Source organism: Strongylocentrotus purpuratus, unplaced genomic scaffold (genome assembly GCF_000002235.5).
Source record: "Strongylocentrotus purpuratus isolate Spur 01 unplaced genomic scaffold, Spur_5.0 spur5_scaffold_11, whole genome shotgun sequence".
Classification (NCBI taxonomy): domain Eukaryota; kingdom Metazoa; phylum Echinodermata; class Echinoidea; order Camarodonta; family Strongylocentrotidae; genus Strongylocentrotus; species Strongylocentrotus purpuratus.
In genome coordinates this window covers 30,896,843-30,968,931 of record NW_022145596.1, presented here as the reverse complement: position 1 = coordinate 30,968,931, position 72,089 = coordinate 30,896,843, and the positions used below count along the sequence as shown (strand labels likewise).

Here is a 72,089-nt window from a genome sequence, read left to right as displayed (position 1 = left end):
GACTCCACTCCATCTCAAAGAGACCGACATCAATGCAAATCAACTTTCTTCTCCACTTCACATACTAGACACAAATCAGAACATGGCATAATTCCATCTCTTCTTTCTACTTTCGATCAAGGATTAACTATGGATTTCTTCTAGATTATATTATTAATTGAGTACTTAATTTGAGGAGTATGTTCTATGATTTTTTTCTTCGTGGTTTTCTAAGGGTGGTATGTTGATCTGCCTTTCAGCGATCACGATTCTATTTCAAAATAAGCGAACCCATGCATAATGATCTTGCCATCTTTTACTTAAATAGTTAGAATGTTATACAGGCAGTTTTGTGTTTATGGTTTTTCATCACCTCGTTTTCCTGCCAGCATTGCTTTTTTGTACTAATGGCAGCAATAATTATTTAAGTTTTAATCCCTTTGCCAGGATGACTAACAGATGTATCGTAAAGTCATTCAAAAGAAGGAAAAAAAGGGAGACAAACAGAAAGAATGAAGCTCTTCGTGCAACATGTCGGAGAAATTCTCAAAAAGTAGATCGGTCTATCTTCTTAATTCACTCTATCAAGTATAAGAATATACGTCATTGCCATTTGCCATTGACGATAACAGTTAGCAGACTAGTCAACACCGTCATGAAAAGAAATTACAAGGTTTCTTATTCCAAAAGTAATCTCCGAAAGGATTTGACTGTTTTAATCACGGTCCATTTTCTAGTCTGCCGGCCTTCTAATATTCTATGAAGTAAATTAGCGATTGATCTGATGTTATTCGAATTCCCCAACCGGGCGATCGATAATAGGATTGATTACCAAGTGGTCTCGACCCGCTTTACGGTCATGCTTGAATGAGTTTCTTCCAAGGTATAATCTCTTTTGTTAAACGGTCTCTTTTCAGATACACTCACCTTAGAGCTTAGTATGTTTACGTGTACATGTTGTAGGGTCTGTATCAACCTTTGATCATAAACGGCAGCATTTTGATGTTGACAAAATTGAAGAGATCTCAGTATGTTTATCATTTTGTTCATAATAATTCGGTCTGTGTTCAGTCTTTACCGTTACCACCAAACTTTAAATCGCCATCACTTTCATTTCCAACTTTCCGAGAAAGTTGACCCATCATCTCATTCTAACCATTCTGGAGGTCAAGTCTTGGGAAATACCTTGAGAAATTCCATGAAAGATGTTTAAAGATAAACTCCAGTACTGGTAAAAAACAACAACACAGAATCAAACGAAACTTACACTGAATGTTCAAGATTACAAATAAATGACATGTGCCAAACAATTTTGGAAGAAAATGTATACTGGCTGAGTAATGAGCATAGAAAGACAAGGAAATCAAGGTAGTACTACTACTAGCCCCGACACCATGTGTGTTGTCCCATAATAGCTTTCTATGTGAGTGCTTGTTACTTTACCAAGACTCGGTCAAATTTATTATGATTTTGATGACTCCAGAACCTTGCAGTGCACACCAATACTTACATGCTACATGATCAACTGTTTCTGATCCTTTCCACACCTTTTCTTTCACAATGCAATCGCATTACCAGTACTAAAGTTTATCTTTAACATTCCAGTCATTCCGATCGTCTATAAATTCATCGATTTTCACGTTTAGAAAAGAAGATGATAGCACATTAGCAGAATGAAGACACTTCTTCCTCGACGAAAGTCACGATTATTGAAGTAGAATGGCATTCGAGTTTTCATATTCAAGGGATCATGTTCATTGTTTATCGCCAATTCTTTTTTTTTTGAAGAGTGGGGGGGGGGGGGGGGGGGCGTCTTAATTTTATCGTAAGGAGTCGGGGTGCCTTCATATATTTGTTCTTCTTCCTTTAAAAAAATGTAAAAACTTATTCTTATTGATTATAACGTATACATAAGGAATTGTATCTAATTTCACATGACAAGAGATAATGAATGTTGAAATTTACCATAGACTTCTCTAGTATTAACCACCATAATTATGTTAAGTATAAAAGACAATCTCATAATTCTTGTGAAAACGTTGTATGGTAGAGGGGGGGGGGGGGTGATTTAAGTCGACATAGAGTGATATCAAGAAATAAGAAGTTCCCTAAACGAATCGTAAAAATCAGTCACAACGCCAGACCGACCCCAAACCTACCGATATTACGTGAATGCACAATTCGGTCTAGTATTATAATGTCGGTCTTGTTAGGCATCTCCAAATTGCTGTCCAATTCCTAATATCTTAATCAAATTCCGAGGTTATAATACCTAGAACCCCGAATTTCTGTATAGAAATGTCATGTCGAAAATATGACATTTCGTGACCATATTTCGTGTCGTAGACATGACAGTTCATGACCTTCATGGCCATGGCTGTAATTTTCCTTTCACAGTTTCACTTGAAGTAATTAGTTCCAATCACTATCTAACAAGGTGATGTCTGTACCAAGAAATACAAAATATTCACAAAGGTTAAATCCATTGCAACGTGTGTGGCTGTAAATCTATAGTAACTTTAAAATACCATGAAATAAGAGAAGAGAAAAACCAATGACAGATGAATACCAAATGCAAATGAAAAAAAAGAAAAATGACAATAGCTCCCCGATGACAATCACAGAGTTAGGATTATATAGGTCACGAATAGTATCGTCTCGCCCTACCCATCTTTATCTTCTTACCCTTCTTTCTTTTTCTCTTCTTTGTACGATTTGCCTTTCTCTCTCTTGCGTTCAAGAGAAAGTTTTCGGCATCAACATAGAATCTTTGATGACGCGATTCTATTGTGTTCGGTGTATCAGGGTTTTAACGTTTATAACGGGAATTGATCTGTGGTCGACCGTAGGATTCTACGATCAATGCTTGCGGATTGCATAATAATATGCAGTGAAACGACGACTGACTTTGATCAAAGTCTGTTTCTCTGTCTCCTGTTTTTCACCTAAGGCGGAATCTACCGTGATTTTCAGAACGTACAGTTATAGGAGCAACAGGTTTTCCCTTCCAATAGCTTGTATGGTATAGAATTCACTTTTTCTTTTTCTCAAATATCAGTTCCTGATTGGCACTAATTTTGGCAAGTAAAGAAGAGCCTCATAATACAGGGGCGTATGCAGAAATCTACGAAAAGAGGGCGAACTGTATCTTATATAGGCAGCTGTCTGGGCGGGGGAGGGGGGGGGGGGGGGGCTTTTATTCCCCTATATTAAAAAAAAGCAGTTTCCTTGCAAATTACGGTACCCAGTGCGACTACGAATAATTATGATCAGCTATTTACAGATCTTATGTGTGTGTCTGCGAATGGGGGGGGGGGGGGGGCGGGGGGGGGGGGATACAGTCTCTGCCCAATGCTGTATACTCCACCATCATTAGACTTTATACCATCGGACCGACCCTTAGTCATTCCAGGCATGTAGTTTTGGCATGGCCATGCTGGACATTAAAAATAAGTTTTATTATCCCATCATGACCATAAGCATCGGGCAGGGATTTTTCAGATCATCTGTAGGTAATCACCAAGTATCTCCTTCTTAACTCGTAGTCGTTACGTATTTTGATGGCGCCTCAGAAGCGCGATGAACGAACGCCCTTCAGAAGCGATGGTCATCATTAAAATCGTTCCCCGGGGAACACCATCTTGAAGACATATCGACTACCAACATGATCAATATCTTGTGAAAAATTCTTTCGCGGCGATAATTAACTTATTGACTCATATATTATGTTCTCCTTCATTGTCATTTTCATCTTTTGAAAAAGAAACAGAGTGAAATGGGGAGGGTATGTCGTGTGTGTAAGAGAGAGAGAGAGAGAGAGAGAGAGAGAGAGAGAGAGAGAGGGGGGGGGGGGGCGGGTCGGAAATCGGAAATCACGCTGCATTTATAAGTTGAATGATATACATGACAATTATACTAATATTGAGTATACTAATCTATTATAGTTAGTAAAGAAAAGTATGAAAATTAGTAACGTAAACGTAATCAAGATGGTTTGGGATATCAGCCTAATCAAGGTGACGGAAAAGGAGAGTGAGTGGTTAGGGATATTACTGGTATTCCTTTTTAATTTTGTTTTTCTTCTTTCAGTTCAGCCCTTCTCAGAATATCAAATTCATTTTCAACAGTATTGATTACTACAACTGAAAGTCACAATGCTCAATCATGCCACTGTGATTAGTCTATTAGGTTAATGTATTAAGATGTTCTTACATGAACCACTGGCCCTTTTCATGCCCGTTAATGAAGTGTTGGTCGATATGGGGGTTTATACGGTATATTTGCAGAGTCGCGTCAGTGGTACCACGAATGTGATCCATGTCTGGGGGATTACTGGAAGCAATCTCTGATTAACATTTGATGGGATTGTTTGTCTACTATCCAATGATCTTGATACCATCACGATATAGTCACGCTTTTGATATGCAAGCGACCTTTGTTATAACACCCACTATCTTTTAAAGATAAAGTTGAGTTCGGGTCGTTGCGATACCATTGCGAACGAAACTGTGTGGAAGCAGTGGGAAAAGGTTGATCGTGTATAGCACGTATTGGTGTTTGATATGAAGTTTTTAATTCATCAAAATGATGAGAAATTTGCACAGTCTTGTTATATAAAAGTAACATGTAACACACACAAAAATGTGTATACGGGACTACACAAACATGTGGTAATCTGGTATGGAGTTGTGGTCCACAACCAGTAGTACATACTTGTCATATTTCGAATATAATAATAATAATAATAATGATAATAATAATGATAATAATGATAATAATAATAATGATTATACTAGTGAGTTCTTGTATAGCGCTCATTTCTGCATAACTTGACACCCTTGCGCTCCACATTGCTATTGTCACCCGGCTACCATTAATGCGCTCTGGCATTTCAATGAATCAATTCCTGCCAGATACCCATTTTACCTCACCTGGGTCGAGTGTGGCAAATATAGATTAACGTCTTGCCAAACGTGGTTAGTGATGTAGCACGGTTCCGAACCCCGTACCTTGCGGTTCGCAGTACGGCGACTTATCCACTAGCTAACATAACAAGAATGAAAAGCTCACCAAATATTTTTTTCAACTTTCCCAGAACTCAACCTTCTCTTTAATCTCGATCAGAAAACGTCTATGTTTGCCGATTATATTACAAACATTGACTTAAGACGCTTTGTGATCTTATGTCTCCGCCTCAATCCGACTTAATTCCTCTAATCGTTCGAAAAATCGTATTGTCTGGAGCAGAATGTGTGTTGGATTACACAGCGAGGCCTGTCGATGGCGTATCCAGTACTAGTGAGTTGAGTCGGGGTACGCCCCCATCCCGTTTAAAGGCCTAGACAAAATCAATATAACTTGCAGTTGGTCCTCAGTACGCGGGACTGCATGTCATCCAGTCACTGCCCCGTTTTCCGGAGAGGATTCCACCCGAAATCAATGGATATACCACTGACTTGTATGTATGATTACATACATCTACATGTATTATGTTACACCGACAGGAACCATAGAGGGGGAGGGGGGGGGGGGGGGGGGGCTCATGAGGCTCGATCATCCATAATTTTCTTAGCACACCGATTTTACCTCATGCTTAGACCCAATTACGTCTCTGAAGCTTTGCTAATTTTCTATAAAAACGTGTAATATTGATGGTAGTACCCCTACCTGAAGAATCATTTCGTGAGATATTTTGTGGTAGTCCTCCTTTCGATTTCAATCGTCTTTTCCCTGCATACTGATTAGAAATAACTACATCTCAATATATTTTGTTAAAAAGTAGAAAAACACATAGAAATCAATAAAATACATGTTTCACATCTAAACTCCACGAAGCAGGGAATCAAGAACTAGATGCAGCAAACTGCAAAATGGCATCAGCTGTAGCCATGGCGGAACATCTACCCGACAAGAAAGTCAGATTTTCCATTGCCCGCATTGGATTGGCTATAGTAAAGAATAATTTTCTGAATGTCTTTAGCACCGCTTTCAGATGAGATCTAAAATTATGTAATACCAGGGTGGCATAAATTAAAAGACGTCCATGTAGCTGCTAAAAATAACGTTGAAAGCTGACATGAGCCATGCTTTGTACAGTAAAGTTTTTCTGTATGAGAATAAGCTGAAATTCGATTCAGTATTTGGCACGGGTGCATGTACCATGCTGCGATGCAAACGATGTATAAATGGATCCTACAGTGATAATTCTGGATCATTCCATTATGCCGTTAAAGATGAAACATGAGCTTATCATTTTCTGATCCAAACAGAAACCTTGTTTTCTCTCCAGCCCAGGCAAGCCATGGTGTATAGCTATATTCTAGATATAGACAAGATAAGTCTGTAAGTGTGGACTTCATCCTTCATTTAACGTTCCTTTCTGTGCTACCTTGAAATTGTATTAAAGGCATTATTAGCTTTTTATTTATTATTATACATGCTTTTCGCGTAACACGCTCACATCAACAGAGTGTAATATCATCTTGGAAATGAAATTATCATCACAGTAGCACTCGTGGGAACCAAAACAATTGGTACCGAATCTGTCTAGGCTCGGCTAGGCTAGTCTACAAGAACACACTGGATGCTACCCTGGAATTATTGTTCAGTAAAATAATTATGTCTACTCAACTAAATCGTTTTAATTGAGCTGATGTAGAGGGCAACAATGATTTCCGAATGATAAACAAGTGCCCCCGTCGCGGATAAGTTACCAATATAGAAAGAAGTGATTGTGGCTGGTTTGATATGAACTTTCGGAAGAAGGACACACACATGTATTTAAAGATGGAGTTTCCAAGAATACCAGTTATTTTTAATCAGTAAACACTTTATAAAATAGACCATATAGGCAGACTGGACCTGTTACCAGAACCTACTCTTAAAAGCAAAACACCTCTCAAAGTATCTTCACATAGATGAACATTGGGGGGGGGGGGGGGGGGGGGAGCCCCCTAAAAATCGGAATTACCAATATTATTTAATTGGAAGCATTGAATTGAATCATTTTCTTGTCGAGCAAAATAGGGGGTGGGGTGGTGGGGCTCGAATTCACCCTGTGTAATGGATACGCCACTATTGTTTCTGAACAGCGAGAGTCTGAGTTTGGAGACTAGATACCACCTGTCGATGGGTGTGCTTACCTGACCCCTCCCCGGGTTGAATGAAGGTGTGATAATCAACTCCACTTACAAAACAGACAAGTTCGGTTCCCCGAAGAGCCATACTCTTATGATATCCAGTCGAGATATAAACTGGAGACAATATGCATTGACCGTGACAGAGTCCAATGAGCCAAACAAAACGTGCTGATTTTTCGACTGCCCCTGTGGTCATAGTGCCGATGGTGGTATATCTTTTTCTTATATAGTTTCAACACTTCGACACTTCTATACCAGGGTGGCAAAAGACATCTTTATCATCCAATCTACCAATAAAACTTCTTCGATATCTCTTTTTTTCCCATAACACTCTGACATGGCATGCGATTGGGAGCTTGTTTTCTGCATTTTGGTTTCATGCAGGGCTGTGAAGTTCCGTTACGACGCTAAAAAAAAAAGGCCAGGTGTTTTTGGACCTATAGGGGTTCGACAGCTATACAGGTTGCTATCCATGTAGTACACCGAGAATGTTCCGATAGTCATATCTCTATCCGATATTTACTAACAACATGTTTAAGTATATCTCACACAATATCCTAAATGAATAATTGTGAACATAATCAAGGGTGTTTATGGGGGGGGGGGGGGGGTGGTGGGGGTCGAGGCGACGAGGAGGAAGGCTTCCCCATTATATGACTACGGTGTGTCCTCATGCACGTCAGCTCCGAGAGATATATTTCCTTTATGTTTTGCCATGTTTTGTGGAAGGATTTTTCTATAAACTTTTTAATCTGATTTGATGCTTTAGAATAATGCTTTGCCGCCACCACTGCCAATGGAGATGGACCCAAGCTCCTGTTTCTATTGCATCGGACGTGAGCAGTATGAGGACGCCGAAAATTATATCACACAAAATAGCTAGGGACTCGTGAGAAAACCACATTCCCATGAACAAAAGAGAGAGAGGAAAAAAAGATATGGAGAAGAAAAAAATCATTAGCAACACAATGGCATTACTGCAGAAGTTTCGTCATAATTATGAGTTTATGACGTTCAACGCTTTAAAAAAAGTGTAACCACATAGGCCTTCATAATACCCAATAACATCAGTGTTCTATACAATAACATGATGATACTGATATCAATTTCTAGATAGAAGGCGCAATAGAAATGCCTATAATCATTATTATTATTACACAGAACTGCAGTTATTATCTTCCCCTATATTATTAATTATGATTGCTATTCAAACGATGTTAACAGACCCTGCCGAACTTGAAGCCAAAAATTGGTTAAGTGGATCTCACAAGTCTAACAAAACATGTTCGATTGGAAATAGATGTATATGAATAGAACCGGTGCCCTGGAGATGAAATACTTGGGTGTCATAAGTAAATATAACGAGGTCTGTGTTGGTACGACCCTCACAGAGACGAAAATCATGACTAATAAAGTCAATATGATTTTGAATGAACATAACTTACATACATGCCGATATTACGTTGTTTTAGCTGACGTGGAGTCTGGGAAACTCTCGGGGGGGGGGGGGGGTGGATCTTAAAAGCTTTGTTTCCGTTTGGTATTAAACATAATTATTATCGTGATGATCTGTCTGTTCCATGCATCGCCTAGTCGACGTCACGCGTGTCTGGGTTATTATAAAGATATAACGAATTAACAGAGACCGTTTTGAATGCCGTGTATAAGTCTATATTCATTCCATGCACGTACTGCATGGAAAACTCGTTAATTATCTTTAGGGTAGAGAAGAAACCGTTAATGAAGTCCACACTGATTTAAGTTGCATATTAAATTGGCAATGATGTGACATATCTTGCGATGTCCCTTCTCAATTGCTCTGTATATAGTAAAACATACGGGAAATTTCCATTTTCCCTCAAGAAAATTTGCAATCTATACATGCATCCTATTATGCTTCATATGAATAAATATATACATTTTATTATTAAAGGTATACTGGCAATTAAACTCTTCATCTCAAGTACCATCTTCTCCTATAGTTTCATCTCTTTAATACGTTTGGTAATTGAAGTTCTTTACTATAGCCACATCGACGTACTATACAGGCATTATCTGGTATCAGACACCAACATTGGCATATAAAAAAAAATGATTATAAACCATCCCCGGACATACCAATGTAAAGTCCAGGAAAAGAATCATCAGCGATAAGTTTTATCAATGAATTGGATAACACCTTTTAATCCAAGTCAAACAGAAATTGATTTATTATAATGGTGAAAGCTTTTGTATTTGTTATCACAAGTTATCATAGGCCTCCTTTATATAACTTCAAAATTAATATTGATTTTGAGATCATGAGATGATGAATTGATTAATTTTCAGCGATGAGAAATATTATTACACTCGATTTACATCTATGATTTTAAGAATTATGAGAAAAAAAAATCGCTAACTCGTATGGACTGAAAAACTTTTGTCTGTTAGTGTCGAATTAATTAATGTTTGATTGTTTGAAGATACATCCACACAAAAAATATGATATCCAAAGACACAAAGTAGCATGGTTGAGATTTCATGGCCCCTTAAATGGATTCAAATAATGTCTGTCAGTAATCAGTTTGTTTAGTGTGTTTGTTTTAGTAAACAGAGAGTTATACTTTGAACTTTTGAACTTGAACTTATTGATCAAGGCGATTATCTCGCAAGCTCATTTTATTATCACGCGTTGAATGGATTTGGGAAGCTGTCTGGTGAGCCAAGCACTGTACACCCAATACACTAATCAAGTTAGCCACATTGAGGTAGAGTCATCTGGTTTGGTTTTATCATTGATTTTGCATTGCCCTTTTCCCTTTGCTTTGCTCCATGAATACATGCTTATTATTTTTAATTCATGGAATATCAGGAAAATCTGTCCATCTTTAGGAATGGGAAGGGATAATTATGATCATGATATACTATAATATAATAAGCCTACGGTTGATTTCAAAGTATTGGGGGGGGGGGGGGGGAGGGGAAACTGCCCTCTGCACCCTATAGTTGAACGCCCCTGTTTGAGGATTGTAGTGTGTTGTTAAATATGATGATAAAAATGATCTTAATAATAAATAACAATAAATAATGATAATAATAATAATGAAACTAATGATTATGATATTAATAACAGTAATAGTAATAATAATAATAAAAAATAAATGAATAAAATAATAATAATTATACTTTAGTGATAATAACAATAATAACGATAGTGATAATAAACATACGGCTGCAAATGATCTTGAAGTTCAGATAAAAGGTATCTATATTTAGACATACGAATATATTTCTTTATATTTTCGTGTTTGAACTTCAGACGCAATTGAGTGACCTAAACTTGGAAGTGCACTGTATATAACCCTGACCTGGGTATGCCAATAGTCCCGCGTGCTTGCATTGTTGTTAAGACACCATGCCCTGGCCTCCATAGGCGTGAAAGGACACAGCCGGTAACTTCTTTGATGCCCAACAAGTTTCTTTCAAGTTTAGTCAGTCACTCGAACTGATATCAACTGCCTGAAACGGAGAAACTATTGTTGCTAGTATGTGGTGCAATTAGGCACCCCGCTCTTCGATAAATAGGGGGAAATTTCCTGTCCTTTAATAGGGCTGAAACAGGCAAATAAGGTAATTAATTGGCCAAACAACTAAGCCGGGACGTTTTTCATTTTTTCATAATATGCCTTTGAATGAAATGATTTGTTCACAGATGGCAAAGGTTATTAATTCAATCTGTACGACTTATTATTTTATCCAATTCCCTTTTTAGCCAAAGAGTGGTGAGAACGGGTCTATATAAAACATAATGAAAAAAAGAGATGCGCTGTTCATATCCCGGAAGCTTTCTATTCTCAAGAAAATTTTACAAGAAGCCGTCAGCCAAGCAGAACATCCTATTCCTACTCTAAATTCTATTCTCCCTTTATTCTACTTCTCTCTTTCTTCCCATTCCTCTACATCTATTATTCACGGCGTGTTTGAGGTACAATGAATGAACAACTGCAAACGAACAGTATTCATCATGAAAAAAAGCGTAACGCAAGAAAAAAAGAGAGAAAAGAATAGAAATGCTCTAGATTTTGTAAAGCGAGCGAACAACACACCTACCGAAATGTCAATCATTCTGTAATCTCATTCGCCCGTGTGCTCTCCGGCAAAATAGAAACCACACCCACCACATCCAACCCGAGGCTCCGATTGGCTAAGATAGCTTTACAGCAACACGAGTCATACACACAACGTTCAATGCATGCATACACCAGGGAGGTGAGCCCTGCATACACCTTGCATGCAGGTTTCATGTATAGGAAATTATGAGCATTGTCATTGCATTGCCGACACACACAGTTACTAGCAGACAACATTTTGTAGCATGCACTTGCTAGAGCCTAACCGTTCCTTCACCGCACATCCAATACAGATTTGAATGGAATTTACAGGATATTTTATACAGGATATCATCAACGCATGTTCCCTGAGTCTTAGATTGGATCTATAATAAAGGAGTACATAGTTTTACTTTCCCATCTGTGTTTGAATTGTAAGTATTATTCCATTTTTGACTGCATTTGAAATATTCCTAACGTTTTGAATATCATTTCATATTTCTACTGATAAGTGATAGAAATGGAGATGCGGGTACATTATTGCAGAAAGTGGTGTGTGTGGGTACGGTATGCTCGCATTGGTAATTCGAATCGCCAGATTACTGGCAGTCAATGCATGGCCTGGCTCGAGAGCTCCCGGCTGAGCTTGGGTGGATGGCCTGGCCAGGAGAAATAAACATTGATTGTTGGTTGGCCTAACTTGTCTTGACATCTTATTCTCTCTCTGTTCTTTTCTCACTCTCTTTACCCCTCGCAATGTCTTCTTTTGTTTTTCCTCTATGTGTTATTTCTCCTCTTTGTGCCCTCTTTCTTATTTTTCACCTTTTCATACATGTAATATCATTCAAAATATTTTCCAATAGATCTAGGGCCTAATTCTACTAGCAAGGAATTATTTCTCTTCATTATCATGATCCTAGATATTGGGCACTCATATCTGCTAACCATTCCTATTTTGGAGGAATGATTCCTAATTTCTGCTTTCAAACTAGTGGTATACATGTACAAAGTAATAAATCCTATTCCCTACATTTTCACATTTTCTGAAAACATATGTTTGAAAGAATGTTAAAAATAGACTTTCAATTTGAAATGTTGGCAGATATGGGCACTTATCATTTTTCATATCACCAACACCATCCAGTAATTTAAAAAATAATTCGTAATCATATTATTGATTTTGCTGTTCAATTTTGTGTTCTGTCTCTTGATTACTGTATGTACATTTTCTACACTTAGTTAGAGGCTAGAGCGTAGAGCTCTAAAAGCAATTAAAAAGCAATTAATCAAGTTAATTGCCTTTTCAACCAATTTTGTGTTTGATATGATGAGAGAGCATTATGAAGGCAGGGGGGGGGGGGGGCTTCAATGGAGGTACGTGTGGGAAAGCTGCATAATAATAATAATACAACAACTACCTTGGCTTGTAATATAGCCAATATATATATATATATATATACATGTAATGTATATATTTTTTTCTTTATTTGGACAAGTCATCGCCCTCCGCCTGCCGGATGGAGGGTTTTTAGGCCGTTTTGTTTTGGTTTTTCACATGGCTTGTTACTTGTAATATAGCGCATTTCATCTTCAGAGAAAAACATCAATGCGCTAATTGTGCTTTAAATTGCACGGGAAGGAGCGTTGGACATACTGTACATGTACATGTAGATTAGATCTTCCACAGCACTGTAGGCCTACCCCAGTACATAAATTATGTATATCTGCACAACTTCATAAGTATGAAGATACACAACAACATGGTGGCATGTACCTCAACAGAAGAAGAAGAGGGAGGGGGCAGGGCAGAGGAGGTGGGAATGAAGGGGCGGGCCGGTAAGGAAGATGTGAATAATACTAATAGGACAGCAGGGGAGAGGAGGGGGGGGGGGGACCAGAGGAGATGGGAAGGGTGGTGGTGAGGTGTGGGGGAGACTGACGTACCTCTAACCATCAAAGGCCTACATAATTGAGATACATGTGGTATTATATAGCTTGCCTGATGGAAATAAATGATTGCATGCTCCCTGTTCAGACTATAGTTCACAATTTGTGTGATATTTTTGCAAGATGTTGCTAACTTGCTATATACAGTATTGCTTGAAGTACTGTAGACACACCTAGTCACACCGAGGTCTATGGAATAACTGAATGTTCTTCCATCAATTGCGTAGGTGTAGTACATGTATGTATGCAGGTCAGAGTGTAAGTGTGTTGCAAGATAACATAATAGGCCTACAGTAGGCTACATGTATGTTCCAATCCTATATATGCTGCAACTATGCAAACACTTGATGCAACATGACTGTCAGTCTGTCACCATTATACTAGGCTTTTACACTTCAAAACTATGATACACATTGAAAGCTGTCAGTCCAAGAATGCTTCGAGTTTAACTTGATGTTCAATTATTCCATCATGGTATATAAGCTTTATGCACATTAATACATGATGCTGCAACATGTCTCTGAAAGTATTGAAATTCTACCTGAGTGAAAATACACAAGTTGATGATGCAAGTGGATGCAGCATGTGCTGCATCATGACTGCAACCTGATAGCATCCTGAAATGATTTATTTTACATTTATTTTACATTAATTTCTACTTCCTACATTGTATCTCATAAAATTCTTCCATTCCATTCCATTCTATACTTCAGTATACGGCAGTAGGATATAATGGTCTTCAATATGATTCTCATACAAGTCATTCAGTCGATGGCCGCTATTCCATTATTCCACCTTGGTTTACCTTACTTGATGCAAGTCGATTCAGAATATGCTGCATCATGACTGCAATCTGTAACCAGACTGAAAGGATTCATTTTACATTAATTTCTACTTTATTTTCTATTTCCTACATTGTATCTCATAAAATCTTTCATTCCATTCTATACTTCACTATACAGAGGTAGGCCTTCAATATGACTCTCATACATGTACAAGTCATTCAGTCGATGGACTGCTATTCCACTATTCCACCTTAGTTTACCTTACTTGATCAATGCAAGTCGATTCAGAATATGCTGCATCATGACTGCAACCTGATAGCATCCTGAAATGATTCATGTAACATTCCTTTCTCCTTTCTATCACATCCCATCTCCCATCCTATCCATCCTTCCTTCAGCGTGGCTGGCTGGGGAGCCTCGCTAGAACTAAGGGCTCTCTCTCTAGTCATTCAACTTAGGACTGCAGCCGTCGTCGGTGTGTTGTCCTCGTTGAATTATTCAGAGCAGGATGCTCTCTTCTTGACGACAGCCGTTACTCATGCCTAGCTCATTATCATCAAGGAATTGGGCATGAGACGTTCGACCACTACTGAGACTGCCTTTTCTTGAAAAAAAAGCAATGCAGATGTTCTCTAGCAGTTATGTAGAGTGTTTTGGCCAGTACAGAGATTGTGCCTTTTTCTTGAAAAAAAAAGCATTGCAGATGTTCTCGAGCAGTATAAATGTAGAGACATTTGGCCACTACTGAGGTGCCTATTTTGGAGACAAAAAGCATTGCAGATGTTTTATAGCAGTAAAGTAGCGTCGTCGTGTGAGTGATTTGGCCACTACTGAGGTGCCCTTTCTTGAAAACACATTGCAGATGTTCTCGAGCAGTAATTTAGAGGTGCACATTGCCGTTATCCATTCTTCTGTATACTTGCACATAACTAGTTGCTCAATATTATTGTTCAAATAAACAAAAAGGTACTTTATGCTACCAAATTTGTGACAGATTGAAAGATAATCTTGATAGTATATAACAAGTTAATGGGGTAGACCTATTCGTCTATGATTTAGAATGAAGGTACATGTATATTGTCTCTAGGCCTACATTTCATTATAATTGTTACAAATATTAATTTATGCATACATCTGTTATTTGAAGAAGGACTAAATTATTAGTGCTGGATGAATATTTGTATCTACTTACTTGAAGACTGAGTGAAAAGTTAAGTTATTTATTACAGACTTTAGAATATTAGAATTCCATTCACAATACTAATTGTCCCATTCCCTGATTTCGACTGGTATTGCACATGTGATCTGTAAATCTTCACCGCCCAAAAACAAGAAAGACAAGTTCTTTGGATAAAGAGTGTTATTGACTCATCCATTAATCTCCCAGAGAAGATTTACCTTTACTTGTACTGGTTGAGTTGATTCCAGGCTGATTGTAAGCCCATTGTAAGCACCTTAAAAGGTTAACAAGCTCAAAACAATAAGGGATGGTTTGGTACATGTAATTTCCATTTTGAGGATAACATAGGCACACTATGAAGTACACAATTCTAAAAAAGAAGTACTGGTACCAAATTCTGCGATCTGTAATGAGACATTTTGGATATCAGCCGTTTCAGCATTGGAAAAAAAATAGATGGGGGCAGAGCGGGTTCTTTAATTTTGCCTCTTAATCTCGTGAGAAACTGTAACTGTATGTAGTGATAAAGAGCTGCTATTGAATAATATGATTTTAGACAGTGAGTGAAATTTCTGTTCAGGACCAAAAGGCAATGTAATGTAGCAATTGCTAATAAAAGTTGAAATTTGTTACCCTCCTGCATGAAAGACCACTTTAACTTCTAAAGTCACACCTCCAGACCAACTCCACATGGACTTCAAAACCAAACGATTTTCAATCAATCGGGTAATACAATTTTAGTTCAGTCTGTTGTTGGTTTGGGACAGTTCAACTGTGGTATATGATATGAATTGATACTTTTTTGATATTTCACCTGAGCCAGTCTAGATCAAATACATGTACACGTACATGTATATGTACATGTAACGTGAGCAGTGGTTTCTTTGCCATGTACATGTATAACCTTTCTGTAATATTCCAGCTCACATGATGCAGCAATAGCAACGACCGCAACAAAGATAAATGTAGGGAGGATCCCGGATGAACATATTTAGTTGTGTGTCAATCAGATTTGTGATTAGGGGAGGAGGGGGCTTACCTTACCTGTTCAATGTACTCCTAAGGTGGTCAAAGAAACCAAACAATAAAAACTTCCTAGGTTTTTAAGGACTCGAGAACAAAGTCTTTCAAGAAGATCAGTGGATAATCCTTCTTATAGGTGAAGATAAAACAAGAGGGAGCAGAGGTTGGGAGGGTGCTGCGTAAGCTTGTGAAGAGGTCTAAGTCTTGAAAGCAAACAACTAGATGCTGCCATAGTGACTCATAGCCTACTCCACCCATGGGTCAGCTGCTCTAGGGGACCTTTCCTTGTTCTATTCTTCATTTTCACAATGATTTTTTAAAGTCTTACGGTCCTGCATTTTTGATGTTACTAGGAGTAGCTGCAAAAAATCTGATTTCTTTTAAATGAGGAAAAAGCCAACCCCTGATTTTAACAACAAAATCAATCTATTTTTCTCTACATGTAGGCCTACTCCTTTTCCAGTTGTGTTTGATACATGAATTTCATAAAATAAGTAAATACCTAACAGTGCCACAGAGAAGATTACCCATGCTTTGACTTTGGAAATGCTCTTTTGTTCAAATCAGAATACAAAAATTACTGAATGCTGCTTCTCGTATAGTGACCCTCTCCAACATACCCAGTCACATCACATTCTACGCCTTAAAAATCTAATATATTTTATTATTACTATTAATGCGCTTGTTAATGAGTTTCAAAAAAATAATATCACCATCTATTTTTCTCTATTTTTTCACTTCCAGGTACCAACTGGTTCCATGAATTCTTAAAGGTGAGATGGATATCTACTGGGATTGGAGCTCAGAGGTACAAACTAGATAAACTGATCAACAGAGAGGATTCTTGTAACTTGGATAATCTCAAAACTTTGGAGCTGACCTTGGATACATGACCACAATGACGTCTTGCATGCTCCAAGGAAAGCGGTTCTACTGCCGAGAGTGGGCCTTCCAGAAGCTTGTTCATGGCCTGGACAACAGGCAAGCTTCAAGAACATGTGGAACACTTATTATGGGAGGGCCAGGCAGTGGAAAGAGTGCCCTCTGCTCCGAGATTGTTTGGCCAAACAGTGCTGGGAAGCAGCGTAGTCTTACAAAGAGGATGCTGGCGTATCATTTCTGTGAGGCTCACAATCGAGAGTCCCTGTCTGTGTCAAAGTTCATTCTGGGCCTGGTTAACATGATCACACGCTCGACTCTCATCCATGGCTATGATGAAAAGCTGAGGGATCCAAGAGTGCAAGCTGTCCTGGAACCTGCTGCGTGTGAACGTAATCCAGATGAGGCATTTAAGAATGGAGTATTGGTGCCTCTTTGTTCTCTAAATCCACCTTCTCGCAACTGCTTCATTCTGGTGGATTCTGTGGATGAGGCTTATCCTGTATTGGAAGGAGACAGTCCTGCAGGAAGCAGAACCATTGCAGAGCTTCTTGCGAATCACCATGAGCTCTTTCCACCTTGGCTTTGTCTCCTATGCAGTGCACGTCGTCAGAGTAAGACTGTTACCCGCATGTTCACAGGTTTCCGCAAGCTCAGCCTGGATGACCTACGCAAGTCTCACGTAGTAAGGGATGTGCAGCAGTACATTCTGAGGAGGCTTGATCATGAGGAGGCAATTCGTACACAGCTGAGTAAGGATACTGCAGAAATGCTGAATCAACTGCATATCAAGAGTAATGGCTGCATCATGTATCTTGAGAAAGTCCTAGATGGAGTGGCAGATGGCTTCATTTCACTTCAAGACATCACTGAAATTCCAGGAACTCTAAATGGACTATACTTATGGCTGTGTCAGCGTCTATTCCAGAAAAAACATTTTACAAAAATAAGGCCAGTTCTTGGTGTGATGCTTGCTGCTCAGTGCCCTCTTACTGAGCTGGAACTGTATGCATGTGCAAAGACTCGCAACTTTGCCCTTACAAGAGAGGAGTTCCAGGACAGGCTAAAGATGATGTGCAAAATCCTGGTGAGAAGCAAGGATAACAGGATTCTTCTCTTTCACCATAGCTTTTCTGAATGGCTCCTAGATGTCAAGTATTGCACACAGAAGTACATGTGCAGTCTCACTGAAGGCCACACCATGCTTGCTCTCAGGTATACCTGTAGTGCACCAGATTTGACTCCTTCGCAGGTGCAGGACTTTGCAAGAAATTTGATCCAAGCAGGGCTTTCTCCACCTCTTGATAGTAGCTCTCTTGCACTGTGGCTTATCTGGGCTGGGACACCACTCTATGATTGCCTAGCCTCTCAGTCACCAAAGGATAAGCAAGTCACACAACTCTTAGTCAGTGCTGGTGCCAGAGTCGTAGATATAGACAGGAATTCTTTGATTCTCCAAGATGCTCTCGATAAGCAGGAATCCCTGCATTCACTCATCAATAGTGGTGCATCCATAAACCAAGTTGATAGTAATGGTCGCTCACTTCTTGCCAATGCTGCTTACAGCGGGAACCTGGAAGTTGTGCAGTCGTTGCTCATCTATGGTGCTGATGTAGGTGTGACTGATAGGACAGGCCAGACAGCACTTGGGTTGGCAGCACGACATGGACATGTGGAAGCTGTTGCTCTGTTGTTGAGCCACGATGCTGAGGTTGATCATGTGGATCATGATGGCTGGACACCTCTGCGCTCTGCAGCCTGGGCTGGTCATACAGATGTTGTTACAACACTTCTCAGCAAGGGTGCAGTAGTGGACTGTAGTGACCACAATGAAAAAAGAACTGCATTGAGAGCAGCTGCGTGGGGTGGTCATGCAGATATTGTGAAAACTCTTATTGATAATGGTGCAAACGTAAATCAAGCTGATCATGAAGGAAGGACTGCACTTATAGCTGCAGCATACATGGGACATAGTGCCATTGCGGAATACCTAGTTAACAATGGAGCAGAAATAAACCATGAAGACTTTGATGGTCGCACTGCATTATCTGTTGCTGCAATGTCCATTGCAGTTAACCAGGGTCACACTGATGTTGTTACGCTTCTCATTGAGAAAGGTGCTGCTGTGGATCATAGGGACCATGAAGGGATGTCTCCACTCCTGGTTGCTGCCTATGAGGGTCACCAAACTGTTGTTGAACTTCTGTTAGAAGGTGGAGCTGACGTTGACCATACTGACAACAATAACAGGACGGCATTGATCGTTGCTGCCTCTATGGGACATCCCTCGATAGTGAGGACACTCTTATATTGGGGTGCTGCTGTAGACACAATTGATGGAGAAGGAAGGACAGTCTTATCAATCGCTGCATCACAAGGTACTTGTGACATTGTTCGCATGCTACTAGAAAGGGGATTAGATGAGATGCACAAAGATAACCATGGCTGGACACCATTGCACATGTGTGCTTATGAGGGTCACCAAGATGTCTGCCTTGCCATTCTTGAGCAAGGGCCTCACGTCACTGTGGACATTGCTGATCGGGATGGCCGTACCCCCCTTGTACTTGCTGCTCAAGAGGGGCATATGGAAGGTGTAAAGGTGTTGCTCCTACATGGTGCCAATGTTTGTCATATCTCTCATGACGGTCGGACAGCTCTTCGTGCTGCTGCATCAGAGGGGCACCAGGATCTTGTGCACTTATTCCTGGAGCATGGTGCTGAAATCAATTACAGAGATGCTGAAGGACGATCAACCATGTACATGCTTGCCTTGGAGAATAAGCTCCCTATGGCTCAGTCCTTTCTGGCAAATGGTGCTGACACAGAGCTTTGTGACACAGAAGGGAGAACTGCTCTACATGTTGCATCATGGCAGGGTCACTCGGAGATGGTCTCTCTCATCCTTCAAAATAATGCAAATCCAAATGCAGTTGATAAGGAACGCAGGTCTGTACTGCAGTCAGCAGCCTGGCAAGGTCACGTCTCAGTGGCAAAGGTATTACTGGAAAGAGGAGCTGACATCAACCACACATGTAATCAAGGAGCCTCTGCACTTTGCATTGCTGCACAAGAGGGCCATGTTGATGTTGTCAAAGCCCTACTCCAGTATGGTGCTAATCCAAATCATGCTGATCAGCATGGGCGTACTCCAATGAAAGTAGCCTTGAAGGGTGGACACGAGGAAGTCAGCAAGTTATTGGAAGATTATGGTGTTCAGAACCCTCTGTCACCTCCTTCAAGCAGAGCATCGTCGAAGAGAAGTGGCAGCTCCTTGTCATCAAGCAACAGTGACAATAAGCCATCAGTGTTAACTAATGGTGCCTTACTCCAAGGTAGTTCTCCTTCCAACTCGCCTGACTCCACTTATGACAAGAGGAAATCTTGCACTTCAAATCCTTCAACAAAGTCATCATCAAATCTTACGAACTCTACCAACAACTCATGCCTACATCTAAGTGGAATGAGAGAAAACAGATCAACAGCAACGTCTTTCACAGAGCAGGTACAACAGCATATGGTATCACACAAGCGAGCACCTTCTCCTCGTACTTGCTCTCCAGACCCTGCCCTGATGAGAAATGGCACACCAACAAAAATTACACCTACAAGCTCTTTTCAGACGATACCTGAAAACATCACTACAGCTCACAGTTCAGAGCAGCTGCAAGGAACTCCAAAGCATGGTAGTAGGAGGCATCCGTCTGGAGCATCCAGTGCCGCTTCCCGTAGAGCACAGTCTCCTGCTCATGCATCCTCTCGCTCATCATCACCATCGATGCATCAACAGAGGGAACAGCTCTCAGCAACTCCTAGTGAGGCATCTTCACAACCATCTCCAAGGCACTCCCCTAGACGCCAGAGCTCCTCAAGTGCTCCAAGCTCCCCAACAAATTCAGATGAGCGGAAGCCACCGCCAACTCCTCAGAGGGTTCGCAAATCTTCAAATCCCCTACCCAATGGATCTTCACAACACATCATGGTACACAACGTCAAGTCTGCTTCACCATCTCCAACGAGACGTGCTGTACCTCGGACGAGCAGTCAGCAGAAGCCTCCCAAGATGGGAAATGGGCATTTTCAGAATCATCAAGATGTCCCATCTCCTTGGCATAAGCAGCAAAGTCACATGCACCTGATCCAACAGCACCAAGAATGTCAGCAATCTCTCTACAGGGCCAGCTCTCTAGGAAGCATCAATAGCCAGGAACTGAACACATCCTTTCAGAACCCTTCCAATGGTTCTCATCCTTACCCCCCTCAGGATTACTCCCCACGCCTATCCCGTAAGCAGATGAATGACAGCAATGGTTCCTGCCATTACTGTGGACAAAACCAACCATCTCCTACACATGGTGCTAAGCACTCATTCCAGCAATCTGTGATCATGCAGCAGAATGAAATGAAGATAACTTCATCCCATCATCGCTCAAACTCTCAACCTGTGAATCTGACACCTGATCAAATGAAGGCCTTTGCTCGCAAGGCCTCGCTACCAAATTCCTTCAATCAGATCAACATCCAGCGCTTGATGGGTGCCCAAAACAACCGTGTTCCAGGATCTCCTGAACCACGTGCCAGACGCAGTGGCATCTGCACTAACCCTAAGTTTCAGCGGAAGGCGAATACTGGTACTGGAATAAGCACTAGTCAAGGAATGCTGAACCAGTCAGGGATTATTACAAATGGAAATGGATTATCACCTCTTGAGATTAAGCAAGCAGCTAAGATTGGTTTTGAAGGGTCTTCCAGGAATGGGTACAAGAAGGAGACACCCCTATAATGGTGAGTCTAAACTTCTTGTTCATTATTTTATGTGGTTGAATTTGTGTAGACTTGCATATATATTGTCTATGTAGTGGAGAGAGTGTAAATTATACCATCTGAAATACACACATAAGATCACCCCCCCCCTTCCTGACCAGCTCCTGTCTACCTAAATCATGTTTCTTGGAGGCTCTTATCTTCTTTTTTTATGGGGGGGGGGGGGGGGGTAAAATTTAACCAAAAAAACTGTGGAAACTTCTAACATTCTATACATAAAGTAGCTGGAAATAATGATTTACATGTAGGTAGGAGAGACCTTTACATGCCTAATAATTATGTGCAAGTCTACAGTATATGCCTACAGTACATGTGTACAGTATGTGCATGTACTGTACATGTACGTTCTGACATTTTTTATCAAAACACCAGAATCTTCCAAAAGCTTTTCAGATGCACTTTGCAAATACACTAAAATTTGGGGTTATTCTAAAACCATACATGTTTATGAACTTATGATATAATTTTATTTTAATGGAGATCCTTGGGTTTCACCTCCATCACAATCACATATCCCTGGTCATATTTGACCTGAACAAGCAACAATCCCATGACCATCTGCATTCTGCAATGTAGTAATAAGAACCTTGGCTCTGTTGTAATCCCTCAAGAACGCCCTGTCTGCTTTTTGGGATCCATTCCATCTTTAAAAGGTCAAGTTATTGGTCATGTTTATGTCCTTACCACCTGTATGTCGCTGTTGCTGACCCAATAGGGTGTGGTATGCCCATCTGCCACAACCAATCAAACTCCTAATGGCCCGTTTACACCATAGGAAATTCATATAAAACTCGCTTAAAGAAACGTTGTATAAAGAACCACGGTATAACGAAAGGAACAGGCATAGACTAGAAAAGAAAGTTGTAAAAAGAAATGTTGTGTAAAGAAACCGATTTTGATGAGGTTAGTTGATATGAGAGCAGCCCAGTTATACAAAGTTTGTACAAAACGGTGTTCGGACTAGAATGGGACCTCGATTCTTTATTATTAAAGCTCTTGTTTCAAACGGTGCTTTGATTGGCGTTAGGCTATAGACATTCAGACTAGGGATGAATTATCGTATAGCTATACAAGACTCGTATGGCTATACGATGAAGTCTGGAGTAGTCTGGATGCATTGATACTCTCATCTACCTCCAGAATGGCCAATAAAACTTTGCTGCAGGAAACTGCTTGTTATATCAAATCACATGAAGTGATCATAGTACTCTCGGTCCTAAGCACTTATCCTGGGCTGGGTACAAAAAGGAAATCAAGAAAAGTTGAAGGAAACTGACAATTGTGTGATTTCCTGTCAGATGTGGAATTTTGATCTTGTTTGGTTTTGTCCCTTCAAGTAGTAGAGAATCATTTTTCCCACGCTCCGAAAGGAAAAAAGAGAAATGATGTCTTTGACTTGGGTGAGTTGACATGATGATTTACAGGGAGCAATTGAAACGGTCCCTGGGCTTATTATGATGGAATCTACAAGGAGCCCAGTAGTCAGCGTAATGTTACAAATTTTAGTTGAATTCTATCAAGCACCTTATTGTCCTGGGAATAATGGTCCAGATGTGCCTGACTGATTCACTGACATTTGATCTAATCCCAATTCAAATCTGAAAACCCAATTGAACTCATTTGAAGATTATTCTATTGGATACGTTTGATTGAAGAAATTTCCAATCTGTTGTGCTTGTTGTAACTGAAACGGTTTGAATTGTTTTGTTTACATTTCTTTCTGTGATGACTGCTTGTAATAGCTTGTGATAGAATAGACAAGTTATATTGGGAGAGCCTTTTGTCAAAACAGTAAGATTAGTTAACTATCACTTGGTAGTTCTCATAATCTTGATTTGTGAAGAATTTGTAATAGAATAGAATAGTTATATTTAGGAATCTAGGAGAGCTTTTAATGCCTTTAATGGCAGAACTGGGATGTTTGGGCCGTCTCATACAATAATACTTAGATAATGCAGACCTCCATGTATATCTTTGTTCATTCTATCAATATTCATCTCTCTCTCTCTCTCCCTTTCCCTTTGACTCTTTCTGTTTCTCTAGATCTATCTTTGATTCTTTCTTTCTCTCTCTCTGACTCTTTTTCTTCTCACTCTCTTTTATCTCTCTCTCTCTCTCTCTCTCTCTCTCTCTCTCTCACACCTTCTCTCTTTCACCTTCTCTCTTTCACCTTCTCTCTTTCCCCACTAGACCAGAGACACCCACAATTGGAATGTAGGGTATGCCTTGTCTAGTTTCACAGTTCCTCTCAACAAACCATCATAATTCACTCCTTCTCATGCTTCTGCCCTGCCCAGTGCCAACATTTCATTTCCATGCAAGTTTATCATGACCAGCTCTAAAATCACAACAAGACTCTCTCCATACTCTCTCCATACTCTCTCCATACTCAAATAGTAACAGCTTGGAAGGCTGCAACTCATTTCTGAAATCGAGTCAGGTCTAAAAATTAGGCTATGCATTTGTTTCTAGTTTCCACAATTTTGCAGTGATGGCTAGTACATTTGTACATTTGTACATTGTGTTTTTTGGGTTATAATTCATTTTTTAAAATTGTAATCAGCCTATGTTATGTAGCTCAGAGTGTCATCAGTCAGTAATATAATCAGAATGCATGTTGGTTTTACTTTACATTTTTTAGGCATATATTTTCTTTGTTATGCAGTTGATGAAAATATATTCTCTGCAAGTGATCTTACAATTATTTCTCTTGCACCCCCACCAATACTGTAGTGTAGGCCTACATATTGTATTTAATGCTGTTGAATTATATTTATTAAAGAAAATGTTGAAAAGCTAAGGGATTTAGATGACTTGGCTCAGACATTCCAAATAGTAATATTGGTAAACATTGAATATATAATTATATTCATTCTTCATGTGGTAAAATATATTGGATTTCCGAGGTACGTGTAATATCCCCATGATTTTTTGAACAAAGGCCATTAGTAATTCAGATATTTTGCTAAAATTTTCATGCTGCTAATATGGTTCGAAGAACGGCCACTTATGTAGATCACTTATATTTTCATTTCTGCGGATTTTGCCAAATTGAGAAAGTCTGGCAAGTTGCATGTACACATGTACTTCATTTAACAATAACCAGTATCTGATTGCTTTGCCAAATTTTCCAAACCACCCAAATTTGCCACTGATTTGTCTTTTATTTTTACCTTATTTACTCTAATATTGTACATGTAGATTTAATAATAATAAAGACTTTGTGGGAAGATTTACTCCAAAGCGGTCACTTTTTTCGGCCATGCCCAGGCCTCTGTTTTCATTGCAATTTTGATCCTGGAGCCCCCTACTGTGCATATGCCTAAATGAGAAAATTGATTGAAATTACCCCTCCCCACTCTCCCTCATTAGTGACCGTCAGTGATCACAGGCTAAAGGGGCATGGTAAGGGACAGATTGCACAAAGGGGCGTGTATCTGGTCCTACATCTATATGATTATACATGTATATGTTAGGGGTAGGAAGGGTTCTAAGTAAGGTACAATCTAACAATCATTGATGTAGCCAGGATTTCTTAATTTTGTAACATTACTGGCTGGCAAATATGAAATACTTGTACAATATGCTAGAATTCTTTGAGATACAAGATGATCTGAAATGAGGGGAGGGGGGGGGGGGGAAGTGGTGGGGGATGGTTAGGCTGTGAAAATAGTAGACAAAAATCTCATAGTGCTCAACAACTCTGGAAAATGATCTGTCAGAAATACACAAACTAAAATAATAGTCAATTGGCCATACATGTACATGTGCATGCTGTACATGTTATTGTATTTCTTTTAAAATCTCACAGGAAGTTTTTGAGCAAAAAAAAGAGGCTAAATTTGAGTCACAGAGGTGGTTAAACATCTTGTCTTGGCCGATGTTTGTACTGGTAATGGGATGGGTCTTTGTGTACTTAAGCAGCAGACATATTGTAGATATTGGGCCTTGCTCATGAATTCTTTCAATACATTGAATATTGCATTACATGGCAGGAAAGCTAAATCTGGAGCTCCAGTTTGAAATTATGGCAGGGTTATGAAGCGCTTCAAGACCTTCACCCTGCACTCTCCCCGAGTTCATTCTTGTCTGAAATCTAAATCTAGTAATATTGTGATTGATTCACAAAAGCACCAATCAAAATAATCTATGGTAGTTATAAATTGGTCACATTTCTTGATTATTTTCCTCTTTGTTCCTGCATTGACAAAATGCAATCAAAATCTGTTAATAGCACAAAGAGGATCAAATAATGATGTCTGTTGGTATTCTTTAAATAAAAATCTATTTGCTAAATTAATGCTCAAAGACATTAAAGAGCTAGAGAGCATTTGAAACATAATGCATCCCATTTCATTATTGCTTTTGTGGCTAAATTTTGATCAAAGTTATCTTTTGGACAATATGTCATTGCATTTTCTCTTCTTTAATGTCAGTTTGCTAGATGTAAAATCAAATCCTTTACTTGTTCATTAAATTCAAGGCTGCTATTGCCTGTAAGGCTGTACAGTATATGGATACAATGGAGATTATTAAAAAAATATTATCATTGCAGGATGATTTCATTTTCTATGGGTTATTTCTTTTCTAGTTCATGTATTATCCACCCAGGTAAATCTAGACTAATAAAATCCAACCACTCCTAGTATTCATGGTTGGAATGAAATGAGCTGAAGCGGACAGCGAACAAAACATGTGTAAAATCTTACATGTAGGTACAGTGTAGGTGAGAATAAGAACTGGCAATATTGTGAGCTTATGAAAAGCTGTTATTGTAGAAAATGTGCCGTTGCAAGGTAATTAGGACTTCATTATGCCACCATCCAGACAAAGGAAATATTAATTGTCATCTTCCTCCGCTACCAGGGATCGCTATCAATCGATATCAGGCGTGATTTAATTAAATTCCATCCCCCATTATTTCTGCTAGGGAAACCGACACCTCTCTCGTCGGTTGTCGTCGTCGTTGATGCTGTTTTCTACCACTGCTATGTACACTGGGAAATGGGAATGCTAATTAGGAGTACAGTGTTAGTCTGGGTGTGGGGCTCTGTTGTACATATTCATTGACTCTATTCAATGTGGCGGGCTATGCCTATTGGCCAAGGGCTGTATTATTGCCCCCCCCCCATGTATGTTATAGGCCTAGATCTCCTTGTTTCGGTCTAGTACCAGCAGGGCATAAGTACCCATACTTGGCATTTAACCTTGATCATGGAGGCCCCCAGCTCCCTAGTATATACAGCCCTTCATTATGACCACTAACCATTGTCATCATACCTCATTTCCAATTTTGAACAAAAGATTTTGTCCCCATGAAGCATTATTTGTGGTTATTTTGAGAATTTTTTTCAGGGGTTATGGGCCCCAAAGCCCAAGCTCCAGGGACATAACAAAAATACCACCCTAAACTTAGAGCACTTCAATTTTGAACACTTTTGTGGTTGCTGTGATACCTCTCTCAAGCAATTAACCAATATTACAGACAACATATTGATCAGAAGACAAGACAAGGTCAGAGAAGCCTGTCAGAAATGGCTTCTAATCTAGAGAGTAGAGACCTCATCTTGGCTCATAAATCCAGTGCTACTCATGTTAATTCAAGGGTGGAAAGTACTGAGCATTTCTCTCCATATATATAGAGCTAAAATTGGCTTACTAATCCCCTCTCTGCACCACAACATGCTCAATTGATTCACTGCACTAAATTAGCAATATTCTAAAACTGTTCCATGCCTTCCTTTGGCTTTGTCTTTGTAATCCTTAGGATCATGGTGCCCATGTTGATTGACCCAAGATGAAGAAAGACCAGATTAATTGCCTGAGAAACTGCTATCTTGTCCCGTTTGTGTTCAATCTTTTAATCTTATACCCCATTCACAGTGGTTTTGAAATTTGTAGCGGCGTTGTAGCGGAGCGGCGACACCGCCATAACACCGCTACAAATGCATTCACAGTAGAAAAGTTATCCCGCTGCAGCAGCGGGATAAATATCATGTACCCATTCACGCTGCAGCGGGTGATTTTTATGACCTCCGTAACAAACACGTGTATGCATGGCTCATGACCCGCGAGTGACCCCGATATGACCGGAAATACTTCAGCGCGGGGTTTTCGATTGCTTGAAATTGCGCGCGCTAGCTGTACTTTACACACTCTTCCTCATGTAGCTAGCTCGATGAGGCAAGCTTGCAAAAGGTAAACATGTCAAGTTGCTTTTTGTATCCTCGATCATATTACTTTTTAAAAAACTAGCATTTTTATTGCTTCCAGTCAGAATATTTTAATTTTTTGAAGTGTGAAATATTTTTATTTGGATAATTATAATATCTACATAATAATAAAATCAATTTGAATCCACTGGTTACTTTATTTCTATTTCACTTTATGTTCCCCATTGCTGGAGAAAAGAGGTCAGTGATAGGTAAGTAAACAAATCACACGTGTTTGTCGCGGTGTTATAGCAGAGAGCCTTCACACTGAGTAAACACCGCGACAGCAGCGGGACTGTAGCTAGGCGAACCTAGCGATAGTTTGTCGCGGCGTTATCGCGAGGCGGTGTTATCCCGCGATAGTTTATAACGGGTCCGAGCCTTCACACTGAAGACAACACCGCGACAGCAGCGGGACAGTCCCGCTGCTGTCGCGGTGTTTGAGGCCACTGTGAATGGGGTATTAAAGGGATATATCAAAGCTTCAGGTGTACATTGACTTGTTAAGGTAGGAGCAGTGTGTAGCAGTATAATGCTGTTGACTCATTCCCTCCAGTTGCTTTGTAACAAAGGGCAGACATGCTCCTGATGTCAGGTGAACTATGAAGAAGAGGGATTGCTTGCTGGACTTTCTTGCTTTTAATATAAGGTCTTACATCCACTCAACTCTGATTAATTGGTTCTACAAAATACTATATGCAGGTGACAATCGAATTGGAAGGAATCAAAAGGTTTTGAATTTATTTTGATTTGATTTTTGTTTTTTGGGCGGGATCAAAATATGTGCTTATTTTCTGTTGTCTCTATGCCAAGAATAAACTCCTAGTTCAAAATTCAAATAGCCATGAGATTTTCTACTTGACTGAGGAGTGGAGTAATTTCCATTTTGCTTGCAAATACCTTGCTTTTACTTTGCAGTTTACAATAGTTTATTGATAAATGTACATGTATGTGATGATATGGTTGAATTCATCAAAGGGATCACACAATTTCCCTTGAATTTTAAAACGTACCTTTATGTACGTGTATCAAAATTAATACTAACACATAATAGAGATTTGGGTACCACTATCTGTTGTGCAATACATCATTGACTACATGTACATGGATGACGGCGCTGAGACCCAACGCAGTGTAACATGTCTGCCTCATTCACTTTGGGTGAAGTCTTAAGTTTCTGCTAGATGTTATTTGTTTATTCTTAAGTTAGGTGACTCTTCTGTTTGTGCACACCTTATCCCTCTTCCTTGCCCCCTTCCCCGGCCACCCCTCCCTCACCTGGGTGTGTTCACACTAAGGCCTGTCTTCACTATCTCGAGATTGTCAAATATCCAACTATTTGAACTATCCCGATCGCAAACTATCCAGCTAATTTGTGTCTTCATCAGACCGAAGGAGCAATTAGAAGGATATTTGGTCGGGATTGTCATCCCAAAATATCTTGGGATAGTTTGCAAAATATCCAGCTATTTGTCCGATGCGTCTTCACTAGACCGAAGATTCGCACTATGCGCTAACGCTGAGCAAAATATCTCGAGCTAATTTCTCAAAGTCAAGTTTCAAGTTCCGAGGTCGAATCTCGAGCTGATGAAGACGCGATTTGTTACTTCGGAATTATTTCCCAAATCAGAAATAGTGGGCTATTTGGCAATCTCGAGATGATGAAGACGCGCCTTTTCAGGTACATGTAAACAACTTCACACTTGTAGGTCTTGATGTATATCAGGTTGGGAGACTTCCTCCCCAAAAAAAACCCTTCCTGGGACCTTTCAATAGAATTATTCAAAGCAGGAGTTCTGTGAGAATTGATTGGAACAAGATTAAAGAAATCTGAATTATAATCCTCCAGTTGTAATTCACAACATGCACCTACATGAAACTGAACGGCTTGGATTCTGTCGCAATAAAACAAGTTAAATATATGATTTCTTTTTAGGCGAGTTTGTCCCATTTATACATACCAACAGTTGAAATTACATTAACTTAAAAGTTCTATGTAACCTTGTAACATGTCATTTTATGTGTAATTATTCTACAACTTTTAAATATCAATCATCAATGATACAGAATTTAACTTTCACTATATGCAGCAAGATGGCTGTCACTAAACTTGAAGATAGAAAATAAAGTAAAGCTAAAAAGACAGAGAAGTGGGAAGTTGCTCTCTCCATTTATCCAATTTGTCTGTTTACCCCAAAGGGCTTCCCCTATCTCTCTATCTCATACGGTATTGTTGAAGCTGTAAGAGAGACAAGATAGATCAATAAAACGACAAAGAACACCTCTGAACGGCCCTCCCTATTCTTTATATAATTGGTTGAAAATACAGAGGTGAAAAGTTTAGACCATATGAAAACAAGGGAAAGTGAGAAGAAGTTGTTGTCTGGTTTTCAGTATATTGTGAAAAACAAGTGACTCTGGTTACACTGTATTTACAGTGCCCCTGTACAGTTCCTGAGACAATCGTGGGAATAGATAGTCATACCTTGGAATCGTACATCGGAAGTTGGCTTAAAGTTATACAAAACTTATTTACCCCTCTGCAACTGTGAAGATAAATTAAGTTTGATATGAAAGGCTCTGTGCAGCCGTTGAAAAACATGGGCAGTTGAATAATTCATTGGGGTCAAATTCATCTCTCCTGGATGCCCAAAAGTCAGGAGGGGTTCAAAAGATGAATAAAGAAACACATATGAATATAATGTAGTTTTTGAACATAGGGTGTTTCTCTTCTCTTTCTGTTCTGTTAGTAAATTCTTTCTCTTCTTTCTCCCAGCTCCCTACCCCCTCTTCATCTCCATGCTTTTTCTTCTTTTCCCCGTCATATTCTTTGTCTTTGTCCTCTGTATCTGTACATATTGTATGTTTTGAAACAGAGGAGAAGGGGGGGGGGGGGGTGGGGGTTGTAAGACCCCACTGTACATAGGGGACTTTCAATGTTAAAGATAAACTCCAGTACTGGTAAAAAAAAATTTAAAAAATTCTCACAGAATCAAACGAAACTTACAATGAATGTTCAAGATTACAAATAAATGACATGTGCCAAACAATTTTGGAAGAAAATGTGTACTGGCTGAGTAATGAGCATAGAAAGACAAGGAAATCAAGGTAGTACTAGCCCCGACACCATGTGTGTTGTCCCATATATAGCTTTCTATGTGAGTGCTTGTTACTTTACCAAGACTCGGTCAAATTTATTATGATTTTGATGACTCCAGAACCTTGCAGTGCACACCAATACTTACATGCTACATGATCAACTGTTTCTGATCCTTTCCACACATTTTCTTTCACAATTCAATCGCATTACCAGTACTAAAGTTTATCTTTAATAATTAAAACAAAATAATCAAATATTCATCTTCTTGTCTTCCTGCTATTTGTATTTTAGAACCATCTCATCTTTCTCCTCTCACCCTCTCTCTCTTTCTATCTATCTCCCCATTTTCCCTGTTTTGTTTTGAGCGAACCCTCTCTCTCTCTCCATCTAATATTCTCCTGTTCTATTTCTCCTTCTCCCAATCTTACTCTTCTGCTCAATATTATTCTCTTCTGCTCAATATTATTCTCTTCTAAATGCAGGGAGTTCTATAATCATAACATTCAGAGCTCATTCCTGAATCACTTCCTGCGTTGGATATTAGACTTATGAGTCCAATTCTTCCTTTTGAAACACATTTCAAACACATTTCTACAATTTTTCAAGTCGGGTTGAAGAGTTCAAAACTTGGAAATGTGCGAAGGAATGTTTTAATGTGTCCTTCCGGAGGGCAATATCATTCTGAAATCACTCTATTATACAGTGACTCGTTCACATAATTTGGGGCTCATGAAAGATAATGATGTAAAAAATATGAGGAACTACATGTTCATCATCTACATCTACATGTATATTAATTCTGCCAGTGTACACGTAATCATAATTAATGATCTTTATTACCCTTTAAAAAATTAATTCCTTTTGCAATCTTCCCATCATATGTTTCCCCTTCCATTATTTTTTTTTTATAATAGAGAGAATTAGAGAGCAAGAAAGAGGGAGAGAGAGAAAGAGATCGATCAGAGCTCAGAGAAAGTCAAGAGAAAGATTAAATTAGAGAGAAAGAGAAAAAGAAAGCAGACAAGGGATGCATGGCCTATATGATATATTATACATTTACATGTATATATTTTCAAATATATTTTGTAGGCTTCACTTCTACTACTACTACCATTAAGATAGTATACCCTGTGCATCTATTTGTGATAATTGCAAATGGTAAATGCATCCTGATAGATGGATGATAATTAGAGTCCATTAACGATGATACTAATGAGCCCGGTAATTGATTTCAGGAGGAAAGGGGGATAGAAAGTGTTCAGTAATTGCTAATCAGTATACAACAGACCTACGACTAGTACATGTAGCAATAATTTATCCATGTACATAATGCTCATGCTATCTGGCCATTAGAAATTCACATGGGCCATAAAGTATCATAAAGCACCAATAATGTAAATATGTTTGTGTGTGCGATATGAATTAAGAAATGAGTTTAGAGTTAAAATATTGGTTTTTATCACCACAACTCTCTCACTATGAACATGACTGACAAAGAAAGCGGATAAATTATACAGTTCCTCAGGTAGACAAAAGAACATCCCTTCACTGCTATTATGTAAAAAGGGTGAGTATGCATGTGACACCTGTTCTGCACATTTCTACATAATAGCAGTAAAGGGATGTTCCTTTGTCTACCTGAGGAACTGTATATTTTGTCCGCTTTCTTTGTCAGTCATGTTCATAGTGTCTACATGTACAGTACATGTATGTCACTCCCTCCTTCTTTTCTCTCTCTCTACAACTTACATTCTGCAAATAATCAAATAAATCAATCCTTTTCTGCCATCTCTTGATTTGGCTGTGATGCGCAATTTGCATAATTTGCTTTTATGATGTATTACCATCCATAGTACTTACTCATTATAGAGATTCAATAGATGTAATTGCAGACTGTCAGATAGACAGGAGTTGGTTAATTGGATGGGGGACGAAGGGAAAGGCCTCATCGCTTAGAGGCATGGATGGAATGTGCAATGGCATCTCAGATAACGTACTGCAGGGTTCATGCCTCCAGTTTACGTCATGGTACTTTTTACCTTTAATAGTACTGTAATACTGTTGGTATTTTACACACACTGACTGGGCCAATAGCAATTTCGCTTCTTCTTTTATCTGCATGTACAGTATTTATGTTTGATTATTACCTTTAGATGTAAATTATGTTGAACTTACTGCTCATAAATTTGCCCTTTTTCGCTGAATCATTTCAATATTCTTTAGTATCAGCAATGCAGCATCTTTATTCCTTCTATCTCATTTGGGTCACTTTCTTGTTTGAATGTGTAAGCTACACACACTTCCTCCACCCCTTTGATTATTCTATGGGCCTACTCCTTCCTGTGTATTCCTGTGTTTTGTCACTGGCATTATATAGCTCAGTCAAATAATCATTCTCATACTTAAATTAATTACACTGGGCAGATTACACCCAATTCTTCTGAATTACACCCAATTCTTCCAAATAACAGGCTAACCCCCTAATCCATTGAAAGAAATGGGCACCCATCCAATCTGATGGTTTTTATAATCAGGAGCAGTCGTCCAACTCGTCCAATACATCCGCTTTTAGACTTTGGCTGGTGGTTTTACAATACACCGTAGTTCCAGTAAACAAACCATATTACCCACTTCACTTACAAGTGCTTTGGCTTTCCTTGATCCACACCTTCTCATTAATATGCACCTATTTCGGGCAGCATGCCTCTTTAGTGTACCCACTTATCATATCACCATGGAAACAGTGGTAATCAGGTAGTGTATTGCTGGATGGAGATGAATTGTTTTTCACACTTGTTGTAGAGAGTTGGTTGTATTAATTCTCCTGCAGAATTTCCCTTACAAAAATTCAATTTCAGTGTGTTAACTCACATACTGTAATTTTACATGGAGTATATTAATACCCCTTTGGCTCTTAATGGATGAATTATGAATGACTGCTTCAGTATAAAACATCTTTCTTCAGAGGTTAAACCTAACATTTTGTTGAAGTATGCCTTCATGTTTCTTGAACAAGAGTACATGTATTACTAGTGTGTGTTATGCTATGCAAGCATGTACATTCAAAATCCTTTTAGAAGCAAACATTTTGTATGAAGGTACTCATGTAATTTGTTTCATTTGACCAAATTGAAATGAATGTCCATCACACTGGGTTTCATTTCTTCAAATCCTGACAGTACTTAGTCTTTAATTTTGAGTGCAATCCTGACATGATAAGCATTGATCAAAAAGGTAAGACAGAAGATTGCTGATGAAATCAGATTGTGCTTTCTCATCATCAAAGATAATAGAAAGAAACTGTTGTTACCAATCAATAAGGACACTTTGCCAAGTGATAGAGTTATCTTGTTATATCTTGCACATGCCAGTATCTCATGCTGTTCACGCTGAGTAGGCCTTCCACCTGTTCAGAGTTCAATGCCGAGAGGTCAATAAGTCCGATGATTAACTTCTGACCAGCATGAATTGTCTGTTTATATTGGGGTGTTACACACAGACTCTGTTTGCTTAATAATCTGATAATCCTCTGTGAAATGTAACCACACCCCGTCTCATAATGACATAAGTAGGGACTCTAGGAAGTCCTTCTTTATATTTGCTGGTACTTAGAAATAGGTACATCTGAACACTCGGCTTGCTACATGTACATGTTATTTTCAAAAGCAGATTTTGTGAAAAATGTAGTCCAAATGTTTCAAACAGATGCAGAATAGAAGTTTTGGTACATCCAGGTTGATTTAGTTATAAACTATAAAGTTATCAGGCTAAACTACTCGGTAAATTACAATTCAACAATGTATGCCTAGGTTTTTATAAAGGAGATTATTGCTTTTCTAAAAGTGATGATTTTTGTTGGTTTCAAATTTTAAGTACCGGTATCACTGATACTCAATCTGACGATTAAATGTGACGTCCAAAAACAAAGTACCGGTATTCCACGACTAATGGAGAAAAAAATGAGAAATTTGAAAAATTAAGAGGCCAAGTTAGGATGGGTAAAAATAGATTGAGAACAAAGGATTTTAAATTGTGATTCACATCAGACTCAATTTTGTTCTTCTTCAATTTCTCAGTCAACATGACCTGTAGTAACTTTACAGTTGTAAATTTACATGTACAGTGTACTGTACATGTTGAAGATGGTATGACACCATTCCATGATCTCCATTTAGGAGCCATACTTCATTTCAAAACTGTTTTATGGGCAAAATTATCTCCCAAAGTAAATCTTTTGGGAGCGCTGACACCATATTGGCCTTCATGTGTATATTGTAGGTGTATAGAGGCAGTGTAAATGATATGAACTCTTTGTCTTTGATTACAACAGAAGTACTATACATGTAGTTTCACATCCAATACAACTGAATATTATATATATGCCAGGCTGTGATTAATAAATTATGTTTAGAAATTGAATATTTAATATTTAATATATTACAAGTTTTGTACAATCAGAAAGAAAAACAAATAAGCATCGTAGTTGTTTGGATATATGCAAAATTTTCTGTTCGTGTTGAAATTAAATATTGTTTCAATGAAATACACGTTCAAAATTTGTGCATTCATTAAACAATTCAATTTTGAACTGGAGATCAGGCTACATACACACTGTAGATCAAGTAGTTATCCTTAGATTAAGTGCTGGCTATCCAGTATCAGTTTGCATGAGATATCTACCGGTAAAGTCAATAAATCAGAGGGTTTCCATTGACCTGATGCAGTGATTAATGCGGGTCGAAGGTCAACCAATAGTCTGCACTGTGGAGATTACTTGCATTCCTTCCACCGTCTGGCTGGAATTAATCTGCTAATTCATGGATAATGTGAATTACACTATCAACACTCAATCAATCTCATTTAGACCAGTTTGACCATGAATAGAATGAATGAATGATTTTATGGTCAAGTCCAACCTAATTTGTACCATAATTATTGTGATAATGACCACAAGGCACAAGCACCTGTAGTTTAACTGTTCTATATTGATGATTGTTTGCAACCCATGTCAGCGCTCAAAGCTTGGATCAGACCAAAATATCTGTTTATGTTCATGTGATACCAAGAACCAATTACATTTACCTCATGTTTGCCCATAATTTAATTAATTCCAACTGACAGATGTATTCTTAAATTGGTATCCTTTATGGTGGCCCTGAAGGGACATCGCGAATAGACTAAATCGTGAAAAATATGCGATAAAATTCACGATATCGTCAATTTTATCGCATATTTTTCACGAAGAAATTCACGAAATTGACGATATCGTGAACTTTATCGTGAACTTTTCATGATGAAATTGACGATATCGTGAATTTTATCGTGAAAAGTTCACGATATAAAGTTCACGATATCGTCAATTTTATCGTGTACTCTATCGTGTACTCTATCGTGTACTCTCCTGACGGGCGCTTCGTAAACAAAACCAGCCCTAGCTGGGGGAGACAGAGAGAAGGAAAAAAGGGAAAGGGAAAGAGAAGATAAAAGGAAAGAAAGAATAATAAGAAGGAAAGAGGGAAACGGGGGGGGGGGGGGGGGGGGGGGGGGGGCGAAGGGCTCTTGCCTCCTCCTCACCCCCCCCCCCTCCCCGCCAAAAAATAAATCAGAGAGAGAGAGAGAGAAGGGAAAGGGAAAGTGAAGATAAAAGGAAAGAAAGAAGAGGAAGAAGAAGAAGAAAAGAGGGAAACGGGGGCAAAGGGCTCTTGCCTCGTCCCCCCGCCCCCCGCCAAAAAATAAATAAGAGAGAGAGAGAGAAGGAAAGGGAAAGAGAAGAAAGAAAGAGAAAAACGAAAAAGAGGGAGAATAGGAAAGAAAGGAAAAGAAAGAAAAGAAAGGAGGCAAGAGCTCTTCGCCCCTGTTTCCCTCTTTTCTTATTCTTTTTCCTCTTCTTTCTTTCCTTTTATATTTTCTTTCCCTCTCCCTTCTCTTTCCTTTATGGCGGGAGGGGGGAGGGGGAGGTAAGAGCCTTTCGCCCTTCCCCCGTTTCCCTCTTTCCGTCTTCTTCTTCTTTCTTTCCTTTTATATTTTCTTTCCCTTTCCCTTTCCCTTCTCTCTTTCTCTCTCTCTCTCCTATTTATTTGTTGGCGCGGGAGGGGGGGGGGGAGGAGACAAGAGCCCCTCTTTTCTTCTTATTCTTCTTCCTTTCCTTTTTATTCTCTTTCCCTTTCCCTTCTCTCTCTCTCTCTCTTATTTATTTTTGGGCGGGGGGATGCAAGAGCCCTTCGCCCCCGTTTCCCTCTTTTCTTCTTCTTCTTCCTCTTCTTTCTTTCCTTTTATCTTCTCTTTCCCTTTCCCTTTCCCTTCTCTCTCTATCTCTTATTTATTTTTTTGGCGGGGGTGGGGAGGGAGGAGGCAAGAGCCCTTCGCCCTTCCCCCGTTTCCCTCTTTCCTTCTTATTTCTCTTCTTTCTTTCCTTTATATTTTCTGTCCCTTTCCCTTCTCTCTCTTATTTATTTTTGGCGGAGGGGGGGGGGGAGGAGGCAAGAGCCCTTCGCCCTTCCCCTGTTTCCCTCTTATTCCTCTTCTTTCTTTCCCTTTCCCTTCTCTCTCTCTCTCTCTCTCTCTCTCTTTTTTAAAATTTTTTTGGCGGGGGGGGGGGGGGGGGGGAGGTAAGAGCCTTTCGCGCTTCCCCCGTTTCCCTCTTTCCTTCTTCCTCTTCTTTCTTTCCTTTTATATTTTCTTTCCCTTTCCCTTTCCCTTCTCTCTCTCCTTATTTATTTTTGGCGGGGGGGGGGGGGGGGGGGTGAGGAGGAGGCAAGAGCCCTTCGCCCCCCCCCCCCCCCCCCCCCGTTTCCCTCTTTTCTTCTTCTTATTCTTTCTTTCCTTTTATCTTCTCTTTCCCTTTCCATTTTTTCCTTCTCTCTGTCTCCCCCAGCTAGGGCTGGTTTTGTTTACGAAGCGCCCGTCAGGAGAGTACACGATAGAGTACACGATAGAGTACACGATAGAGTACACGATAAAATTGACGATATCGTGAACTTTATATCGTGAACTTTTCACGATAAAATTCACGATATCGTCAATTTCATCGTGAAAAGTTCACGATAAAGTTCACGATATCGTCAATTTCGTGAATTTCTTCGTGAAAAATATGCGATAAAATTGACGATATCGTGAATTTTATCGCATATTTTTAACGATTCAGTCTATTCGCGATGTCCCTTCAGGGCCACCATAATTCTTGAGTGACATTATAATGACAATCAGTTTATAAGCTGCTTGAAGATGTGTATCGGGATACAAAAATATCCCACACATTATGAAATCTAAGAATACATGACCTTAAAATGTTTGTGGTCACCTGTCAGCTGTATAAACCATGTGGTTACAATTAGTCATGATGAAGTCTCTGTCAGTTTGATCTTCTTTCACTTTCTCTTGACTATTTTCAAAGTATTTTTTTCCTTTCAAATTTCTATTCCATTTCTTTTGTTTCTATTTCTTCCCCCATAAAGCCTGTATCTCCTTTTCCCTCACAATTCTACTATGTATCTTCCAGTTGGTAGATTCAGTACTGGGTAGTATAATGATATTAATAATTGATTCCTTACAGAATACTAATCAGAACGCTGATACAAAAGAAACAAAAACATTATTTGGAACAATAACCTGTATACATAATTATAATAACACTTAGCAATTAACATAGTTTTTTTATCAATAAACAAAGATTGTGTATAATTTTTCATAACAATATTACATGTATATATGATAACAAGGAGTGTAGTAACTCCTTGATGATAAGGACATAATAGTTGCAATCATTATACAGTACATATTTATAAGCCAAACTGTGTCTTCTTGCTCCTCCTCTTGTTGTTATGCCTTCATTATTCACTCTCTTGAAGATTGTTGCAGATAAATAAATGTGCCTAGGCCTACATAAAATATTTGTTATTTAGCAACTTCTTTTATTTCAAGATGGCCGAATACTTGATGGCCTACAGTATTTCTTCTAAGAGGTGATTTTCTAAAAGATAGCAGTGAATATGCCTTATCTGTTCTACTTATATCTGCCCATCCCATTCCCAGGTGGATTCTTGCAAATTGAATTGGGTCTGTTCATTTTCATGCATCACAAGTGATCTCAGAATTCCGCATCTATGGTATAGTTCAAGAGACAAAACCATGATGAAATCAGTTCTCCCAAAGCACTTGGCATGGATTGGCTTGCCTTGGTTATCATAATAAGGTTTCCATTTTCCACCCTATTTGGCTTGTGCCCTTGTTTCATTGTTAGATGTAAGTGACATGATGTAGAAGAAATGACATCATTAGTGCATGCCATTGTAGGATCAGGAAAAAATGTATATTATCACCTTAATTTGAGGAAGGGTCTTTTGTGTTATAATGAGATAGATTAAAAAATGACTATGACAAAGAATGATATTGTATACTTTTTAGAGTTCTTCTCAAGATTTTAGGAATGAGTGATTTAATAAATTTTTTTCAGAATAATTTAACTACTCATGTGATATTGAAATTATATTATACAAATTAAAATTTCAATATTGAGTTTCAAGTTACTGTGAAATGTTAGTGACAGATTACAAGTAGTGTAAATGTGACATGAAATATTCTCAAAAATAATCTCAAAAATATTATGAATGGTTATATGGTTTTAAATGAAAGTCAGTTAATATAATAAGGAGATGAATTACATTTTGTACTAAACAGAATAAAAAGTAATATTAGTAGTAAAATTAATGTTCATGAGGCATGGGTATATGAAATCTGTATCAATGAATGAGTAGAATATAACAATTCCTTCTATTGTCTTCTTAATATACATTTAGGGATACCTGATCACAATAGACCTTTATAATATTTGTTTATTTGAACTCAATTCAATGAAGCATTCATTCAACCATTGGTGATCCCATGCTACATTTGCTGCCAATTCTCACATCAAATTGAATTGTGTCCATGGTACATTCTTGGTTATCCCTCATTAAATCAGGTTATTAGTTTATTATCCATAAATCCTGCCAACCTGCATGAAAACAAAAGAAATTGGAAACCATTGTGTTGTATAGGCTTGCACTGTAAATAGGGAAGCAAGGGGAGGGTAGGGGAGGGAAAGGGGGATTTGGGAGAAAAGGGCAGCGTTTCACGAAAAAGCCTGGCGACATCCGATTGAAATGTATGTTTATTACAATACCTGTTTCACTGGGATGTCGGTGAGCTTTTACTTATGACGGTTTCATGAAAGGCTACCCAGGAGGACAAGAAATAGAAGAGACTTTAAGGCCATACTGAATTCAATTTTTGATGACAGTGAACTCAATGTAAATTGTACATGATATTTTTTTAGGACAAAATTTCTGATGAATGTCAGGGAAGCCCTCAAAGTAGAATTTGAATCTCTAAGTGGCAAAACTCAAGTTTGATTTATCTTTGAAGAGGGGAGAGGGGACAGCCCCCTCCCCCTCTCAAAATTTGCTGGTGATACATGTATACCAATGATAATGAAATGTTACAACCTCGTTTAAGAATTTGAAATGTGAAAACTTGAATTACAATGCATGACAAATGTTAAATGTATAACAATTTGTCTGACACCCACAGTATACTGTAATAATACCTCTGTATTTTGTTAGATTTGTATTTCTTCTTTACCTATTTTCTTTATTATTGACTGTTGTCAATGAATATTTGCATCATCCCAGTGTTATAACTCAACTACATGTACCTGTAACAATTGTTATCCATGTTGTAGGTAGGTGTGGAATGATGACAATTTATAATGTATAATGGACAATCATATTGAAATCATGAATAAGTCAACCAATTACGTTAATGGAATTGGTTTGAGACCATTTCCTTTTTGCCTTGGTTGTGAATAGGCAGTATAATAAATACATTTACATGTATATGTAAACACAACTGGGTTGAATTCCCACAACCACTCCCCTCCTTACCAATACTCAACATTAGGTGTAAATCTTTGAATTGACATTGCCCAATGTTTAACTTCACGAGAACAAAAGCCTTTGATGGAATTCATGACTTTGCAAGGTTATTTGCAACTCTAACATTCTGCCGGTCTGCCCACCTTCCGCAGCCAAGCATGATTGATTCATAATGCCACAAAAATGTTTAATCATTTGATTCAAGTCTCATCACAGCATGCATGCTTGCTTTGCTAATCATGTCCGACAGTCGGCTATAAAGATTCAAGAATCATTTAAAAGCAGGAAATGTAGCACAATATGTGGTATTTGTTCGTATAGAACTTCACACAGTGAGCAACCTTCAATTTCTTTTACCGGGTATTTGTCTTTCTCTGTCTGCTGTGTGAAGCTATTTGGGTTTCTGATGTATCTTCTTGTCTTTTCAAATATTACCCATTTCTTATTTCTTGTAGATTCTCCAACCGCAGAATTCCTCCATGATTCTCTGTAAAATAGCTTGTCCTTGTAAGGTTGAATGATTAAAATGTACATATATACTGTACTGTATATTGTGAAATACAATTTGTTACTACTGACCCATTTACTGAGTATCATGAGAATGGAAATAATTATTCTGTTGTATTTACTATTATGTAAAGTGCTTTGAGCATGTTTATGTAAAGGTGCTACATGTATATAATGGAACAAACATTAAAAACTTGATATATTTTCTACTCTACTACCGTAATGTCGAGCGACTCAAGCTTAAACAAAAATTAATATGAAAATATATGTAGTTTGACGATGTAGACTCTTACATCATGTTTATATTGATACAATGTAGGAAAAGGGAGGGGCATCATTTTGTAGGTCATCATGGGCGATTATGAAATTGACATATAACACTAAGATGTGACATTCTTCAATGACTTCACATACATGTAAATGTCATGTTGATATCACATTCCATTCATATGGTTTATATTACTCATGTTATGTGACCTCCAAATTCCCGTTCAAAAATGATTAAAACAAAACATTCCTAGAAACTTCTTTATATTCATCAACCACAAAAGGGTGTGATAATGTGCACATCTGATTACAAATGTTGCAAGCAATTACCCAAGATGGCTGAAGAAATGAACCTAGCAGGATAATTAGTCTTGGCAGTGAGCCACTAATAATTGGTTTGGATTGTCATATGGTGTCCTGGAGTAATCCATCTTTAATTGGAATATCCAGGAAGGCCTTTTAGTTTGGGATGCTCCCAACTTTAGTTCTATTTTTATCAAACCTTTGATGATGACAGTCAACAGTAAGTCACGCTTCTGTCAAGATTCTACCTTGTAGTTAAACTCTTTTCAATTCTTTTACCTTCATGTCTAATTTCTTTACTTAAATTCAGGGAAAACCTCTTGAAATTGTCATACTTGTCATCCATTTCTCTATTTCACTTGCCAAATTTGCCTCAGTAGAAGTTGACTAAGTGCATCTGTGTAATTTTAACTTGGTGTTTATCAGAAGTATACATTCATTGGCATAGAAAAGCTATAGTTTTCTTGGGGTAAATTACTTGCAGATTTTCTACTTATGATCAGTATTGTGTTTAAATAAATCCTGAGACCTTGTTTATATTTGATTTATAGATATTAGAATCTGCTCTTTTGTAAAGTCTAAATATAAACTATTTCCCCTATTGTGTTTATTATTCTTATTTTTTTAAAAATTTGTCTTTTGATTAAATCTATATGGGTTTTAAGATTAATACATGCATTTATTGAAGAGAATGATTCTTTCCTTCATTTACCTTTTCCAATGAATCTTGGAGCGTGTGGGCATTGGTGCAGTCAGATCACTGATGCTGAAATATAGTAGTTTCAAACAAGTGTAATGAGATTCGGTAAATTACTTCTCTTCGTCATCAAATGAGAGTGCATCAGGAGGCCCCAAATTATCCTTCCCTGCTTCTGATCTATCTTTAAGAAAGCTTGAAGAAAAACCCAAGAGAGATGGGGAGCTCGTAAGAAGTGTAATGACATTATGGCTTTGGCTGTAATCGCCTTTCTCTACTCCCAAACCCACATCAATTCACATGCATTAAGTATGCAACCGAATGAATCATCCCTCATCCTGGTCGAACCCAAACCAACCAAGCTAGCCAGGCAGAGAAGATGAGGCTTGAAATACAAATATTGGATCCACATACTAGAATGGGTACGCGGAATTTGTCGACTCATGAAAAATGATTTAATAGATAACATGGCCTTATGTAAAAGGGATTGTATTATTAGTATTTTATATTTAGCTTTTAAATAGCGCTTAGTACAATTTCTCTAAGCGCTTTATTGTTTTAAACAACATTTTAAAAAGAATTAGCAGACAATAAAATTGTAAACTTTAGCAATGTGATTAAGAAATATAACAGAAGAGTGTTCAGGTTTTTATACAAATATAATATGGCTTCAAAAAAATATCCCTCTTTGAGGGTAATTTATTTTGGGAGAATAAAAAAAAACCCATGCCCACAGCTTTTATAATTATCACAGACAAGGATGAACCAGTTTAGTTTTGAATTCTATTTGCAGTGAATTCTCACATTCCAATGTATAATAAACCAATGAAAATCATATTACAACATTGCATGGTAACCAGATACATGCAGGCCCCGTTTTACTGTCCGTGGCGATAAGGGAATTGGAAGTTATTCCTCGTCCTAGAAGTATAATAGTGCAAGGTTGTTAACAAATGTTCTTATGAGCACAAATATTTGCCAACAATATCCAAGAGTGCCGAGATTGTTCAATATTAGTTTAAACCAGATTTCATTGCGATTGTATTAATTTGATAAAAAAACCAAAATGGAACTGGCCTTTCGGTTTCCTCAGTCAGCACCAGATTTTCAATAATGAATGGAAATAATATTTTCTTTGCATCAAATTTACCCAAATATTCCACCCCGAAGATGGAGGAAAAGACAAATATTCGACCTCAAACTGGTTGCCTGTAGACCGCCTAGGAGCCTCAATTTGATTAGACCAAGTAGCCAAGAGGGAGGGCGTAAAGTCAACAAAGAGAAAGAGAGCGTAGTAATCTAGAACGGGAGAGGCAAATCTAGAGAGAGAGAGAGAGAGAGAGAGTGACAGAGAGAGAGAGACAGAGACAGAGAGAGAGAGAGAGAGAGAGAGAGCATAGTAATCCAGAACGGGAGAGGGAGGGAGAGAGAGATCTACACAGAGAAAGAGAGAGAGAGCAAAAAAGGAAAAAGAACAAAAAAAAAGGAGGGAGTTTATTTTACACCCCTTAATCATCACCTGGATTCGGTGAAAGAAATTATGAAATTTGAATTTTGGGGTCAGGTAAACGCTATTCATGCGTTTGTTTGGTCAGTACACACCATACCTTAGGGATTCAACCAGATGGGTCGTCATGTAGATTGAATACACTGACCGAGATACATCATCCCGTAGATGACCTACTTACAAAGCCAGAAGTATGGTATTGATTGAAGAAGGGGTTTCCAATCTCTTGAAAATGTATGCATCAAAGAGTACTTTTTAAGTGCTACATGGATAACTTGAGCGCTATTTTAGGTTGTAGCTTTGAAATTTGAATATGGTTAAAAATGAGAGCAATGACTAATTGACCATCATCTTGGAGGAAAAATACACCAGCATGTTTGAAACCTCTGTGTAATATATTTGATTAGTGCATATTGATCTACGGTACAATAATGATAAGGCCATACCAACTACTTAAAAAATACAGTTCAAGCCTTTTCCTTTTTCATTCTTTTTCAATAGCCTCAAAATCTCAATTTATTACCCTAGCCTGCAAGAAAATGCATTTCAACAAGTTTATAGTCATTTTTGTGATTTGCTGAGCATACCTACAGTGTAGGCAGCTTGCATTATTTTCTCCTCTCAATTCAAATCAGAGCTCACAACATGTATATTGTGCTTTATTATGATCATTTTACGTAAGTGTCTTGGCTCCAGAATCCAATATAATTTGAAGTGACTTTGCCAAAATCCCTAAATCCAATCACTTGATTGGATCCTTGCAAGTTTTTTTTTGTACCTGCCGCTGCGTTCGGGACCTTGTACTAGTCATGTTCATGTCTGTATTGAGACCTGCATGCTTTGTGTATGATTATAATTACATCAAATTGAACGTGGGGATTAAAACGTAATAGATATTGTAGACCTTTTTAGGGGAGGAAAAGTGCACTGGCACCTGGGAAATCTAATGAGATGTATGGCAATAAAAATCTGTACAGATATTCTGTCTATATTCATTCATTCCTCTCATTTTCCATGTTCATCTGTGCGCATGTTGGTTCACACAGCATCATGGTAGCAGTGCTCGATCCCTGCCCATCCAAGGTCTATTGTGTGTTGCCAACTTGGTTTGTCGTCGTCGTGTATGCTAGTCATGCCTCGTGGACTCATTGAATTCTACACTATAGAGTCTTCTAAATACTGTCTTGTCGAGATGGGGAGAATCATATTTGCACTCCACTCTGCTTGATTTGAATGTGGCTCTGCCCGGAGGGTTTCCTCTCCCTGATGGGATGGAGGAGGAGGAGGATGGTGGTGGTGATGGTGATGAGAAGAAAAGAAGAGAGCTTGGATGATAGTGGCGGAGGAGAGGAAGATGGGGCAGCTAGAAGAGAGAGGTACAAGAGGGATGGTGGTGATGAGAAGAAAAGAAGAGAGCTTGGATGATAGTGGCGGAGGAGAGGAAGATGGGGCAGCTAGAAGAGAGAGGTACAAGAGGGATGGTGGTGATGAGAAGAAAAGAAGAGAGCTTGGATGATAATGGTGGTAAAACTAGAAAGGAAAAATGGCATGACTAGAGGTGGGATTATTAAGGGCGCGTTCATGCTTGATTTTGAAGGCAGAATGAGCGATTTGTAACGCTCATCGTAAACGCTCATCGTAATCGCAGTTCCACGGTGCGCTGTTCATGCTCACTTCTCCAGGCAATTCTCCTTGGGTGGCCTTCAGCTGGATTCGCAAACCTGTGTGCGCATGCTACGTAGACCCACTAGAGGTCAGTGCGTTGACCCCATTTAAACGCGTTTACAAATTGTAAACGCATCTTTTTGTGAGTTTACGATCGGCGATCGTGATCGCCGTTTTTCGGTGATTCTACAAAAGTGAGCATGAACGCAATCGTGTTTTAAACTAAACGCGTAACAGATGCCTGATTCTGGCCGTCAAAATCAAGCATGAACGCGCCCTAAGAGGGACGGTGATGAAAAGAAAAGAAAAGAGCTTGGATGATAGTGGCGTAGGAGAGGAAGATGAAATGGCTAGAGGTGGGATGTACAAGAGGGATGGTGGCCAGAAGAAAAGAAGAGAGCATGGATGTTGGTCATGGTGGAAGGGAAAGAGAGAAGGGATGATTGTGATGAGAAAAGAAGAGGACAAATATGATGGATTGATGATGATGGTTGAATATGATGAAATCATAAAGGATGACATGACAGTGTGGAATGGAAACAAACAGGACTGCAAAGAATGTTGAAGGCGATATTGATCAATCTGCAAAAAAAAATTGTTGATATAAAATTTGAAGTGCCCATCCTCTAGCTGCATAGATGTTATAAATACACCAAGAACAGGGAAGTTCTTGAGAAGAGAAGTGTATTAGGTTGCTGAATATTGTACTCTGTTGTGCTTGCCCTGTTCAGTTGGTTTATCTTTGCACCAAGTTTATCCATAATGCATGAATCTATAATTGGTGGCCTGGGATGCATTTGAGAATAGTAGGGGATTCTCAAATGGAGCGCTGATGCTTAATAAACGCTGCACTCTGTACGCCTCAACATGCCCTTCCACCCTCATCTCATAAACACCACACTTCCTGCACGAACCCTACAGTGTGTGCAGTGAATCCAAACCTTCATGTAGCTCAGCTAGAAAGAGAAATATGAAAAGGCTTCATTCGAGAGTAAAAATAACCGAACCTTTCAAGGCCCTCGCCATCTCGAGGCGGCGAGCAATTAAAAGTCGGGGCTCGTGCGTTTGGAATTCCAATATGAGATGCGATGGAGGGGGGGGGGGGGGGATGCGCGACGTATCTTCTGAGTAGCATGCTGATAGGGAGGAGATAAACATGAACATGCGAAGGACGGACGTGGACCTAGATTTTAGTATGAATAGTGAGATGGAGGGATATTTTATGGGGGAGAAGCTTGGAGACTGACTCAGAAGGGAGAATTGATTGGTTTCTTATGAAGATGGGGATGATATTGGGGCAGTTTGGCGCATATCTAAATTGGAATGAGATGCCCCATTTATTAGCTTGATGCATACTGCATACTCAGCAAGTCCGCAATATCTTTCTTTCAATTATTAGCGTTTGTTTGAACCAGACATACATGTAGTTCTCTTGTTGTGAATTCTGTCATGTAAATAAAAATGCATATTGATTGATATGATACAGTGATGAGAGACTGGATGCTGAGCTTTATGCCTTTTGACTTTTATCTCCTTTAGAAGCTCCAGTTCCTAATAATAATTTAATATTGCGCACATATTAATCCATCCCAGTGGATACTCAAGGTGCATACAAAGTTCTAGTATGATATTACCCTCTTTTGTGTAGTCCTGGGAATTATGGTATTTTCTTTTTTACCAGACATAAAATATTACAAAGGCATTTCATGTACATTCATCATGATATGAGATAACATATTTTAATATAGAGGCTTCTATCTTTTAAGTTACGCATCAGGCTGCTTGAATAACCTACAATCTAGTTATTCAAGTTTTTAGTCATATGTCTAACAAGAAAACATGTACATGTACCTATTTTCTTTATTCTGGGATTCTTAAATGATTTAATGCAGTAAATTCTCATAATGAATAAAATAATAAGTTAGCAAGAAAAAGACAAATGATCCTGTATTTGTACTTGTGTTGGCATACCAGTGTGGCAGAGGAATATATACAGAAAATAAGAGAAAGAGATGAGAGAGTCTAGAATATGACCTTTCATACACTGTATATGTTAGTCTTAATTCAACCCCAAGGGAATTCTTTTGACATCGTCTTGTGTCATTCAAATGATCATATCTTATGTTTACTTTTATTTGTCACACACCCGTCACCTAGGCAACAAAGGAAGAGACAGAATCCTTACCGTCCTTTTTGCTGGCTAAAAATCTAGACTTCTGGAAAGAAATAACAACATCTGTTAATAGATTGAAATGATGTATAAATAGAAAGCAATGTCTGGAACCCCAACACACACATGGATAGTGGAAGCTCATTACTGCCATCTGTATGTATGTGTATATTTGGAGACGGGTGGAAGGCAGTGATGATGTTTGCATATGTCAGCCTTCTAGATTCAGTCAGTCACCCGGCCTCACCAGTACCTAGTTGTACAGACACACTAGGCGCGTCCTCATCATCTCGAGATTCGACCGCAAAACTTGAAACTCAACCTTGAGAAATTAGCTCGAGATATTAGCTCGAGATATTTTGCTCAACGTTAGCGCATAGTGCGAGTCTTCGGTCTGGTGAAGACGCACAGGACAAATAGCTGGATATTTTGCAAAATAGTGGGATATTTTGGAATTTTGCAAACTATCCCAAGATATCTCGGGATGACAATCCCGACCAAATATCCCGCTATAAAGACGCAAATTAGCTGGATAGTTTGGGATCGGATAGTTCAAATAGCTGGATATTTGGCAATCTCGAGATAGTGAAGACAGGCCTACTGTATGAGCATCACAGGTCCCTCTAATCATGCTGGGGTATTATAATGAGTTAAATGACATTCCCAATAAGCAGGAGATCATCCCGTGACGTAGACACCAAACCGCAATATCATCTTGTTTTCACATGCAAAGAAATAACATCGCTGTGTCCGTCTTTTGAAATTAAATTCACATATTGTTGTGGTGTATCAATTTGTAGGATGTTCAATTTTGATATTATAACTGATACTAAATGATCCATTCAAGATCAATTTACTCATCACAATACCATCAATGTTCTGAGCAGTAACTAAAGAAGACCAAATGGTTTGCTCAGTTGTGAAAAGCATAAATAGCGGAAGGTAATCTCTGTAAATCAACAGATGGAAAACCACAAATCACTTACAGGTTTTGAAACCCCTCAAACTGTTTTTTCTTCTTCACTCAAGAGTGCTGATATCAACCCATCAAAGCAAAACTCTGGAAGAGTCTTTTATTTATTAAGGTTGCCTGCCGGAAGGCCTTTCTCTCACCGACAAAAGCGCAACGATTCCAGACTAATTTTTTCATCCCAAACTTTAAAGAAAATGGTCCAAAGTAGATACCCCTCCCCTATTGCCTGCTTGCTTGACTGTACAATCATACACAAGTGCCCTAGAGCTAAAAAATTGTAGACCAATGATGAAGAATCCATACAAGAACATAACCTTTCACAAAGCTTAAAGGGCTATCATATTTGTTTGTGTTGAGCCATACAGAGAGAAAAATACTTGGGCCTAATTATATTCTGTAGGCACTAAACCTGCCAGGTTCATAACTAGTATTTTGGGGCTAATATTCCTATTATGGAGTTCTTTTGTACCCCTCCATTGCCCTGTAGGGTTAATTGATCTTGTGGTTTTACCCTCCTCAATTGTTCATCTTTAACCCTCTCATGGCCAGACTTACCTGCAAATTGATATGTATTTCTGTGTTGTTGTAGCCAAATAGTGCTTAACATTGCAAATGGGGTTAAGTAATGTTTCCATAGTGAGACTAGATATTGGTAGGAAAAGCCTAAGGTTTATTATGATTGGTATAAAAATAAAAATTATATTCAACAGCTTCTTTCAAGCCAGACTGAATTTGGATTTCATGTTGAGTGTTTTTATGTATATCATGTTGAGTGTTTTTATGTATATCAATCAACCAACAGAAATGTTTTTCTGCTTTTCTTCTTCATGTGTGAACAAAAATACTGATGTCACTTTTCATAAATGTCACCATCTTTGTTTTTTCTTTGATCGATGGTGACTCTTTGAGTAGTGCAAACTATGGTTCATTTGACTGAAATTATCTTTAGGCCTAGTAAGCATTTAAAGAAATAAAGAGACATGTACTTAAGCAAGTAGTCGACCTAGGCACTAGCTAGGGCATTGTTGCCTGTGAATATGAATATAATAACATCTCTGCCTAAGATTTATTGCTTGGTCCGTGATTTCAAAATGTATCTGTCATCGATGGTCAGTTGGTCACCTTCATCTTAAAAGCATTCCCTTTTACTGGTGCACAAATCAGCTTCCCTTGCATCCAAACTTAGATCATCTGCTCAGACCAAAAGGGCATAAACTTATATCGTTAATAAGAAGGTTAAAGGACCAGTTCTGGTCATGCGATTACATTGTGAAAGAAAAGTTGTGGAATCAATCAGAAAAGGTTGATCATCTAGCATATAAGTATTGGTGTGTACTGCAAGGTTCTGGAATCATCAAAATTTGGCCCAGTCTTGATAAAGTTACAAGCACTATACACAGAAAGATGTATACGGGACTACGCGATATCTATCCAGTCCGGAAAGATATAATAATTTACCAAAATTAGTACGCGGTTTCCCCGGCAAATCTGTATCATCACGTATTAGTCAAAACATATTCTTTCACATGATTGGTAATAAGAGCTTCCATTTCATTTTTTGAGAGGGGGGGGGGGGGGCATTTCCAAAGCTGGTCTTTACCTTTAATACCCTTTTGACTCTCAACAGCTGATGGTAGTAAAGTAGTAATCTCTAGCATGCAGCTATGATGGATGTTGATTCCAATCAAACCATGTGCTTGAACTGCTTCCCTTCTGAAGGGCAAGTAATAATTCTTCTTGATGATCATCATCTCTACAGCGTCTGTCTAGTAGAGGATGACCATGCAGAGTTAGTGGGTCTCTTTAAAGGCATCGCTTAACAATGTTAAATCTGAGATGCACGGCCCTAAGTGTTATCAGTGTCTGTGATATGGTGTAATATTGAAGCCCTAAAAAAATTGCGCTTCAAATGGTCAAGAAGCGCCTCAAAAAAGTAAAAATCTTTGGTGGTTTTACCATACTCGTTTTCCCCAATAGACTGTAGTGTTATGAAAATCATTGGGAAAAGGTAAAATTTGATTTTGATTTTCAATCATAAATATCTTGATAATCAGACAGGCGATCGGCTTGTACAAGTCATGGGGTTCCTGACTGACCTAAAGGTTAATAGTTATCGTTACAGCATGAGCTAAATCAAGGATTTTTAAAAAAGGATCTGAGACAAAGTTACCGGATCCCTTTAAAGAGTTGAACTCTCATGCCCTAATAAAGGGAACAAACCTCAATGACCTGTATAAACCCCATGCTATGGGTCACATGCACAGTCAGGTGTCCTACAAACTTCATCAGATATTACTTATTAGAGAGCATAAAGCTTTGTTCAGACGAATTCCCCTTGAAACTTTTTAGGGAAGCAAATCAAGCAGGTTGGATAAACTCTTGATGAAATACAGGTATTGTTAATAATTAATAGAAGACTTTCTTTTACAGTCACTCTAGTTTGTACTTTCTATAATCTTATGGGAACTCATCTCTGTATTTACATTCATACACATGTACCAGTTACCTGTGAATGATTCCATATTTCATGATGTAGGGCCTACATTGAGGACTATAATAATGCTTATAAACCAAGTTTTCATAAAATGTGTTGTGATTACTGATGAAACAGTCTTTATTAATTCTTCCTTTCTTTTATTTTCTTTCTGTTTTTGCTATACAGGAGAACTGTCTGCGTTCCTGAACCAAAATACCATCATTCCAATCCTACCAGTATCCTTGGTCCCTGGAACTCAGAGTGACGTAGGCTTCTCCTCCAGATGGATGTCCATGGTGCCGTTCCTGAGGCCCAGTGCTGACGAAGAGGATGATGATGATGATGATGAGTTTAACACACAACCTGTCAAATTACCCGCATCAGGTTTCCGGTCACAGCCGTTCATCCGCACTGCCTCCATGTCCGCTTCATGCGTGCTTTTCGCGCACCATTGAGTAGAGAACGTTACAAGAAAGGGGATGCGCACCACACAGAATCAACAAGCCACGCCTATGGGAACTCTATACCAGGGCGGGGCTACGGCAGGTGCCTGCATGCCAGAAGAGGGATGTCAGCAGCTATAAGCGTCTCAACCTCTGCAGCAGAGTGCTATTCCGAGCATCTCATCGACTCTGCTTAGAGAATCACTTTTTATAAGTGGATTGTTTAAAATCCAATATCCCTCAAAACCTTGTTCTAAACAGGGCCGGAAATGGTTTCATTAGTAATTCATGTACGCCCAACATTTAATACCCCAATTTGGTTTCGTTCACATGAATTATGTATTGCCTTAGCTTGATGATATGTTTTAGATCCCTTTCTGAAATAGTAAATGTGTTTGTTGTATACTTGAGATTACCTAAGTTTGTTTTACCTGTTATATTATGTCATGTGTGAGGTTTGGCTGCAATAGATGTATGATACAAGTATGTATTCGTAGAAGAGACGATAATGAAGATATCCTCTATCCTAAGGTTTTTAATAGTCGTGATATAAAAGTAATGCTGGATTTATGTGTTGCATTGTTCAATTATCAGGTATTATCTGCTTTTCAATGCTATAGCAATATGAAAAATAATCGTTGCTGCTTAATTTCACAACAAAAACATCTTGGAAAGATTCTGAGATATTTTTTTATTTGTTGTTCAACTTCTAGGAATGATTAAATTTGATTTAAAGTCTACTGCTACAGTGGGTATGAATGAGATTTACCTAAAAGAGCAATTGTTAGGTAAGATATAACATGCAACATGATCCCAAGTTTAATGATATCATCTTGGGGCGATTTCAACACCCTATTTAGTATTGCATTGCTTTCAGGAATCATGTTTCGAATCTTCAGATCCTGTCTTTCTGTTAATTCCTTGTCTTACTGCCTGCTCGCTTTGCTATCTGTCTTTCTGTATCCCCTCTCTTTCTTCCCTCTCTTTCTTCCCTCCTCTCTCTCTCTTTCCTCCTCTCTCTCTCTTTCTTTCCTCCTCTCTCTCTCTATCTTCCCTTCTCTCTCTCTCTATCTTCCCTTCTCTCTCTCTCTCTTCCCTTCTCTCTCTATCTCTCTCTCTCCTCTCTCTCTTCCCTTCTCTCTCTTTCTCACTCTCTCTCCTTCTCTCTCTCCTTCTCTCTCTCTCCTTCTATTCCTTCCTTTCTTTCTCTCTCTCCCTCTCTCCTCCTTTCTCCTCCTCTCTCCTCCTCTCTCCCTCCTCTCTCTCTTACTCTCATCCATTCCATTCTGCAATGTTCATGTCCATGCATTTTGCTTTCAACCTCACCACCCTGGTTTCATATCCAAATTCCACCAGACCTGCCCCAAGCTGTGTTGTGGTCAAAAGTTTCAAACAATAGATTTGACCAATGGATTCAATACAAAAAAGTATTCCACCCTGACCTGGCAGGTTATGACCAATCATAGAGGTCAATCAGTGGTTCAAGAATAGTTCTGAAACAAAAATCACTGAACTACTTCCGCGAGATGATCAAATTTTAAAATCCAGAATCATTTGGTATGCCTATGGTCATGATGCAATGTGCCTGAACGATCAGCAATTCGGGGTTTGAATATATCTTTTCCCCACATTCCTGAAAATCAGCTATTTTAATCACTTGTTCCTGATGATTGACAGTCTGTAGCTAGGTATGAAATATCTTGCATCAGTGGTTTTTTTACCACTAATAAATGGCCAGAAACAAACAGCAGGATGTATAGACAAGGCTGAGTTGTACCAATGTATAATCATATTCTTTCTTTTCACAAATTCTGTGCATGTGGATGGCCTTTGTTGTTGTAAACTAGTAACCATCAAGGAGATTAAGTTAATTTTTCAAATTTGGGCAAATGCAGGATATTTTGTCTCAAATATAACCTTTTCTCCCTTGGTTATGGGTTTAACATTAATGAACAAAGTTGATATCAAAGGTTTCATTTTACCGCACCAAATTCATATGTTTACTAGAGAATGGTGTTGTGGATGTGCCGAAATATCAAGTAAATGAAAATTTTCATGGTTGAGTTCTACACTTCAAACCACATGGAAAGTAAAGTGAAGGAATACCATCTAGGAATGGCCCAGTTATGAATCATTGAAACACAATGCAGTGAATAAAAGGAGAAATGGAACACTTTCTGAAGCAAGTCCTTTTTAAAGAAATTGAAAGAATAGTCTACCTTCTTTCCGGTGTTGGCACAGAGGATATGATATTGTGTTTGTCTGTGAAACAGGTTTAGTGTGAAACCTGCCACCGAATAGAGAAAGCAGGTCAGTTCTTATAGTGGGGTAAAGCATTTCTGTTTTGACAAGTGTCGTGAATATGACTTTTCAATCATCTCATTTTGCAGTCTGTGCACGTGTTTGTCTTCTGATAAAGCAAAACAGGTGGATTTTTTTTTCACTTAGAAGAAACATGATGAATCTCCTCCCCTATAAAGAGTTTACCATGCTGCTATGTGTAGTAGTTCTTATGATCAATGGACCATACATAATATATTCATTTGATATTATCCACTTATGATCCACTCAATGATTTATATCGAATACAGGGTGATTCTTGCCCCCCCCCCCCCAAGGGGCTCCAGTAGGCACACATGCAATTTAATAAACTTGCCCAAACAGGGCAAGCTAAGCATTACAGTATTCATTTATTTATTATCTCTCAATTAGGCAAGTGAAATAGATGTTTGGGAGGAAATATATTTGATAACTGCATTTATTGTTTGCTGCTCCTTCACGCTTGTCTACTTTGTCTGCCCATTTTCAACTTTCAAGTCTGATGTTATATGAACTGGTTATATTCACCATATCGGAGTGAATAAGTGATGCTATTGCGAGTTATTCATACCTTCTACGTGTGTTCAGTCTTATGATGTTAAATGGAATTTGCTACAGCTTATTTGGTTAATTGTTTACTTGTAGAACAGGGTGGTTCAAGACTCTGAATTTGCCCATTTGCGTATGTTGTCAAGCTTCCTGATATGTAACCATTTTGAAACTATGAGACATGTAGAATGGCTAATGCTCTCAGAACTCACCATTTAGTGCAGTTGTCTTTGTCATTGTGGGCAGTAATTGAGAAAATCGCCAATAACATGTTGAGGTATAGAATTTAGGACATACCTGGCTTTTTATGCTATCAAGTTTTTTTAAATACAAGGCAATACTCATCATCATGGTGCTTTGCTTTGTACATGACAACGATGACACCCTCCTTTAATGAGCAGATGAGGGAGAGAGGAAGACGTTGTTCTCAAGGCCGATGCCTGCTTCAAGCAGCTCTCCACATCTACCATGACTAACAGGATACATGTCACTTGTTATTAGGCTTTGAGAACATCACACCTTCTGTCGCCAAATTTTAATAGCTTCGTCTCTCTCTCCTTCCATCTTGCCGCTGTCTGTCGAATAAACAAGATGGTATGATATATGAATGAATGCCACATGAATATCTTATGTCAAAAGCTTCTGACTGAAGGATGTGGGAAAATGTTTTGCTGCCTTCAAGAATGTTTGCATGTCAATGTACAAATTGGAATTAAAATTTCTTTTATTTGGAATGGGATGTCATTATTTCTCAAGTGAACGCTTGAGCAAATTTCAGAGCATTTTGAGTATCAACATCAAGATACACATGTAGGTCAGCAAGTTATACTAAAATCAATGCGATTATGTTAGGTTATACAAGCATTTGTGGAATAAGGAAAGGTTAACAATGTGATGTCACATTTATCTCATATTGTCTATTGAGATCTAGTAGGGCATAGAATGCCGGTAGTATAAAGAGTTAATAACGTCCTTATGCCGGTATATTTCATGCTATACTGGTGCATGATGGACATTGGGATATCTCAAATGCTTTATCCTGCCAACTGATTTGATTAACCTGAAAATCTTTATTTTTCCAATTTATATCAAACATTCTCGAAATGGGTTTAGCATGCTTATGCCTAGTTCACACCGACGCCGAATGTCGCGCTTTAAATCGGCGATCAATTCGGCGTCATTTTTTCAAAAAATCTCACGATCTCCTGAGATATGTTATGCTAAGTTCACACCGACGCCGAATTGATGGCGCATTAAATCGGCGAGTAAAGCAGCGGCAAAGCGTAACAAAGCTTAATTAAAGCGTAAAGACCGTAATGGAGCGTGAGAAAGCTTTGAGCAATTCGGGACATTCGGCAAGAGCGCCAAAAATTTAAACTCTGTTAAGCTTTCCTACGCTTTGAGCAAAACTTTGATAAGCTTTGTGACGCTTTGATAAGCTTTAATACGCTCTTCCCGCTTTACGCAATTCGTGACAGATCGCCTCAAATTTTTAAACAGTTTAAAAAAATTGGCGCTCTTGCCGAATGTCCCGAATTGCTCAAAGCTTTCTCACGCTCTATTACGGTCTTTACGATTTAATTAAGCTTTTTTACGCTTTGCTCGCCGATTTAATGCGCCATCAATTCGGCGTCGGTGTGAACTTAGCATTAGCGCTGCATCTGATCATGAAATACAAAACATATGGTGTATTAACATAGCAATGTTGAATCAGAGATGTATAAATGTAGATGTGGCGAATGCTTAGACCGCAAAAATACAGCTTATTGCAGAAGAAGAAAAAACTGCTTATGGGCATGATTGCCGGCCCTTCACACGTGTACATAACACTTAATATGTGTCACTTATGAAGTATATATAATTATGTATGTATACATTTCAACAAAGAGCACATATTTGTGGATATTATCAAGGTTAGGCATATGCATATCGATACTTATTTTTCATGCAAAACATTATTTCAGAAAAGAGCTGATGAAATATTTCTATTTTCAATACATAGGTACAGTGAAGTGTTGTGCTTCATGCTTATTGTCTTACATGTAACAAAAAATGTACTGAATGTTACCAGAAAAAGTAGTCATATTCATGTGGAAACAATTCATTCAAAAGTTATTTTCCTTATTATATTCTTTGCTGCAAAGTTCATTTTGGCACTGCTGCAGGCTCAACGTATTCATCAATTTCTGTTGAACACTATTCCTACATTTCAACAGGAAAAGATACCATATACATTAGTATTTAAATAGACATGTCAGTTACACGGATGGCAGTGTTAAATAGTCTGTATATCATTAGGAGTCTCCCTACTATGAGTATTAAATGCCTGAAAGGCCAGCAATGAAACCCTATTTATTTTGCAAGTTTTCAGGTTGTTTAGCCAGTTGAAATATTGCCTTTCCCCCATTCTTGTTAACGGAACCTTCTTATGTGCAATTAGTCTTTCATTAAGGACAAGTGTGTAATCACTTAATGAAAGATCGTCCTATCTTGGCCAGATGTAAAATGAGTATAGGTATTTATTTGTATAAGGATATTGTTTCTATTCATTGTACACATTTTAAATGCAGAAGTGCAGATTGATGCTGCAATGGGTGTTTTCCTGTAGACCAGTTTAAAGTGATACTATGCCAATATATGATGTATTCATCATGAATGTTTTTATCATCCATAGACTGAGGTATGAAGCCAAGTTTTGTTTTTATTATATAAAAAAAGACTTTCAATATCTTTTTATATTCCTTATCACATTTGTAAGTCTTCTTTACATAATTGTATATGGTATTGAATTGATTGTGTTCTTTACATTGTGGATTATTCTTTTTACAGTCTAAGATTTAATGTCCAAGTTTATAGCAGTTTTCCTAAGTTAACATGGCCTTTTGTTTGAAGGATTCAATGTTTTTCAAAAAAGTAAATATTTGCTTTATCCTCTGAAGTTAAGATATACTAAATACATACATTTGTAATGTTTTGTATGGTACTTTTCATTACTATGTTTTTATCTGTTTTAAGAAAGTTTACAATCATAAAAGCTGCCATGTACAAAGAGTATAAGATCTTTATAGGTTCAGTCAGTTTGTGTTAGGCAGATCTCTTGAAGATAAACTCTAAAGATGAAACTTGTAAAGAGACTTAAGAGATTCAGATGAGATACTTCAAAAGTAAAAGAGGATAGATATTGTATAATAAGGTTATAAAGATAAAGTTTTATTGTATCTATACAAATCACTTGTGTACAAACTTCTTTTCTTGTTATGTGTCAGTTAAGATCTCTCAGAGTATTGAGAGCTTGGTTTATGCTTTATTTGTCATGTGTGATAAATATATCTTCAAAAACGTGGAAAGTGATGATTATCATGGTTGTCTTTTGTTCATCATTGTTGTGTGTGTTACGTAGGTGGGAGATGTGATATAGTAACGATGATTGCTGAATTTATCTGCTTAGAGTCAAAGGGTGTTGTTACATCAGTCACACCAGAGACCGACACCAGACCGACACCAGACCGACACCAGACCGAACAAAACATTACATTATACTGAATAGCCCAAAATGAGTTGGTTTAGAGTCCATCTGGATTCGGTTTGGTGGTGTGGCTATGTACAAGTATAGGTAGTGATGAATGCTCTAAAGGGATAAGTCAGTGTTGGTCTTTGGAATCTCAGTGACTGCTCTTCATAAAGATATAGACCGGTAGTGGTAAAATTGCGGTTCAAGGGTTTTGGGTGCAAAATATTCATTCAATATTGTTTAAATATTGCCTTCAGAGGTTTAGATGGCAATACTTCAATCTAAATTCGTGAAAATGCAGAAATATATGCCCCGATGTTCAATATTGAAGTGCATTTGCGATATCTATCCAGGCGGGATAGATATTATAATTTACCAAATATATCAATCAGTAGGAGGTTTCCCAGCAGAATTTTTATCATGTATTATGTCAAAACATACTCTTTCACATTATTGGTAATAAGAGCTTCCATTTCATTTTTTGAGAGGGGGGGGGGGGGGGTTCCAAAACTGGTCTATACCTTAAGAATGGAGATTCCAATCCCTGAATAGTTCATAGGTCAGTCTGTCTACTCGTCTATGCCCAAGGGGGAGGTGTCGTGGTATAGTGGTTCATTCACTTGACTCTCAATCCAAGGGTCGAGGGTTTGAACCCTAGCCTGGCACTATTAACAGCCTTTGGCAAGAGTCTTGCCCAAGACATTTATCCACATTTGCCACTCGCCACCCAGGTGTATATAGGTACCTGGTAATTCCTGGGGTAATGATAATTGCAGGGTCTGTAATAAGAGTAGTACTGATACCGAGGTGGCTACCCTAGGCAAATAAACACACTTATTGATTTTTATTTATCGTTATCGTGTTCATCTCTATTCAAAAGTGAAAATGAATTAATCAAATTATATTCCCTCCTTCATAACAGGCAACATGAATCTTGGTTACTTAAATTAAGGTTATATTTCACATCTTTAGAGTGCTTGACACTTTCGCTCATGAAGGAAAGGGGAAAGCGCGGTTTAGATTATTTTGCTTTGAGAATATCAACCATTACGACGTCACAATGTGCAATCATTTGTATTGTGACATACTAGGTAACATTAATTTTTGTTTTTGAGTGCGGGACCTGAGAGGGTGATGCTTATCATATTAATTTTACATTAATTTTTATCAAAAATATATTTTAACCGATACTGACATAGCATATCAATCGTCATTATATGTGAAGAGAGAAAGAGAGCAAGAGAGGGAGATGGGGAAAGGGGGAGGGAGAGAGAGAGAGAGAGAGAGGGGGGGGGGGGGGGGGAGATATATTTTTTACAAGTAGAAGAGGCTGAAAAATTGTTTAATCCTCAAGTGCGATAATAAAGTATATTATTGTCGTGTGATGTATGATGAATGTAAAACAGATTGGTGAATGATGCAATATATATACACGTATCTGTGCACTAATTCAACGTTAAAAGAAACGTCTCCGAATTAAGTAGCACACAAGATGGCGCTGTTCAGTAACAGTGAACAGTCCGGTTTTCTCTGTTATACATTATGATAACTAATGCATAACGAATGAGCCTGGATTTGATTAATTTGAGAATTATTACAACGTCCTAATGTGCAATCATTGGTCTAGTGACAGGTGTTAAGAACTTCAGACTTTCCTATATTGTTATTATAGTGAACACAACATATATATATTTTTTTTACCGATACTGACATATTAACATGAAAATTGCCACATTTGAAGAGAGGAAGAGAGGGAGAGAGAGAGAGAGAGAGAGAGAAAGAAAGAGAGAGGAGAGAGAGAAAGAAAGAGAGAAATATTTTTACAATTAGAAGAGGCTGAAAAATTATTATGATCTTGAAAGTATATGATCGTGTGATGAATGTAAAAACAGATTTGGTCAACGATGCAAAATATATACACGTACCTGTATCTGTGCAGTAAGTCGTCGTAAACAGTACCGTTTTCGAATGAAATAGCACACAAGATGGCGCTGTTTAGTAACAGTGAACGGTCTGCTTAGAGCGCAATAACGGTGAACATTTCACATCTCATACCTATTCTGTGATGTAAAGCAAGTGATGTGGTTTTCCTCTGTTATACATTATGATAATCAATGCAAAATGAATGACAAAGCGAATCACTAAAGAGACTTTAAGTTTGTAATACTAGAAAACATTGGGCAACTATATAGGCTTGTAGCGACAAATGTTACAGTGCATTCATTTATAATTCACTGGTATACATATTGTGTTTTTAATCCAAAATGGCCGCTTTAGAAGTCATTGAGAGTTCGAGGATTTGGTATTACGCCATGTCCTCAGAACTGGTTTTAACTCGATTTATTATATAACGATGTTTATTCATTAGTATTTTGATCACATGACCAATTAACATAGATGTACGCGTATTTATTCATAAGTATTTAGATCACGTGCCTTATTAACATACATGTGCGCTTGTTTTGAACCAATCGCGCTGTAGTTGATTGGCGCTCTTCTGATTTTCCTGTGCGGGAATCAGTGAGCTGTTTTAATATTGGTATACACACATGCTGTTATTGTGTTGATATTTGTACCTAGAAAATTGTATCCAACGAGGATTGAACTGCTACGTCCCCGGACCATTCCCGGTGGACGTGCTCACCTATTTACATCTTGTACGTTTTGCAAGATATATTTTGACTCTCTCGATGTTCAACATTGACGACACTTTAATTCACCAGCAGTGAGAATAGAACATTTAATATGATCTAACGTTTTTCTCACCTGCATTATTGTTTGACAACCTTTTATCAGCGACTTCATATATATTGTCTCGACATTTGATTCTTCGACCTGCATCGCAAGTCACTGAAGTTGATCTAGACTATTGACATTGACTGCATCATCATTGTATTCATCTGTTAACTGATTCATCATCGTTGTCTTCATCACCGTTGTCTTCATCATCGCTGTCTTCACCAGCGTCGTCTTCATCGTCGACTTCATCATCGCTGTCTTCACCAGCGTCGTCTTCATCATTGTTGTCATCATCGTTGTCTTCAACATCGTCTTCATCATCGTGGTATTCACCTAGCGTCGATCATCGTCTGCATATCCTACGCGATCGACAACCAGCTCGTCGACCACTGTTTTCGACTAGCTAGTTTCTACATCTACCTAGAACTTGAAGAAGATCTACTTTGAATTCAACTCCAATGACTCACGTAACGTTAATTATATTGTGATTTATGCTTTGCATTGTTTATCATTGTGAGGCCTTATTTTGACTGACTGAGTGCCTGTTGTTGAGTGCGTACGCTTACTAACACATATTTTACATGTTTATAATTGCACTAGTTCTAGGCCTATGCCTGGTCTACTGATCTAGATCTGCTATAGTCTAGATCCACCGATATATTGTGGTATTCTCGTGTTGTGCATTCCGTACACATACACAAGTAGAGATTTGTTTAGCGGTTTCTTGAACCACAATATTTCGTGCCTATGCAAGTAAATCTAAACGCTGTCTAGCTTAGATTTGAGTAGTATTTTCTTGACTGTTATTATTCATGCAGTGGGAATGATATTTAACTGACTTGTTTTAGTACTGTTTTAAGTTGTACTGAACAGCTAGACTCCTGATATTTCGAGACTTGTATTCAGCGGTAATCATTAATACCATAGTGACTAAGTTGAGTCTCCTTTACATTAATGTGCTGTTGGAAGTTATCTATGTTTGATTATTAATAGTAACTACCAAGGGCCTAGTGATAGTTTAATTGTCTGTCACTGTTGAGATAGACAGAAGAGGTTTCTGATAATTCTGTAATCATTGTATCTTATGTGAAATTATAGAATATAGAACCAGTTTTTAACCATAATCAATTTGTCTGGATGTGATCATTTATTAAGTGTTTTCTTGTCTGGAGGGATACTGCTTTTTAGTAGTTTAATTAAAAAAGGGAATTATGTGGGATTACTAGTTAACACGCAACATAGTCCATACCCCATGTAGTTTCCCTAAATTGGTGACCCCGACGTGATCCCCCTGAGATAAGAAACATTTAGTTGGATTACCTTTGCTTATTAATATTTTTTTTTACCATTAGGTAATCACATTTCTTACTGATACACTGAATTTAGATTTGTGAACAGTGGACGTGGCGCGTCGTCATGCCCGCACCAAATACTGCCGAGGAGGGCCCTCCGCCGGAGCATGAGCAGGCGGGAGCCGCGGCCGGGGCTAGCGTACAGGCCACCCAAGGCGTCGGCGCAGTCAGCATTAAGCTCCCCCCTTTTTGGAGGGGAGACCCGGAGGTATGGTTTGCCCAAGCCTCTGCTCAGTTTGAGACTAGAGGCATAACCAGCGAGCAGACCAAATATGCCTATATTATAGCGACATTGCCGTCGGATGTTGCGCTCAAGATCCGCGACATATTGATTAGTCCACCCCCGATCAAGCCTTATACTGAGCTGCGTGCCCTGCTCATATCGCGAATGACCTCCTCTGAACAGCGCCGAGTTCAGATGTTATTGAATGAAGAGGAATTAGGCGACCGAAAACCTAGTCAACTTCTGAGGCGCATGCAGCAGCTGCTCGGCATGCAGCAGCTAGAGAAGGGGATTTTGCGGGAATTGTTTCTGCAGCGCCTGCCACAGAATGTCCGCCTCATTCTGGCATCATCGAGCGACGCGCTTCCGCTTTCTGAGTTGGCCAATTTAGCCGATAAAATTCTAGAAGCGTCAATTCCCGTCACTGGAATTTCAGCACCCAGCGCCACAGTCGCAGCTGTATCTAACTCTAACCCCGATCTTCAACACCAAGTCCTTGAGCTCACGAAAATGGTGAAGGAGCTGACTGCCACTGTCGGTCGCATGCGGAGCCGAAGCCGAAGCCGCAGCATGAGCAGTAACCGTAAGCGCGACTCATCCGGTAGTAAATCAGCGAGCACTTCAGAATTGTGCTGGTATCATGAGAAGTGGGGTGAGAAGGCTCACCAGTGCCGCCCACCATGCACATATAGCAAGCCGGCGGAAAACATCTAGGCCAGGAGGTGGGCGCGACACCCCTCACTGGCCCTCTTCGTGACGGTCGCTTGTTCTATGTCACAGATAGAGATTCTGGGACACGATTTTTGGTCGATACGGGTGCCGCGGTAAGCGTAATTCCTGCCAACACCGCTGATAAGAGGCACCTTATGCCACTCGTTTTGCAGGCTGCAAACAAGACGCGCATATGCACATATGGGCAGCGTGAGCTCACAGTGTGTATTGGGCTGCGGCGTTCGTTTAAGTGGTCATTCATATTGGCCGATGTTTCGCAGCCTATCCTCGGCGCAGATTTTTTGAGGCATTACGGCTTACTGGTGGATTTGCGCACAAACCGACTTTGGGATGCCACCACTAGTCTGTCCGTACATGGCATCGCCTCCGACTTACCGTCGTTGAATCTCACAATAGTGCAAGTAGACTCCGATTCTGTCTACAAACGCTTACTTGCCGAGTTCACGGAAGTAACTCGGCCCATGTTTAAGAACTGTCCGTTGAAACATGACGTCACACATAGAATACTCACAACCGGCCCACCAGTTTCGGCACGACCTCGACGCTTAGCGCCGGACAAACACAAGATCGCTAAAGACGAGTTTGGCCGGTTACTCGATTTGGGCATTGTCGAGCCCTCAGACAGTTCATGGGCGTCGCCGCTCCACATGGTGCCAAAGAAGTCAGGCGGTTGGCGACCATGTGGCGATTACCGCGCTCTTAATCGCGTGACCGTCCCGGATCGCTATCCCATTCCGCACCTTCACGACTTTGCCGCACAGTTGCGAGACAAGTGCGTATTTTCCAAAGTTGACTTAGTGCGCGCATATCATCAGATCCCCGTACACCCTGATGATGTGAAGAAGACCGCGCTGACAACCCCTTTTGGGTTATTCCATTTCCGACGCATGCCATTCGGACTACGCAACGCGGCGCAAACCTTTCAAAGGTTTATTGATAGGGTCGTCCGTGACCTGCCATTTGTATTCGTGTATCTTGATGATATTCTTGTTGCCAGCGAGAATCCCGAACAGCACGAGACTCATTTGCGCCAGCTGTTCACAAGCCTCCGTGATTATGGAGTAGTAGTGCATCCTGACAAATGCCAGTTTGGAGTCGAAGCACTAGACTTTCTAGGGCACCATGTGAATGCCCAGGGCGTCTCCCCGATGGATGACAAGGTCGCGGTAATTCGCAAATTTCCGCGCCCTACCTCGCTACGCCAGCTGCGCCGGTTCTTAGGCATGGTTAATTTTTACCGCCGATTTATGCCTAAGTGCGCATCCTCGCTGGCCGCCTTGACTGATTTGCTGCGCAAGCAACCTAAGCGCTCTCGAAAGGCGTTAGATTGGTCCCCTGTGTGCGACTCTGCTTTCGCGGCTGTCAAAGAGGACCTCGCGAACGTCACGATGCTTACATACCCGTCTGTTGAGCTACCTACAAGCCTCGCGGTAGACGCTTCCGATCTCGCCGTAGGTGGTGTGTTACAGCAACTCCATGAAGGGGAGTGGCGACCGCTTGCGTTCTTTTCTCGCCGCCTCAAGCCTCCCGAGACTAGGTATAGTACCTTTGGTCGAGAGCTGCTAGCCATTTACCTCGGAATACGCCATTTCCGATACTTCTTAGAGGGGCGTGATTTTTTTTGTTTTTACAGACCACAAGCCTCTTACCTTCGCACTCAAGACATCGCCCGATCGACATTCCCCTAGGGAAGCGCGGCAACTCGATTATGTGTCACAGTTTACCTCCGACATACGCCATATTCGAGGCGTTGATAATCAGGTAGCTGATGCACTTTCTCGCACCGAGATTGACTCAGTGCAATTACCGAACTCGATTAACCTGCGTGTAGTCGCGACCGACCAAGTCGATGACGTTGAGCTCGCTGCTCTGCGCTCAGACACGTCAACCTCGCTCAAATTTGAGAAGGTCCTCCTTCCGGAAGGGGACGCGCACATTTGGTGCGACATGTCCACAGGGCATCCGCGGCCGTATGTATCGGTAGCTCACCGTCGATCATTGTTTGACAATCTGCACAATCTCGCGCATCCGGGCATTAAAGCTTCGCAAAAGCTTATAGCGGCCCGTTTTGTGTGGCGGGGTATGAACAAGGACATTTGTACATGGGCGCGTACTTGCATCCCATGTCAGCGCGCAAAGATCCAACGTCATACGCACTCACCGCTTGGCACTTTTGCCAACCCCGATGCCCGTTTTGCACACGTTCATATCGATCTTGTTGGGCCACTACCGCCCTCGAAAGGGCACATTTATCTGCTGACTTGTATCGACAGGTTCACCCGTTGGCCCGAAGCGATCCCGATAGCGGATGCCACTGCCGAGACAGTAGCCATAGCTCTAGTGGAGAACTGGGTAGCTCGCTTTGGAGCTCCAGCCACGATTACGCATGATCGAGGTCGTCAGTTTCAATCTGCGCTTTTCACTGCATTAGCTAATTTGCTAGGTTGTCGGACCATAGCCACCACGGCCTACCACCCGCAGGCCAACGGTATGGTGGAACGGTTCCATCGGCAACTTAAAGCCTCTCTCAAATCTCAACCCGAGCCGAACCTTCCTTTGGTCATGTTGGGTATCCGCGCAGCTATTAAGGAAGACATCGGAGCTTCCGCTGCCGAACTAGTCTACGGGACGGCGTTGCGTCTTCCAGGCCAGCTGATAGTGCCTACGCGACACGATACTGTTGACCCCGCGGACTACGTCCAACGCTTGAAGGACCATATGTCTGTTTTAGCGCCTACAGCGACACGTAGGTCACCACAGACCAGTTTTGTACATAGGTCTCTCGATACTTGTACGCATATTTTCTTGCGTATCGATGCTGTCCGTAAGCCATTACAGCCTCCGTATTTGGGTCCGTTCAAGGTTCTCAAGCGAAACCCGAAGTTTTTCGTTATTGAGCAAAAGGGCAAGCATGTTTCTGTAAGCATTGATCGACTGAAACCCGCATTTTTGGAAAGCGTTTCGGCTAGGACTACCGCGGCTGACGTGCCTCTAGAGGGAGAGCCTACCGTCTCCTCCCCTCTGCGCACAGCACTTCGCGCAACCTCTGCGCCTGCTCCTGCACCTGCTCCTACGCCTGCTCCTGCTCTGGTGAAATCGCAACCTGCTGCGCGTGTCACACGTTCAGGCCGCCACGTCCACTGGCCGCAAAGGTACGTTCAGGTTCACTACATTGAACGTGTCGCATAAATAGTGGTTATTTTCATGTATATTAATGTATTTTGTACATATGTTTCCTTTATATTTTTAATTGTGTATTTTCGCCCCTCGGAGCTTACGCAAGCTCGGGTCTAGTAGGGGGGTTAATGTAGCGACAAATGTTACAGTGCATTCATTTATAATTCACTGGTATACATATTGTGTTTTTAATCCAAAATGGCCGCTTTAGAAGTCATTGAGAGTTCGAGGATTTGGTATTACGCCATGTCCTCAGAACTGGTTTTAACTCGATTTATTATATAACGATGTTTATTCATTAGTATTTTGATCACATGACCAATTAACATAGATGTACGCGTATTTATTCATAAGTATTTAGATCACGTGCCTTATTAACATACATGTGCGCTTGTTTTGAACCAATCGCGCTGTAGTTGATTGGCGCTCTTCTGATTTTCCTGTGCGGGAATCAGTGAGCTGTTTTAATATTGGTATACACACATGCTGTTATTGTGTTGATATTTGTACCTAGAAAATTGTATCCAACGAGGATTGAACTGCTACGTCCCCGGACCATTCCCGGTGGACGTGCTCACCTATTTACATCTTGTACGTTTTGCAAGATATATTTTGACTCTCTCGATGTTCAACATTGACGACACTTTAATTCACCAGCAGTGAGAATAGAACATTTAATATGATCTAACGTTTTTCTCACCTGCATTATTGTTTGACAACCTTTTATCAGCGACTTCATATATATTGTCTCGACATTTGATTCTTCGACCTGCATCGCAAGTCACTGAAGTTGATCTAGACTATTGACATTGACTGCATCATCATTGTATTCATCTGTTAACTGATTCATCATCGTTGTCTTCATCACCGTTGTCTTCATCATCGCTGTCTTCACCAGCGTCGTCTTCATCGTCGACTTCATCATCGCTGTCTTCACCAGCGTCGTCTTCATCATTGTTGTCATCATCGTTGTCTTCAACATCGTCTTCATCATCGTGGTATTCACCTAGCGTCGATCATCGTCTGCATATCCTACGCGATCGACAACCAGCTCGTCGACCACTGTTTTCGACTAGCTAGTTTCTACATCTACCTAGAACTTGAAGAAGATCTACTTTGAATTCAACTCCAATGACTCACGTAACGTTAATTATATTGTGATTTATGCTTTGCATTGTTTATCATTGTGAGGCCTTATTTTGACTGACTGAGTGCCTGTTGTTGAGTGCGTACGCTTACTAACACATATTTTACATGTTTATAATTGCACTAGTTCTAGGCCTATGCCTGGTCTACTGATCTAGATCTGCTATAGTCTAGATCCACCGATATATTGTGGTATTCTCGTGTTGTGCATTCCGTACACATACACAAGTAGAGATTTGTTTAGCGGTTTCTTGAACCACAATATTTCGTGCCTATGCAAGTAAATCTAAACGCTGTCTAGCTTAGATTTGAGTAGTATTTTCTTGACTGTTATTATTCATGCAGTGGGAATGATATTTAACTGACTTGTTTTAGTACTGTTTTGAGTTGTACTGAACAGCTAGACTCCTGATATTTCGAGACTTGTATTCAGCGGTAATCATTAATACCATAGTGACTAAGTTGAGTCTCCTTTACATTAATGTGCTGTTGGAAGTTATCTATGTTTGATTATTAATAGTAACTACCAAGGGCCTAGTGATAGTTTAATTGTCTGTCACTGTTGAGATAGACAGAAGAGGTTTCTGATAATTCTGTAATCATTGTATCTTATGTGAAATTATAGAATATAGAACCAGTTTTTAACCATAATCAATTTGTCTGGATGTGATCATTTATTAAGTGTTTTCTTGTCTGGAGGGATACTGCTTTTTAGTAGTTTAATTAAAAAAGGGAATTATGTGGGATTACTAGTTAACACGCAACATAGTCCATACCCCATGTAGTTTTCTAAAGGCTAACATAATATAAATCTCGAGCTAAATGCTTTTGATACGTAAAAAAATATTTTTCATAATATGAAACAACGATAACTATTTGTTAAACATGAAATCTAGCATCTTAAAAATGTTCCCTCTTTCGTAGAGTAATGCATTCACATCTTTTTCATTCTTTTTTTTCCACTAAACGATAACCGAAAAACACGTGAAACTTCCTTTTTTGTTGCTTTGTACACATTCAAAACAAACCGACATACAGCTTTAAAATTGACGGTACAACTTAAAACTTAAAGAGAAGGTTGAGTTCTGGGAAGAGGTGGAAAATAATTTGTGAGCATGACTCATTCTTATTATGCAAGTGTGGAAGAACATCAGTTAAGACATGTTCCCTGAAAAGCTTGGCTCTTCAAATGCCTTCATATTCTAAATATGCATGTAATATCGTAAAAATCGGGGGGCCGGCTTTTTACGCCACGTGTTCGTGTAGTCCCATATACATCTTTCTGTGCAAGTGTTTGTAACTTTACCAAGACTTGGCCACATTTCTTATCATTTTGATGATTCCAGAACCTTGCAATACACACACATTCTTAAATGCTAGATGATCAACCTTTTCTGGTCGGTTCCACACCGTTTCTTTCACAATGCAATCGCATGACCAGAACTCAACTTCATCTTTAAACATAAAGAGAAGGTTAAGTTCTTATCTGGGAAGAGTAGAAAAATAATTTGTGAGCGTTATCATTGTATTATGCAAGTGTGGAAGAACATCAGATAACAAATGTTCCCTGAAAAGCATGGCGCTTCATAAGAATCGGGACTGATTTTTTATGCCACATATTGGTGAAGTCCCATATACATCTTTTTATGTACAGTGCTTGTAACTTTACCAAGACTGGGCCAAATTTCGTGTCATGTTGATGATTCCAATTCATTGCCGTAGGCCTACACGCCAATACTTGTATACTAGATAATCAACCTTTTCTGATCAATTTCACAACGTTTCTTACATACATACATACATACAATTGTCTTTTATATAGCGCAACATCCAACGAATTGCTCGAAGCGCTTTACAGAAATAATGACATAGTAAACACAAGATAATACATGTATAAAAGAGTAATTATAATAACAAACAAAAATATTAGAATTACAATTTACTTATTGAAGAGGTACGTTTTTAGTTTTTTCTTGAAAATTTCAACTGAGGGAGAGGTACGGAGGTCGAAAGGGAGGGTATTCCAAATTTTGGGGCCATAATAAAAGAAACTACACTCCCCCGATCTTATATTGATACGTGGTAATCGGAGGAGCGTGGGGTCGTTAGAAGAGCGGAGGTTGTATTGAAGTCTAGGAGGAGTATGTAGAAGCACAGACAGATACATTGGTGCACAATTATTCAAACATTGGTAGACAATTAGGGAAACTTTGTATATGATTCTGTTATTTACGGTTAACCAGTGTAATTGCTTAAGTAGAGGAGATGCTGATTCATACCTGCTCCCTCCCAAAACAACCCGGGCAGCACGATTTTGGATTCGTTGTAATCTTTGAATGTCTGTCACATTAGCATTCAAAAGAAGAGAGTTGGCATAGTCTATTCTACTGAGGATTAATGATCTTACGACATGATGGCACGCATCAGAGGTCAACAGATTCTTGATTCTAGAGATATTGTACAAATGAAAGTTAAGCGATTTACACAAAGCAGTAATTTGTTTAGACATGGACATTGAAGATTGAAAGAAAATACCTAAGTTTTTGACATTGTCAGACATTTGTACTCTACCATTTCCTATGTTTATACTTATATCACGCGGTAAGTGATGTCTAAGCTTTGGTGACATGGCCAGCAGTAGTTCCGTCTTTCCTTCGTTCAGTTTGAGTTTATTTAAGGTCATCCATATACTAATTTCAGAGATACATTGTTCCAGTTTACTTATTTCTTCTTGAAAATTTGCAAGACTTTTGGGGTTGAAACTTGTGTATATTTGTGTGTCGTCAGCATACATATGATATCTAAGACCGTAGCGACTAATAATTCTTCCCAAAGGTTTGACGTATAGCGTAAAAAGGAGCGGGCCGAGTACGGACCCTTGTGGAACTCCATAATCTAAAGTATGAACATCAGAGTAAGTGCTATCTATGCGAACCCGATAGGTCCGACAGTTAAGATACGACCGAAACCACTGCAGAGCCGTGTCACGTATTCCAAATTCTGAGGAAAGCCTATCAATCAAAAATCCGTGGTCAATGGTATCGAAGGCTGCGCTTAAATCTAATAAAACTAGTATCACACCACGCCTTTTATCAATTTCACATAGAATATCATTTCTAACACGGGTTAGTGCAGATTCAGTACTATGATGTCTCCTGTATGCCGACTGAAATTCATCTTGTAAGCTAAGCTCTTCGACATGAGCTGTCAGTTTTGAGGACACCACGAGCTCAATCACCTTGGATATGTAAGCAAGATTAGATACAGGCCTATAGTTTTTAAGTTCCGAAGAATCCAACGAAGATTTTTTCAGGTGAGGAAAAACTATTGCATATTTAAGTTTGTCAGGGAAAACTCCATTCACTAACGAGCAGTTTATGATTGACGTGATAACGGGTACCATTACCTCTGAATTAGCTTTAAGCAGCCAGGTTGGCATGACATCCAGGTCACAGGACTTGTTTGCAGACTTCTTTATGACCCTCTTCACATCTTCATCGCTGACTGGTGTTAAAGCCAGCAGTAAGTCGTCATCCGCTACTGGACCAAGAGGAGGAGGAACATTATCCGGATCTGGAACAGTCCACACTGTTTGCTGATTAGGTGGATGTGCATCAAGTAACCGTCTGATACTCCTAACCTTGCCCTCAAAGAAATTGGCAAAATCATTGCAGAGGCGAAGCGGTTCATCGGACACTGGGAGGACATGCTTTGAACGACCCAGTAATGAACTGACTGTTGAAAACATATTCCTGCAGTTAGACTCAAGAATAATATTTGTGTAATAATTACGCTTAGCTTTCTGAATGATAACATTTAGCTTATTCTTTTGATTAATGTAATTCTGTCGATCCGAAACAAGTTTGGATTTTCTCCATTTTGACTCCAGCGCTCTCTTTAGTTGTCGACTTGCCATCACACTGTCATCATACCACGGAGCACATGGTCTTTGTTTCCGTCTTCGCGTCGTTTCTGGGCAATGTTGATTCAGCACTCCCTGGACAGCACCATACAAGGAAGTCAGCATGTCGTTTACATCACTCTCCGGAAAATCCGCAAAACGTGATGAAAGATCAGCTAGAAACTTCTCACTGTCAATCTGGCGATAGTTTCTGGATTTGATAAGCACTCTGTCAGTACTCGAAGGGGGTGTCTGGATATTCAGATTGCAACGCACTACAAAGTGGTCTGACATGCCTTTGTCAATGACGTTGTAATTGCAGACTATGTCATCTCCAGTCTTCGTAATGACCAAGTCCAGCGTGT

The 72,089-nt window shown here is 39.2% G+C and overlaps 2 protein-coding genes across 2 annotated transcripts; both read left to right on the top strand.

The window, feature by feature from the left end:
- Positions 1-11,422: 11,422 nt before the first annotated feature.
- Positions 11,423-52,876, top strand: LOC587030 (ankyrin repeat domain-containing protein 50). Its single transcript, XM_030981152.1, has 3 exons — positions 11,423-11,640; positions 16,886-21,805; positions 51,819-52,876. Exon 2 carries the CDS (start codon positions 17,031-17,033, stop codon positions 21,801-21,803), a length of 4,773 nt encoding a protein of 1,590 aa, XP_030837012.1. The 5' UTR covers positions 11,423-11,640; positions 16,886-17,030; the 3' UTR covers positions 21,804-21,805; positions 51,819-52,876.
- Positions 52,877-62,609: 9,733 nt separating this feature from the next.
- LOC105443592 lies at positions 62,610-63,482 on the top strand. The gene has a single exon (XM_030980226.1). It carries the CDS (start codon positions 62,610-62,612, stop codon positions 63,480-63,482), a length of 873 nt encoding a protein of 290 aa, XP_030836086.1.
- Positions 63,483-72,089: the final 8,607 nt, after the last annotated feature.

Excerpts from the sequence above, each read along its gene's own strand:
- LOC105443592 (XM_030980226.1), top strand. The coding sequence starts at position 62,610 with ATGCCCGCACCAAATACTGCCGAGGAGGGCCCTCCGCCGGAGCATGAG.
- LOC587030 (XM_030981152.1), top strand. The coding sequence starts at position 17,031 with ATGACCACAATGACGTCTTGCATGCTCCAAGGAAAGCGGTTCTACTGC.